We start from the raw sequence: 72,089 nt of genomic DNA on the forward strand, positions 1-72,089 counted from the left end.
AGGCCCACTGTGAATCCATTGCTACATACGATGTAGATCACACCCCTCGGTGACCAGCCGGAACATACTGGTGATATTTCACACCCCGGATATAGAGCCGGCCACTCTTGCCCACGATAGTTAACCGATACATGGCTATTTTACAAACTCCTGGAATCATTTTGGAACTCACGTTCCTATACATTTCAGCGTACAGTAATTAGCATCCACATAACTGTTTCACAAATATCTGGAACAAAATACATACATACAAACATACCACACTTATTTGATTTACGGCAAATCATATCATTTACAATTTCAAGTATACAGTTTATGCAAATATGGATTACGGTCACCTCAATAATACAGTTTTAACACAACCAACAGTTTTTCAAAATAAAGTAGAGATGATACCCGAAATCCGCAATTTTTTCAAAAACTGTAACCTGAAAATCCCGTATTTTTACTTAATAGATTTTCCTAAATAAGTAGTCAAAACGTACATACAATCGTAGCCTGTAGGCTTACCAATCCTGATTTCGAAAATGAACTGATATAAACAGAATCCCCTTACCTTAAATCGAAATCCAACTACGAACTCTACGGTCCGCAAAACTACGAACTGAGACTCCAAAACCTACAAACTACAGTATAGTATAGGCTTACAATCCATACTACTACTCATATATTGAATCAAAAACGAAAACCGAGCCTTACCTCGATTTTAGCCCTTAAACCCGAAAACGCTCGAATCGAGATTCCGATCCACTAGAAACGTAGAGAATCCTTCACCGATCCTCGCAATAATTTTGGATTTGCGATTAAGGCGACAACCGGCGAAGCAATCGATGAGAGAGATAGAGAGTTTCAAATCCTAAAGAGAGAGAGAGAGGAAAGCCAAAACTTAGCAATGAAGCAAGCCCAAAATATCTTTTATAAGCCTTTGACTCGGAGGATTTCGTCGACGAATTGGTTTCTTTGTCGACGAAGTCTTTAGGGATTTCGTCGACGAGCCAGCGATTTCGTCGACGAACCCTAATATTTAAATTTTCCAAACCTCTCGACTTTTTTTCGTCGACGAACCTCTGAATTTCGTTGACGAAAGGCCTTCAATCTTCGTCGAAGAATTATGGCTTCGTCGACGAAGTCTGCAGAATTTCCATTTTTACCCCTCTTTTACAATATAAACCCACATCCCACGGTTCGGGTTCTTACAATAAAGGTGAGCGGCTTTTTGTCTTATGCAGGTCCTCTTGACAACTAAAGGTTAGGTAACATGCACATCAGAATAAGGAAAGTATATTAAGTTGATAATCCTCGAAAGGATCATTAGAAGTTGTGCCCATAACATGCTTTTGGGGATCTTGAGGTGAGAATAGTCTCTATCTTTCGTAGGGCTATCCAATATTTAATGATAAGGTAATCGAACAAAATAGGAGAGTTGGAGCCATGATCGGTAAATTTTAAGATAATCTTAGGCTAATCAGGTACCGTTAGCCAGACATGTGTGAATGGGTTCTAATACCTTCCTTTTGTATAATCATACTCCCGAATCCAATCTGGTGACGCAGACCATTGACTACTAGTTTCCTTGGACCTAGATGCAGTTTAGTGACTAACAAACTAGTGACATGTTAAATAGGTGTTCTAACCACTCCTAGAATAAAATAGGTTAGTGACGACTATGTTAAATTATAAGTAACTCATTTCTCAGTCCTATAATTTACACCAGGTTTTACATAATATTGAGTTCGCCACTCCATCGAGGTGATCTAGAGATTCGATCCCTCCCTTTTCTTGGGTTGGCCCTCCGAGATTTTGTGACAAAAGGGAAGAAGACTACTTTTTTTTGACAATTGTTAGATCACAATCTCATTCAGAGATGAAGATCTTTTATTGGGATCAAAACCCCATAATTGACTACTTTTTTTTTTTTTTTTTGACTACATTTCAATTTTAAAAGGTTAATTAAATACTTATTGGTGGTGGATCTATAGTCAATATCAAGCCAAAGGCAAGCATAAAGGAACTTGGAATCACTATGGATAAGTTATCCCAAACATATAGGAAGTTGAACACTTTAAATTTACATGTGTTTATGTATTTTTCTATATAAAATATATATTTATATATGATTGTAAAATTTTGTTATTAGATGCTTTTGGTAAAAAATATGCAAGAAAATTGTATTGTGTTTTATATATTGTACTAAATATTTTTTATAAATAATTTCAATCACTTTTCTATTTTAATATATATAATGTATGCAAATAGAAATGTAACACAGTATATATATTTATATATTTCTAATAATATACATTAAAGCTAACTCTATAATTTTAGTAGATGTAAATATAAATCAAAGGTAAAGAAAGTAAGACCTAATAATTTAGATTAAGATTAATTTATATTATAAAAATACTGAGAAATAAAGAGGTGGAAAGTGGTTGAGTTGGAACCCATTTAAATATATATATATATATATATATATATATATATAAATTTTAAATTTTGTCTCATAAAAGAAAGAAAGGAGTTTAAAAAAAATACTGAGCTGAGAGAGAGAGAGATCTAACTCTTCATCAGCTCTCTTTTAAAAGCTCTTTTTCAAAAAAATACAAGGGGCCAAATTGAGCTTAAATTACTCCCCTCTCCATAAATGCCCACCTTGACCTAGGTGCCCTAGCCATACGAGGAGAAATCTAACTTTACCATGTGTCAAAAGTTATTCAAAAATTATTTATAGTATGGATTGATAGATAATTTTTAAAAATATTTTATTGTAAAAAAGTAGTACAAAAATTTTGTATATTTTGTTGTTATACTTTTTTAGTTTTAATTGGCCATTCTAATTTATAGAGTGTTTTATTATGCGTATATTATTGGTTTGACAAATCTAACCTTTTTATGATTTCACCCAATTAATTGCTTGTGTATTTTTAAAATCATGTTTTCAACTAAGAAAAATAAGACAATTAGATATTTTTTCTTTAGATGATCAAAGCATCAAAGTATTCATATGTTTGGATTTTAAAATTAGTTTCTTTAACTTACTTTTGAAAGTATAAAAGTTAGATATATAATTTATATAAATTTAAAATCAATATTACACAAAAATAAGCTCCATGTTAACCTCAACAGTATTGTGCAAAAGACCAAAAAAATAAGAGAATCTGACATTGACATTTCCGAGTAAATGTTTTAAATCAAAATGTAACTTTTACAATCTGGGTAACTACCCTTTAAAACAATAATCAATAAGGGCACACTCCTAGTACCAATAAAAGGGATCTCTAAGAGAGGAAATGATGTGCCATTTTGATCCATATTCTTGCTATTGCAATAATTCTTCCAAATTTCATAACTTAGGCACCAGAATGATCTCTCAAAATACACCATGGGTCCTCCGAGTCTCATCTAAGTCTCATTTTCTAGATTCTTACCGGTGGTTAAGATCGAGGCTAACCTGCATCTTTCAGCCAAAATTTGGTTGCAATTTTTGGTACAGTCTGTGGGAATCCTTAAAAGGATTTCTCTTTTTAACCTTGATCATGGCCACATCACACAACTTTAAGTCATGGCCAACTGTTGGGAATCATTCACCTCAATCAGTCCACTCCTTGCCACTAAACCATCCACCACATATTGTGTCCTTAAACCAATTCCTAACTTTCCAATGGGAGAGAGGGGGGGGGGGGGGAGAGATATGATTGGAATGATTTTATAACATGATAAAGATATAGTAGAGCCCAATCAAGAAGTAAATTAGATGGAAACGATATCCAAAGAGAAATTAATGCACCACATAAAAGTAACCTTGAAAACTCTATATCCGGCGAGAAAAAACATAAGATACTACTCGTGCAAGCATCAACAAACAACGATCTCAAAAATTTGAAAAAAAAAATAAAGAAAATTGAATACTTGAACAAATTAGTAAACATAATGTTATAATGTGCCGAGCATTTGCAGCAATGTAAAGGAAAATGTTAGGGCATGGTTCAATCAGGTTCTTTTCTTGAATGGAGCAACAATTCGTGGGGCATTTCATTAGATTGGTAAAACTTCACCATATGATGAGCCTAAGGAGAGGAAGAAACGTTAAGAGTCAAGAGACGTCATATGTCGTTTCATCAAATGTAAACTGGACAAAATAATAATGGCCACCTTGACAATAGCTTTGCAATCCCGTGACTACCTAAATTCCATAGGGAAGGAGAGAGCTAATGGCGCGAGTCTAGAAATAATAAGGAAACGGTAAGAAGGAAAGAAGGATGTCGGGAGGGGGAGAAGAAGGGACGACGTTGGAGTTCACTCCCACATGGGTCGTCGCCCTTGTCTGCACCGTCATAGTCTCCATCTCCCTCGCCCTCGAACGCCTCCTCCACTACGCGGGCAAGGTACCCAGTACTCACCTCCCCCCCCCCCCCCCCCCCCTCCCCAAAAAAAAAATCTCTCCGTGTTTCTCTCTGTTTAATTTTTACTTCCAATTGACGACAATGTCACTCGTTGCCCGCAGTATTTGAAGAGGAAGAACCAGAAGCATCTCTTCGAAGCCTTACAGAAAGTGAAAGAAGGTGGGTTTGCTCACATTACTCATTTCTTCTTCTTCTTCTTCTTCTTCTTCCTCTTCTTCTTCTTCTCCTTCTATAGTTGTCGTTTTGATTTTTGTGTTTATGGGATGATTTTTTTTTTGGGGGGGGGGGGGGGTTTAAATTCATGATGGGGATGAATTTTGATGCTGCAGAGTTGATGCTTTTGGGGTTCATCTCGCTGCTTCTGACCGTATGCCAAATTCCGATCTCCAAAATTTGCGTCCCCAGCGACATCTTCACTCACATGCTGCCTTGCGCCACCCCGGAGGAGAAAACTTCTAATTCGACAGAAACTGCTGCCCATTTTCAAAGCTTCTTCTCGTCCTTCATCCCTCCTGGCACTCGAAGGCGCCTACTTGCTGAACATTCGGAATCGAAAAAATCCGGTTACTGCGCTCTTAAGGTAACGCAATGAGTTTCCTTTTTAAAGCCATTTTCATTGCCATATTTAGCGATTATTACTGATAATTTTTTTTTTTTTTAGAAGTTCCTGCCATAGTGCCATCTGCAGTACTTTTTTTTGGCTGTGTTGAGATCAAAAGTTCATTAATGGCATTATTTGAAAGGATCATTTCTTGAATTTTTTATATTTTCATCCACCACTGACGCTTGCTCGTTTATAGTCTGTTTCCAAAATTTATTTGTGTTCTTTGATTGACGTAAACTTTTCAGATTAATTTAACAATGCGATTGTCTGAATCTGGTCATTTTGGTAGAGCAATTAGCACTGTCATGATTTTGTACGCTTGCTGTGTCGGCCTTTGTTCTCTTAAATAAACTATTTTAGGGTTATCTCCCCAAAAGAGTGCTGGGTCACTTAAACTTTTGTGGATCACTCCCATCAGACCTTTGGCAGCTGTTGAGGAATGGCTAGGTACAGTGCACAAAGTAGCATGCATTGGAAAGCCAAAGCTAATTTTTTGCCCTTTTGTTTTGTCGAAAAAGATAGAGAAATTAGCTGTAGAATAGAAAATGCTTGAAGATACGTTACAGTGCCGTTTTCCTTAAAATGTTATTTGTCCTCACCAAATTGGTGTGTATTGAGTCAGCAAATACGTTTCCAGGATGCAATGAAACTTAGAATATAATTCTGATATCAGTTTGCGTTAAACGAAAACTGATTACAAACACCCTTAGAAGAATCTGAAATAAAAATATGGGATTCTATCTTTGCAGAAAACAGAACCTAGATTTGAAGAAGATATAAGTTGTGGAAATTTTATGTGAGAAAGAGAAGGAGAGAATGATGAAATTTCTATGTATTTCGTAGAGTTAATTATGTCTTTAAATAGACAGAATTATGTCTTTTCCCAAAAGTTACAAAGGCCTGAATAGTTGCATCTGTTCAAAGCGTTATGTGCGTTGACCTGGTCGCAACTCCATACTTTTCTGGTCGCGCCCTGATCGACATGTTCTGGAAGATTTCTGTGTACAGTTTATAGCACAATCGACCAGGTTGCACTTCCAAGATTTCTTGGTCGCGCCCTGGTCGAACCATTCTGTGAACCTGCTATTATTTAGTACTCTGGAATAGTTCGACATAGTTGCCCTTTGTGTCTCCTTGGTTGCACCACATGATCTTATAAAGATATAAGATTAATTTTAAGTCATCCGATCATGATCAACGATCATGATCTCGCGACGATGCAAGCGTGCAAAGTGCTACGTGCTTGTGTGCCATCTAAATGCGCCACTATTGCCCTACAGCACACACCACGCGCGCGCGCGTGCGGTTCGCACCATCTTAGGATACACACGAGCACTATCTCTTAACTAATGTTAAGAGAATATTCCACCTTATCATTTATTAATGACTTTTCCTTTTTCACTTTTTTCAATGTGGGACAAGCTCACATAGCATTAAATATACTTTAGAAAATATTTCAACATTCCCCCACCATTTTCAAAATATAGATGAAAAACAATTTATTCAGATAAGAGAAATTTATGCATAAATGAAGGTGTTTTTAGAACTTGAACCTTCATTGAATGAATACATATCAAAGTTAATCAGGATTACATAGTAGATGAACTTTGAACTAGTAATCCTCTTTTGATTAATCAGATACATATCATACACAAATTATCAGTTCTTTGGGTGTTACCAAAAGCCGATGTGTGGATTGGCCTTGCGTCTATATCCTAGTTTAATAAGTGCTCTAGAGATAAATCCATTTCTCATAGGAAGCGGCACCACTTCCGACACGTATATAGGTAGGTTTATCAAAAGTACCCCTATAATTAAAGTACTTCACAGAATCTGTTATAATCCTATTAAGAGCTTAAGCTCAACCTTCACCTTTTTCACATTACAGGTACAAAGCATTATTTTCCTTGGGATGAATTATGTGACGCATATACATTTTAGTACTTCTAGTCACTACATATGATGTACTTTGCTCATTGAACTCAAGAGCTTGAAAATTTCAAGTGTTGAGTTGAGTTTCCATCATTGGTGACTATGGGTTATGGATTTAAGACCCATCCCTTTTGATGTTTTCCAGACCATGTCTCCTACAAGTCCTTTTGTTAATGGATCAGCCAAATTTTGGTTTGATTACACAAAATTAATGGTAATTACACCATCAGTAATTAACTGCCTCACATAACTATGTCTTAGGCCAATATGTCTGGATTTACCATTATATATATTACTATATGTCCGTGACAAAGTTGCCTCATTGTCACAATGCAAAGATATAGGTGGCATAGGCTTTGGCCAAAAGGGAATTTTTAATAGTAAATTCCAAAGCCATTCTGCCTCTTTGCTACAAGAAGCTAAAGCCACAAATTTTGATACCATAGTGGAATCTGTTATAAGGCTTTGCTTCTTTGAATCCCAGGAGATAGCTCCTCCACCAAGGGTGAATATCCACCCACTAGTTGATGTATGATCATTACGATTAGTGATCCAACTGACATCTGTGAATGCTTCTAAAACAGTAGGATATCCTTCATAATGTATGCCATAATCCATAGTATTTTTCAAATACTTTAACACTTTACATATAGCATGCCAATGAATATCACTAGGATTACTAGTATATCTACTAAGTTTACCTACAACAAATGCAATGTCAGGTCTAGTAGAAGTCATAGCATACATCAAGCAACCAATAACTCTAGCATGTTCTAACTGATTCACTGCTCTACTAGTGTTAGGATATAATTTCAAATTTGCATCAAAAGGTGTGCTAATAGGTTTGCAGTCATAGTGATTAAACTTTTTCAGTATCTTTTCAATATAGTGTGATTGGGTGAGAATCAATTTATCATTGTTTCTAATTATTCTAATACCCAGAATCACATTTGCATTACCCATATCTTTCATATCAAAACTAGATGACAAAAGTTTCTTAGTACTTTCAACACTTTCAATATCAGTACCAAAAATTAACATATCATCAACATATAAGCAAATAATTACACCTTTATTTCTATTGAACTTACTATATACACATTTATTAGATTCATGTATCCTAAAGCCATTAGAAAGAATAACTTGGTAAAATTTTTCATGCCACTGTTTTGGGGCTTGTTTAAGTCCATAAAGAGACTTAACCAACTTACATACTTTAGATTCATTTTCAGGCGTAATAAAGCCTTTAGGTTGTTCCATGTAAATTTCTTCATTCAATTCTCCTTTCAAGAATGCAGTTTTACATCTATTTGATGGATTTCAAACTTGTAGATGGAAGCTAAGGCAAGCAAGACTCTTATAGTTGCAATCCTAGTAACTGGAGCATAGGTATCATAGTAGTCTATGCCTTCCTTTTGTGTAAAGCCTTTAGCTACTAACCTTGCTTTGAACTTGTCAATTGTTCCATCGACCTTCATTTTCTTTTTGACAATCCATTTACAATTTATTGGTTTTGAACCAGGAGGTAAATCAGCCAATTTCCATGTTTTATTACCCATGATAAAATCCATTTCATCGTTTATAGCTTCTTTCCAAAATGCAGAATCTTGAAACTTCATTGCCTTTCCATAAGTAAGAGGATCTAATTCCACACTTGGTGAAATTATAGTTTGTCTAGAGTGTGATTCTCTAATACCTTCTACTAGGTAGATTATGAAGTCTGGTCCAAAAGATTTTGTTGTTCTCCTCTTCTTACTTCTCCTAGGTTCACTAGGTTCAGAAGGTTCACCACTAGTACGAAGTGATTTCAAAATCTCCACTGATTTATTTTGATCACTAACCTTTTGTATGGAAGTGAACTTATTTTCATAGAATTCTGCATCTCTGGATTCTATCACTGAATTAACTCCTATAGAATCATTTGGTTCAATTACCAAGAATTTGTAAGCTTTGCTATGTTCAACATAGCCAAGGAATACACATTCTATTCCTCGCTCACCTAATTTTCTTATCTTAGGTTTAGGAAGCCTTCCAATTGCTCTACAACCCCAAATTTTAAGATATTTTAAATTAGATTTTCTTTTCTTCCATAACTCATATGGAGAAGTCTTAGTCCTCTTAAAAGGAACTCTGTTTAATATATGACAAGCAGTTAGTAAGGCTTCACCCCAATAATGACTACTTAGTTTGAAATTTTGACATCATGGCATTGACCATTTCAACCAATGTTCAGTTTTTCCTTTCTGCCACTCCATTTTGTTGTGGAGTATATGCTGCAGAAGTTTCATGTATCACACCTACAGATTCACAATAGGCGTGGATGTGATATTCACCTCCTCCATCTGATCTAAGACACTTTATCTTAGTGTCACATTAGTTTTCAACTTCTGCCTTATAGACCTTAAATTTATCAATTACTTCATCTTTAGTATGCATAAGATAAACATAACAGAATTTAGAAAAATCATCTATAAATGTTACAAAATGTTTTTTGCCTCCTATGGTAGGTGTACCAAGCAAATCACATTCATCACTATGCATTAATTGAAGTAAAGAAGAAAATCTAGTAGTTTTGTTAGGAAAAAGTTTTCTGGTTATTTTGGTTTTAATATATACACAGTATTAACATGTCCTAAACGATTATGCCATAAAGAAAGTGAATCAACAATATAAATAGAAACATTCACTTTATTGATATTAAGCTTAAACATACCCTCATACACATAGCCCTTTCCCACAAAGACTCCACCCTTGAAGAGTACAAATTTGTCAGATTTAAACACTAATTTAAAGCCAAACTTATTAAGTAGGCTTCCAGAAACTAAATTTTTCCTAATTTCTGGTACATGGTATACATCAACAAGAGTTAAACTTTTTCCAGAAGTAAATTCAAAAGTAACATCTCCTTTGCCTTTGACTACAACAATGGATGAATTTCCCATCTAGAGAACATTGCCATCTTCCACCGGTTCATACTTTGAGAATAAACTCTTGTCTTTGCAAACATGCTTTGTTGCACTTGAGTCAATCCACCATGCACAATTATCTTCAACAACATTGATTTCAGAAATCATAGCCACAAACTGGTTAAGAGTTTGATCCATCTTGCTTTTTCTTGGCAAGATGACACTCATTTTTGTAGTGTCCAGGTTTTCCATAATGGAAGCATGAGCCTTTCTTTTTCTTATTTTGATTCTTGACAGAATTGAACTTCCTTTTCGGATTCCCTTTTTTGGGATGTTGGTGCTGTTTAGAAATGCCTCCATTCTTCCATCATATGCACTTTGGAAGTGTGCTTTTTTGCACCTTTCTGATTCTGCCTAAACACTTCCCCAACTTGGAAATGTTGGCCCAATTGTTCAAAAGACATATCATCCTTCCTGTGCTTCAAAGATTTTCTAACAGCTTTCCAGGATGGAGGTAACTTATCAATAATAGACGAAACAGAGATGCATTTATCCATTTTCATATTATGTTGATTAAACTGGTTAAGGATATGCATAATTTCATGAAACTGCTCTACAACAGACCTATTATCAACCATGGTATAATTGAAAAATTTTCCAGTCATAAATTTCTTACTAATCACATCATTTGTGAAATACTTAGCTTCAAGTGCATCTCACAACTCTTTTGTAGTAGCCATATTTTGATATAGATCAAACAGATTGTCCGACATTGAATTGCAAATGTGGCCTTTGCATATATAGTCATCTTGTTTCCATTTTATCCTTGCATTAAGCCAAAGTCTCATTCTCATTCACAGTAGGTTTGGGGGTGGTCAGAACATGCACCACTTTGAGACCTGCAAGAAGAAAGTGCATTTTTTTTTGCCAGCGCCTAAAATTGCTTCCATCAAATCTTTCAAGTTTGACAAAATCCGCAGCGAATTCCCTCAAGGTTGAAGAACCAGCCATTTTGTAAATAATGTTTTAAGATCGTAGAAAAAATATAGAGAAATTACTCAATATTTGGGTTTGATGATGTCCCAAACACAAAAATATTTGTGTAATATAACCATAGACTGCTAAATGTCAGTACCCCAAACTGAAAAGTAAACGGTCTTCTTATCATTGTACATCATCCTCCTGCTAAACCTTCTTAAAGTTATGCAAATGAAAATTTAGTCTCTAGTCGTGTTTGCAACTCTGTCTTATCCTTATTTTTACCCAATTTTTTGAACTCTTTCTTTAAAATGCCCTTGGTGGTAGAAAAAAAAAGGATAAATTCTGATTGACTTGGGTTGAGGTCCATAGGAATTTTATTGATATGGTTGTATTGTTGGGGTGAAGCTAGTAGGAGATGATGACATGATGCTTTTCAAGGTGTTCAGTTAGTTGGAGTGTTGATAAATTTTGGGGTTCTCATAGATCAATATTCAATAGTTTATTGGATTTACTGCACCATATTTTGGAATGGTTGTTCAACTTTGTATTGCTCAGAAACTACTCAATATTTGGGTTTGATGATGTCCCAAACACAAAAATATTTTTGTGTAATATAACCATAGACTGCTAAATGTCAGTACCCTAAACTGAAAAGTAAACAGTCTTCTTATCATTGTACATCATCCTCCTGCTAAACCTTCGTAAAGTTATGCAAATGAAAATTTAGTCTCTAGTTGTGTTTGCAACTGGATCGGTAGTTGTCTTATCCTTATTTTTACCCAATTTTTTGAACTCTTTCGTTGAGATACCCTTGGTGGTAGAAAAAAAAGGGGATAAATTCTAGAATGTTTTCTCTTTGGCTTGAAAGCCTTTGTATGCAATCATGGAACTTAAAAGCACCTATGACACCTCAAAATATTGGTGAGGGGCCATATGATATGGCTTCACCAAGATAGCAACTGATGGACAGGGTTGATGTATTCTTCCGAGCATAGATATGTCTATATAGTCATGAATCCTTTTTGGTTGACTTGATTCCCTTGAGCTTTTTATCCAAACTGGCCACAGAAGCAAGGGTGCTATAAATGGAACATAATTTTGAAATTATATTAGATATAAAAGAAAAACCATGCTAATTATGATGAAATCATTTACTTTCTTTCCCTGTTCCAGTTGGACATAATTATTTTTTTGGATACTAATTGATTGATGTTCTTGTGACAAATGGTTTAGAAAAGCAGAAGATGGTCTGTACTACTGCGTCTCACATTGATTATTGAATCTGTTTAGGGAGAAAGAACTTAACATGGTACAAAAATGTTGAGGCTTGATATAAATTGCTTGCCCACAACCTAACAGCTTAAGATTCTAGGTGAAGTGGTATTTTAACATGTATCAAAGCTGGTTACCAGGAGGTCCTGTGCTCATCTTGTTGCCTGCATTTATCGCCTGGTGTTTAAAAAATTGTATATGCGGGGGAGTGTTAGGGCTGGGTATACATTGTTTGCCCACAACCTAACAGCTTAAGCTTTTAGGTAAAGTGGTAATCTAACAGTGAACATGCCTGAATTTGTGGTGCCCTTACTTCTGTGTTTTATAGGATCACATGTAAGTGTAATAGCAAAAGGAAGAGGAGAGACATTGTTAGCTATATTTTTTTTCCTTGTATGGAAGACAATTTTATTAAAACGAAGAATAGTACATAACAGGGGACAAGGAGCCCTCCCTGGAACAAAATATGCAAAAAGCTATAATATACTAAAAGAACTAGAAAAAATAGTAAATTACAAGAACGCTGCCCTCCAATCTCTCATGAGGTCGGACAGTGGTATCTCTGAAAAAATCCAAGTTTATGCACCCAAAAGGAAGCAAGGAAAGTTTGCTGAATTTTCTTATAATAATGACTTCGTGAGAAAATGCACAAAGCTGTGGTGGTACGTTGCATGTGAGTAGAGTTGTGCTCCATGCTAGAAAAGTAAGATCAGCAAGGGCAAATAGAAATGGGACTAGTTCTGTTACAAAGCAGCATAACATAATTTCATGGCCACTCTAATCAGAATTCAATCTATTCTTATGACTACTTTACTACTATTTCATGGGAACTCTAATCAGAATTCAATCTATTCTTGTATAGCTAGTTAACTTGTTGGATATTTAAAAAAAAAAACAGAGACTAAGGATAACGAGAGAAGCTGATTTAGAGACTGCAGAAGGCTGAATTTTATTGAGCAACAAACTATATATTTATACAGCATAATGAAAACTGAATTGCAGAAAAATCTGCTACTTGTTGAGCATAACAGCTAAGTGCCTAAAAATTAGCATGAAGAAATGGTTATAGAATAGCAACAAATAAAACTGATTCAGCTCCTAAAGAATAACAACAAATAAAGCTGATTCAGCTCCCAAAGAATAGCAACAAGTAAAACTGATTTAGTTTCATGAGTCACGCCAGTCAACACTCCTCCTTACCTTGGAGCTGCGTACACCAAGCTTCTGCCTCAAGAATTCATATCTAATCTTTGGAAGTGCTTTTGTTAGGATATCAGCACTTTGATTTTCTGTTTTGCTGTAGATCAGCCGCACTTCTCCTTACATTTGTACTTCTCTTAGAAGATAAAATTTTATTTTGAAGTGTTTTGTCTTGCCATGGAACGCTGGATTATTAGCAATTGAAATTGTAGCTTGGTTGTCCACAAATATTTGTGTGCCTTCTTGTTGTTCCATATACAAATTTGTCATAAGTATCCTAAGCCAAAGGGCTTGATTCACAGGAGCAGCAGCAGCTACATATTCTGCTTCTGCTGTGGATTGAGCTATGACTTCTTGCTTCTTAGAACACCATGAAAAAATTCCAGAACCAAAGCTAAAGCAGTAATCTGAGGTGCTTCTCATATCATCATCACATCCAGCTCAATCACTATCAGAATAACCATGGAGATTGAAGTTTTTAACTTGACTGAATCTTATTCCATAATCAATTGTGCCCTTAACATATCTAAAAATTCTTTTTGTTGCTTGAAAATGAATTTCACTAGCACAGTGCATATACCTTGATAGCAAACTCACTACATGCATGATATCTGTCCTGGTTGCAGTTAAATACATTAGGCAGCCTATTAGGCTCCTGTACAGCCTTTCATCCACCTTTTCAGCTCCATCTTCTTTGCAAAACTTCTCCTTTTGATTCGTTGGAGTTGTAGTTGGCTTGCACTCTTCCATGTTGAATTTCTTGAGGACTTCCTTTGCATATTTATGCTGGCATAGAAATATTCCATTTTGCTTTTAACGTACCTGCATACCAAGAAAGAATGTCATCCTCCGAAGGTCTGTCATTTCAAAGACATCTTTCATTTCTTCTTTAAACTTGTCAATAAGCTCCTTGCTACTTCCTGTAACGAGTAGATCATCAACATACAGAGATACCACAAGTATTTCATCATCAGTCTTCTTGTTATATAAAGTAGATCCACTCAGACTTTTTTCAAAGCCTAAGTTCACTAAGTGTGCATCAATTCTGCTATACCAGGACCTTGGTGCCTGTTTTAAACCATACAGGGCTTTTTTTAGTCAATATACCTTCTCCTCGTGTCCTTGAAAAACAAACTCTTCAGGTTGTTCCACAAAAATTTCTTCCTCCAAGTATCCATTCAAAAAGGGTGACTTGACATCCATTTGGTGTATAATCTAGCCTTTTTGTGCAGCAAGAGCCAGCAACATCCTTATGGTATCCAACCTGGCAACTGGGGCAAAAGTTTCAGAAAAATCTACCCCAAACATCTGGGCATATCCCTTGACAACAAGTCTTGCCTTGTACTTGTTTACAGAACCATCAGGATTGAGCTTGGTCCTATAAACCCACTTGACTCCTATAGCTTTCTTGTGTTTAGGTCTGTCTACCAACTGCCATTTCTAGTTCTTTTCAATCACCTTTAGCTCCTCCTTCATTGCAACTATCCACTTCTGATCAGTTGCAGCTTCTTCATACCTTGCAGGCTCCATTACAACAACATTACACCTCTGATAAATGTCAGAGAGTGATTTGGTTCCTCTAACAGGTTCATCATCCATATCATCATTCTTCTCCTGAACCTCAAGCTTCTTGTCATTCTCCCAACTCCAGTTATCTAACTCAAGGAATTGAACATCCTACTGACAATTCCTTTGTTCCTTTGTGGTATATAGATCCTGTAGGGCTTTGAAATTGAGCTATAGCCTACAAAAATCCCAGATTCTGCTTTTTTGTCCAATTTGTTTCTCTTAACTTGAGGGATGTAAGAGAAACATAGGCAATCAAATGTCTTTAGATCAACTTTGGTTTATAGCCATTTTATGCTTCAAATGGAGTCTTTTTCAGCAAAGCTTTTGTTGGCAATCTATTTAGCAGAAAAACTGCTTTATTTACAGCCTCGGCCCAAAATTTCTTTGGCAGCCCTTTGTCATGAAGCAAGCACCTTGTCATCTCCATAATTGTCCTATTTTTCCTCTCCACAACACCATTCTTGTTGAGGAGTGTAAAGTGCTGTCAGCTGATGTTCGATGCCTGCATCTTCACAAAACTTGTTAAATATTTTAGCGGTATATTCAGTTCCATTATCAGACCTGATCACCTGCATTTTGCATCCGCTTTGAGTTTCAACCCAAGCTGTAAACTTCCTGAAGATGTCGGCAACCTCAGAATTAAGCTTCATAAAATAAATCCTGCACATTCTTGAGTAATCATCAATGAAAGCAATATAATACTTACTGCCATTCAATGATGGTGTTTTCATTGGTCCTCCCACATCTGTGTGTATTAATTGCAGCCTCTGTGTAGCCCTCCAAGCCTTGTTTTGTTGAAAAGGAAGCCTGATTTGCTTTCCATACTGACAAGCAGCACATTTGGGAGACTTCTCCTCTAATTCAGGCAAGCCTTTCACTAGATTGTTCTTCTTCATGAAAAGTATAGCGGCATGATGGAAATGCCCCAATCTCTTGTGCCAAAGCACTGCATTGCTATCTTCTTTGTGTACAGCAGCCTGCTCCTCTTTCATCAAATCCAAGCCAAAGCTTTTGCCTTTCATTTCAACTTTGAACACCTTTATGCCTTTTGTATCTTTAATCACACAATTTTTGTCTTCAAACAACACCTTATAGCCTTTCTCCAACTATTGAGTAACACTCAAAAGATTTTGATTAATTTTAGGATCATATAAAACATCAAAAATTAATTTCAGACCTGTGTCGCTTTCTATTGCTACTGTTCCTTTGCCTTTAACTGCAATGTGTACTCCATTTCCAATTCAGACTTTAGAAATAGCAGTCTTGTCAAGCTCTCTGAAGAGCTCTCGATCATAAGTCATGTGGTTTGTACAATCACTATCTATAAGCCAGCTTTCTGTGGAGCTGTTGCTGGCAAAGCATGATACCACAAACAATTGCTCCTCTTGAGGTTGATCCTCAGCAGCCTTGGCTTCTCCTTGTTGCTGCTGAGTCTTTCATATCCTTTCCATGTGCCCTAATTGACCACACTTGTGACATCTTACATTTGGCCTCCCCCAACTCTTATTCTGTGGATGATTGGTTTTTTTGCAGTAGGAGCAAGGTGGAAAGACTTGAGTGTTGTTGCTTTGGCTATTTTTGTTGTTGCTTGCATAACCTCCAGGCTTGTTGTTTTTGTTATGTTTTTTTTTTTTTTTTTTTCGCTTTGTTTTTTCCACCATTGTTGTTCTTGCCACCATTGTTGTTCTGTGATTTGGCTTGAAAAGCACCCTCCACAGATCCTTCTTGCCTCATAAGCCTCTTTTGTTCTTGTGCCTGCAGTGCATTCAACGATTCTGCCAAGGTAATGCTTGACAGATCTTTTGAGTTTTCCCAAGATGAAATTGTAGCCTCAAACTTTTCAGGAATTGTGACTAAGACCTTTTGAACAATTCTAGAATCCGAAAAATCAGTGCCTAGGAGTCTTACCTTGTTGACAATGCCAAGAAGTTTGTCAGAATATTCCTTGACTGTTTCTGATTCTTTCATCTTTTGCATCTCAAATTCTCGGATCAAATTCAGCACTTGCATCCCTTTAACCTTTTCATTTCCTTCGTATCCTTGCTTCAAAAAATCCCAAATTTCCTTGGCTGTTTTCAGTGTCATTATTCTGGTAAAAATGGTGGATGAGACTGCTGCAAACAAGGTTGCTCTTGCTTTTGATTTTCTTTGCTTCATCTCCTTTTGATTTTTGATTTGTGCAAGAGTTGGATTGTTTGGCAGGGGTGGAACTTCATATACCTGTTCAGAAGCTTCCCATAGATCATTAGCATCACGATAGGCTTCCATTCTAACAGCCCACATCTGATAATTTGTTCCATCAAACACTGGAGGTGCAATTACAGTGAATGAATTTTCTGAATTCATTCTGAATAGGTTGTTGTGTTTGAGCTCTCTCAATCTCACAGGTCCCTCAAGACTATAGCTCTGATACCAATTTGTTGGATATTAAAAAAAAAAAAACAGAGACTAAGGATAACGAGAGAAGCTGATTTAGAGACTGCAGAAGGCTGAATTTTATTGAGCAACAAACTATATATTTATACAGCATAATGAAAACTGAATTGCAGAAAAATCTGCTACTTGTTGAGCATAACAGCTAAGTGCCTAAAAATTAGCATGAAGAAATGGTTATAGAATAGCAACAAATAAAACTGATTCAGCTCCTAAAGAATAGCAACAAATAAAACTGATTCAGCTCCTAAAAAATAGCAACAAATAAAACTGATTCAGCTCCTAAAGAATAGCAACAAATAAAACTGATTCAGCTTCATGAGTCACGCCAGTCAACATAACTACTATCTCTTTGCAATCTAAATTTATTTAATTATCTAGATTTTGATGGCCTTATGAAGCATCTCTCGTTCTGCCATTTATATATGTCCCCGTAGGACCATAATAATTTGATGTGTTGTTGCTCGTGTACCAAAATTAAGACGTCTGATTATTTTTTTTCTTTTCTCTATTTCAGAACAAGGTCCCACTGTTATCTGAGGAAGGATTGCATCATCTGCATACATTTATCTTTGTCCTAGCAATTGTGCACGTGACGTTTTGTGTACTTACTGTTCTTTTTGTTGGGGCAAAGGTGAGTATCTATATTTTCCCCTTCTTCTTCAAACTATTTTTTTTAACTAGTTTATCGTGATGTAGATACGCCAATGGAAGCATTGGGAGGATTCTATTGCGAAGGGTAATTATGATACGGACCATGGTAAGGATTCTTTTTTATTTTTTTATTTTTCATTTTTCTTTTTTGATAAGTTGATGAATATATTAAGCACTAGATGATCATAACTCATGTGCTGCACAACAACCATCACCGAGCCTTCCCACTGATGCTGTATGAATAATTTTTCTCTGATCCGCATGATACAGTTTGCCCATGTGCATGGGAAAAATACAAGAAGACATGCATAACCCATGCCTCCCCTGGTTAATGAAGAATGCATTTTTTTTCTTTTCGGTTTTTTCATTTGTTTTTTTTGGGGGAGGGGGAGGGGATGCAGGTGATCAGTAATGAACAATTTCATAGTCAAAGCACTGACTTGATTGCATGTTGAACTCAGTGAACAAAAATAAATTTTTAACTATATCTTTGTCTATACATTTGTAGTTTGAATTATTTGCATTTGCTTAAGTTTTATGCCAGAAGTTTCTCTAAGTCATCATTCTATCTAGAAGTTTAAGCTATTAGGCTGTGGGCCAACAACAGATGTCAAGCCTTAACACTCCCCTGCAGGTTTGGCTTGATTGCGCATTGTGGAGTGAAACTCTCGTGAGGAAGACAACATCCTACTTAGAATAATTTCATAAATAGAAGATAAACAAAGAGAACGATAATTGAACCTAGGACCTCCTAGAAATCATGTTAAGTCACCACTTTGCCTAACAGTTTAAATTGTCATGTTGTGGGCAGACCAACAATGTTATCATGCCTTAGCAAATATGGAAGGGTGATAAAAAACTATACTTTAGCATTGGGAAGCCAAATAAAGAAAAACTAATAATTTGACACTGAATTGTTATGACTAGAAAATATTGGGAAACTATGCTCTATTCTATAGCCTTTGATATTAAAAAAAGTTAGGAAGTGATGGCATGTTACTCAACCTTATAAGAATGACACTATTGTGATGGATGTAATTTCTTGACTATTGGCATAATCCAGCAATTGAGTTTTCCCCCATCACAGGGATGGGCATTCTATATTGCTGAATAGTTAATGAAGCATTCTAACCTGTTTTAGTTGAAGAATGTTGTGCAGACAAGCTATAATAATGTGTTCTTGGCATCCTATATTGTTGAATGGTGAACCCACTTGGCATAGTCTAGGTATGAGGCAATTCAACCTATTTTAGTGGAAAGATCTTGTTTTGAAAAGTTGGGATGATTTTCTTTTAACTAATTTATGAAGGGTTTGGTGCTGAACTGCTGATTTCTGCCTGTTCTGTGCATGATTTGAATCTGTTTTCTGTGTTGTGAAGTTCTGCAAAAGAAGGTCACCCAAGTCCATCAACATGCTTTCATTAAGGAACACTTTCTGGGATTTGGAAAAGATTCAGCTTTACTGGGTTGGGTGGTAAGTTTGTACACTTTTGCAATAGAATCTTAATGCCATTTTTGAATTGAAGATCAAAACTTATATAGAGCAAATTGAGCCCAAAGTGGTTCTTTGTTTTTCTGAATGAGAGATTTAGATTGAATTATGCATGTCTTCATTCTCTGTGTATTATTTTGCCTTTCCCAACTTCATTTGTCTTGTCCTTGTTATTTAATTTGTATAAAAAGTAAATCTTATGCACATGCTAGATGGTATGGTGTGTCACCATTTAGGGGTAATGTTGGTTGTATTTGTTGTTATCATTATTATAGGAATGTGATATGGCATACATTATGCTGTACTTTTCACATGAAAAATGACATGTATTGCCGATGCATAGTGTGCCTTGACAGTATCGCAGCTATCCATGATATTATAATATACATGTGGTAAGTTATGATACATGCAAATCTGCAATATTTATTTATTTGGGTGAAAAATATGCAATACTATGTGCATTGAGAGGGATTAAATGCACTTGTTCGTATACTTTATGACAAAAGTCATCGCTTCTCTTGATTGTCAGACAAATTGTGTTTTAGTATCTAGTGCTACTACTTTTTTAGATTACCACTTTAACTTAAAACTTAAGATGTTATGTTGTGAGCCAACAACATATATCAAGCTTTAACACTCCCCTGCACATGCAACACAGTAGCATGTGGAGAGATAAACAATGATGAATAACACCCATTATAAGGAATACAATAATTTTAAACGCCACACAACAAACGTGGGCAACAAGAGTAGAATCCAAGACCTCTAGCAATCATAGCTTCTAATATCATGTTCAATTACTACTTTGCTTAAAAGCTGAAGATGTTAGGTTGTGGGCCAACGTGTATCAAGCTTTAACAACCTCTACATCAACAAGAGACTATCTGTACATTTTATTTTCTTTTTCTTTTGTGATTAGCCATGGCTTATGGATTAAAGGAGAGGTTTTTGGTGTAGCTGGAATTTTTGTGAACTTGAAATCCAAGTTGAAACTTGGAACTGAGAAAAAAAAAAAGAAAGCCTTGAAAGAGTAAAGGTTGAGGTTTCTATTACAGGTCAAGTTTTACTAACTTAATTATAAGTTGAACTTGAAAATAAATAAAAATAAATTCAAAAAATCCTGCCAGGTCATTCATACATCCATCTGTTGCAATGACAATATTAGTATGGTTGCTTCTGTGAAATTGCGTGATCATAAGTCCCCTTGTGTTTAGTGTGGGGGAAACCTCAGCTATGATGTCTGATATTTTAATTTCAATTATTTTTCATAATTTTATTTCCAGAGATCATTCAGAAAACAGTCTATTTAAGTTGTAGCACTACAAAATATTATTTCTTCGCTAAGTGAAATGGACTGCTCTTCTAATGTAATCTGTTTTTTTTTTCCCCGACCCAGCATTCATTCTTCAAGCAATTTTATGCATCCATGACAAAGTCCGATTACATTACACTACGACTAGGTTTCATTATGGTAAGTTAATATGGTATGAGGCTAATGTTTGCAATGTTTATTTTCTGCTTCTTTATAAGCATTTTTTTAATCTTCATGTTGAAATTATTTCTACTACAGACGCACTGCAAGACAAACCCAAAGTTTGATTTTCACAAGTACATGATCCGTGCCTTGGAAGATGATTTTAAGATAGTTGTTGGGATAAGGCAAGAGATGGCTGAGAATACCTACATAATTGTGAAATTTTTTATTATAAATTGTGCGTGCTCATCTGCACATGGTGATAACTGCTGAAGTTGTTACTTTTTTAATAAAAAATAATTTCCTATAATTAGTGGATTGATATTTGATTTTGTCGGTTGCAGCTGGTATCTTTGGATATTTGTCGTCATCTTCTTATTGCTGAATATTAATGGTATGCTACTTCTTTGAATTAATTAACAAATAAGTAATTAACTCCATTTTATGTCCTAATTGCAAATTTTATTGATGGTTGTAAGCTTTTCATTTGTTTTGGCGTTCATTGTAAGTATGATGTCACATCAGGGTTAGTGTTCCTTCCTCACTTATTAAATTTGCTATAGAAATTGAGGTTGGAGTTCAGTTTTCATCTCAAGCTAATGGGGAAGATGTAATCCTCAATTGTGTTTTTTGGTCTTTCAACTATGCACTCCACTTTGTTTTTATGTGCTGTTTGATTTTGGTGAGGCAAGTTATGTTTCACTTATTAGATGGGATTGTGACATGCTTAGAAAATTCATTTTCTTTTTTCAGAAATTTGATGATAGTGATATAAGCGACCTTACTTGTTGCTTGATTCTCTTGATTCCTTTCAATCTACATGACAAGATAGGAAAATTTATAGATAAGAGTGCTTTGGGCACTTTTTTCAAGCCTTTTATTCTCATCTCTTTCATTCCCCTAATGTAATCTCTTTTCCATGGGTTAATTGTATTTGGAAGACTAAAATTAGATATGAAGTTAGGACATAGGGCTTTTGTCTGGTCAGTGATTCTCCAAAATGTCAATGCTAACAACTTATTACAGGTGAGGACCGCTAAGATGGCACTTTCTTCCAATGGAGTCTCATATTCATCTCCTTTTTTCTTTTTTAAAATTTATGTCCCACTGCAGAAATTTGATTTAGAAAAGACTGCTTGGTTTTTTGAGGACCATTGTGTTTTCCTGGCAAGGTTAGAGGATTTTCGGTAAATGCTTTTAGATATTTTTTAAGAGATAAGCATAAAAAAGCCCAGATTATGGTATTCTGCTATACTTTCAGTTATCCAATCTTCATGGTTGGAGAGGAAAACTTGGATTTTTATGAGTGAAGTCGTGCCTCTATAATTTCTTTGAGATAATGTTGCATTCTGGCTTCTTTTCATTTTATGTTTTCGTTATTTTCAAAGGAGTGGCTCTTGCTGATATTCAAAATGACTGAAGGGCATTCTTTTTTGTTCTATTTTTCTCTTCTTTTTATCCTGCCATCGTAATTATCTTTTTCTCATCTCTTAATATACTCCTGTTTTATCCCAAAAAATAAGAAAAAGTTTGCTTATCTGCTTTATGTGGGGCCCATGTTCTAATGTCAAGTTATAATCTTTAGAGGACAGGTGTTTTCTTCAGTGATTCATCTGCAACTTGAATAATGAGGAACATTATTGGTTCTGTTTTTGGTTTTTGTCATGCATGCCGAACAATCTCAGATAAATGGTTCTCACCTTTGTCCCTTATTGATCTTTACAATAATATCCAAAATTTTTTGGATACACTCATTTCCAGTTGTTTTTTATCATTGCCTTTCAATCTGTCTTCGTCGACATTTTGAATTAAATTATATTCATTTTCGTTAGACCACATGATGCTTCCAACTTATGGAACTTCAGTGTAATTAGTGCTATTTTCTAGTTATAAAATGCTCGTCAAGCTCACCTTTGTCCATTTGTATTAGGTTTTGTGTTTCAATTCTACTGTTAATAAATAAAAGAATAAAGATAATCCTATTGCCTCAGGATTATGTGCGGTTGTTGTACAAAAAGATTGCAATTTCATTTTGATGAATTGCTATTATTATTTAGATAAAAATTGTGATGTAGGATGGGAAATGGGTATTTGAATGGATAATTTTGACCAATTTGGATTTGGAGACCAATATCAAATAATAGGTTCAAAGGATTGTTTGGTGTCCTAACCAAATGTCTTCAGTTAATTAGTAGTTATTATGTGTGTAGTTCAATTAGTGGTAGGCTTATGTGTATATGGGGGTTTCTTTGTAATATACGTGGGTTTAGGGGTTCATTTATAATTTCTTGTATTTGTAGGGCTTTATTTGTAATTTTCTTGTAAATTTAGCCTTTCTTATAAATAGGGTGTGAAAGTCATGGAAGAGATATTTTTTTTTTTTTTGAGTTTGAATATTGAATTGAACATGTGTTTTCACCCCATTGCATCTCCTTGCTACTCTCCTCTCCCATCCTCTTCCTCTTCCTCTTCCTCTTCCTCTTCCTCTTCCTCTTCCTCTTCCTCTTCCTCTTCCTCTTCCAATTTCGCTCTTGAAAGTAATTCCATATTGCTGTTCTGCTTCATTTGGGATGAATGGTTGTCCATGAAGAACTGGAACCTCCAGTCCACTTCACTGTTTTTCAGCCCATGACCTCATTCATTTCTCTATAAATGATTAAAAATAGTGATAATTAAAATTTTACTTACTGATAATCTATATCAACGTCCTCATTCAGTTATGCTTTGGAAATGTGCATTATTTTGTACGACAGTCAGGTAAAATTCTTCTCCCTTTTACTGGCACATGCAGGTTATGCATACCTAGAAGCAATTCGCAACTAAATCCAAACTTGATTCTGGTCTATTTTATTTTCAATTTATCCTCTTTATTGCTTATTGATAAAATACACAAAATTGATTGTAAGATATATACGTATCTATCAATCTTACCAAGCCATTCATAATTGCTGGTGTATACTTTACAAGGACTCTCACATATTGTCTCTTTTGTCTTATTTCTTAAACCTTTTGATTTGAAGTTCTTTTGCATTGAATATGTTTGTTTCTTTCTTGCTGTGAAGAAAGACATTTTGTAACAAGAGATGATAGAAATTTAATTTCTTCTCACTTTTTTACAATTTGTATCTCAATATTAAGAGCTCAATCCATTTATTTTATGCCTCCCTTTAGATGTGTGTGTGGGCATTGTCAAGTTGTGGCATAGTATTCTTTTTCATTTTGGATAGCTACGTGAAGATGGCTTACGGAAACAATACATTCTTGTATTCTTGTGCAGGTTGGCACACATACTTTTGGATTGCTTTCATTCCTTTCATAGTGAGCAGTTTTAACTTAATCCCAATGTGCATGTTAATGTTCCTCCATTCACCAGGCTTGCATACTCACTTTTCCCCTTCCTTTCTAGTAATTTTATGCTTAAATGGATGTGCAGAAGTTAGTAATTATCTAGCTGTATGTTGTGTGCTCCTGTTAGTCAATATTTAAAATTTGCCCATACATCTACAAAATCCTTGCGAACATTTGTTTTGAATTAGTAAGCAGCGTGTGGTCAATTCTTCCTTTTATGTTTTTTCCTACTTGCATTAACTTCATATGATGTATTTTGTTCAAATAATTTTTTGAGGCACTGACTTGCATTTCCATGGTTGATTTTCATCTGTTTTAAACTTGATGTTGCTAACCTGTAGTTGAGGTTCTATCACTAACTTGTGTTTGAAGGCCGAGTCTCTTAGGCCTTAGCTGAGTTTTGGAAAACATTTCTATCAAATTGATGCAAAAATTGTTTTTGTATGATATTGGCATCAAAATATAAGAATGGCTTAAAACATAAATCATGATAGCTCCAATGCATATATATCGCTTGTTTGTTTTTTGAAACTCCCCAAAAATACATTGCTTATTTAGATTAACTAAGCTTAGGAAATACGAAAAGTTGGGAGGCAAATTGGCAATGCTATTTGTGACCCAAGTGAAGATAGTCATATATGGTAAAAGTATATACAACAAACATCTATTATTATTATTATTATTTTTTGTGTTTATACTTTATAGCTGTTTTGTATGGAAGAGACAGACATTCTATTGCATCTAAGGGAGCAAATTTTTAGTATGTGATTAAATCTAGGCTTTCTAGGATTTGATCTGACTGGATCCATGTCCAATCCAAATAGTTAAATATGATACATGATTTTTTTTCATTAATTAATTGGAATTTAGATCCATTATTCTATGCAACAAGCCAAGCAAATTTGGATACATATTGACATACTCCATTGCAGTTCCATTTTTGTTATTATGTTCATAGTAATATAATACAACAACAACAATCAAGCTTAAGCCCCACTAGGTGGGGTCAGCTATATCCTACAAGAATCCTCTTCTATCATTCTACATGATCCAGAGGCAATATATCCTTTGACAAATGGAGGGCTGTCAAATCATTTCTTACTATCTCACTCTAAGCTATACTAGGTCTACCCCTCCCCTCCTCCTGCCAGTAACATTAACTACTTCACTCCTCATTGGTGCGCTATTTGGCCTATAATATTGCATAAAATTATTCTATTACTTTTACAATTAATTCATTTTTATTTTTCGAAATAATTTTTTTTCCCAAAAATATTACTTTGAAGAAGTGACAAGTTCTCATGGTAATGAAACTTTAGATTAAAAGTTTTTTTAAAGGTTTTCTGCAGCAGAGATATTTAAATGCATGTTCATTTTTTTCTTTTTTTTGTAAGCTTTGAGAATTGGAGTTTCTTGGGGTCTCTGTCTCTCTCTCTCATAGCTCGGTGCACAAAGCTCCTGCATATGCGGGGTCCAAGGAAGGGGCAGACCACAATGGGTCTATAGTATGCAGCCTTATCAATTTTCCTGCATCAATGGGTATTTTTCAAGTGCTTGTCTTCACCTTTTTAGTTTCAGCCACCGGGGAGATCTTCTCCGCTCTTGTTATTAAACATAATAACGGGGTGGATATTATTGTAAATAGAGACCTAAAAGATAATGTAGTAGATGTTAAAAGAATAGGGGATAGGATCATTACAATCAAGTTAGTTTTAGGCTTAGAGATATAGTAAACTTAGCAGAAATCTGAAAAGACAATTTTAGGAAGATATGGATAGTATTTTACAAGAGATTTTGACGTCTGAAAAGACATTCATAGGAGCTTATTTGAATGGTCTCATTGGGAAGGATAATATAGGGTATGAGAGGATACATGGTGGTCATGGATATAGAGATAAAAATGAGTCCAGTGATACAATCTTAGATTTTTCTATGTCTTATGATTTGGTTATATTGAATACTTGCTTTATAAAAAGAGAAGAACATTTAATAACTTTCAAGAGTGGGTACAACAAAAGCCACATAGATTTCTTTTTAACTAAGAACAGGGATTATCTATCTTGTAAGGATTGTAAAGTTATCCTAGGCGAAAATTTGATTATACAACAAAGAGTCTTAGTATTAGATATACATATTAAAGAATGGAAGAGAAGTAGCATAAATCAACACAAGAGGACTAGATGGTGGAACTTGAAGGAAGATAATATAGTAAAATTCAAAGATAAAATGAACAAAGAGTGTAATTGGACAATAGGGGATAAGGTTGATGCAAATACTGTTTGGAATAAAATGGCGAATTCTATTGTAAGGATAGCAAAAGTGGTTTTAGATGAGTCCAAAGGAAGATATTTGGGTAGTAAAGAAAGTTGATGGTGGGATCAAGAAGTCCAAAAAGCCGTTAAGACAAAAAGAAATTGGTATAAGGTATGGAAAAATTGTAAAAATATAGAAAATCTTGAAAATATAAAGAAGGGAGAAAAAAATGCAAAAGATACTATCAATGAAGCTAAACATAGAGCTTATGATACTTTATATACTAAGCTAGATACAAAAGAAGGAGAAAAAACATTTATAGACTCGCTAGAGTTAGAGAAAGAAAATGCAAAGATTTAGGTTTTATAAAATGAATGAAGGACGAGAATGATAATGTCTTAGTTAGAGACGAAGACATAAAAGAAAGGTGGTGGAGATACTTTGATAAGCTGTTCAAAAAACCAAAATGAAAGATTGAACTTGGAAGTGATAGTTGAAGAGAAGATTAAAAATAAGATGTTTATTCGTAAAATTAGAGTCCATGAAGTTAAGATGACATTAAAAAATATGAAAAGTGGGAAATCTATAGGACCAGATAAAATACCAATTGAAGTTTGGAAATGTTTTGGGGATAAACGAATTATTTGGCTAACTAATCTATTCAATAGTATTATAAAAATCAAGAAAATGCCATAAGAATGGAGGAAGAGTACATTAGTACTTTTGTATAAAAACAAAGGCGACACTCAAAACTGTAATAACTATCATGAAATTAAGGTTATGAGTCGTACGATGAAATTATGGGAAAGAGTCATTTAACATAGAATGAGATTAAAAATAAAAATTTCAGAAAATTAATTTGGTTTTATGCTTGGGAGATCAATAATAGAATCTATTTATCTTTTAAGAAGTTTAATGGAAAAGTTTAGGGAAAAGAAGAAGGACTTGCATATGGTATTTATTGATCTAGAGAAAGTTTATGATAGAGTACCTAGGGAAGTGCTTTGGTGGGTATTAGAAAAGAAGGGAGTTTGCAATAGATATACGAAGGTCATTAAGGATATGTATGATAGAGTAGTGACTAGCATCAGGGCCGTAGGAGGAGAGTCTAGAGAGTTCCCAATCTCAATAGGTGTTCATCAATGTTCTACTTTGAGTCCTTATCTTTTTATTTTAGTAATTGATGAAATTACTAGGAATATCTAAGATGAGATCCCTTGGTGTATGTTGTTTGTAGATGATATTGTGTTGATTAATGATAGGAGTGGAGTGGAATCTAAGCTAGAACTTTGGAGAGCCAAATTAGAGTTTAAATGGTTTAGGATAAATAGGAATAAGACTGAATATATGGAATGTAATTTCAGTAATGTAAGGAGTAACAACAGAGAGAAGATTAAACTGGATAATAATAGCACTCATAGATTTAGATATATTGGATCTATTATGCAAGGTGGAGGGGAAATTGAAGAAGATGTAGTACATAAAATTAAGACAGGTTTGGTAAAATGGAGGAGTGCGTCAGGTGTGTTGTGTGATCATAGAATACCCTTAAAATTAAAAAGAAAGTTTTATAAGATGGCTATGAGGCCAGCTATGCTTTATGGTTTAGATTGTTGGGCAACTAAGAAATAACATATACAAAGAATGCAAGTACTTGAGATGCATATGCTAAGGTGGATGGGTGGTTTAACGTTAAAAGATAAAGTAAGAAATGAACATTTACGCAAAAATTTAGGCATAGCACCAGTTGAAAACAAGATAAGGGAGGGGCGACTTAGATGATTTGGGCATTTAAAACGCAGACGTAGTAGAGCATTTGTGAGGAGTGAGTTGGTTATGGTTTCTGGCATGAAAAGGGGTAGGGGTAGGCCTAAAATTATTTGGAATGAGGTAGTGAGGAAGGATTTAATAGCCCGTTAATCTAATAGAGGAAAATGCTCTAAATTGGGTGAATTGGCGGAAAAGGATTCATGTAGCCGACCCCACCTAGTGGGACTTAAGGCTTGCTGCTGCTGTTGTTGTTTTTGTAAGCTCTGAGAAATCTAACTTAAACAGCTGTGAACACGAGCAAAGGTTAGCATTAAAGAATAGGAGGAGATATTTTCTGCTTCACTTTGGGTGTTTTTTCAGGATTCTTTGGGAGAGTGATTTTTTTTTTTTTGGATATTCAGTGAGATTGGTTGGCTCTGCTCGATTGATTTGGGCTTTTTTATTTTTTTATTTTTTTATTTGTTTTTTTGTTCTCTGTTTTGCCTCAGTTTGGAAGATGTCTTATCCTCCTTGTACATTCTTTCTTTTATTAATATAGATTCATATTCTTTCCAAAAAAAAAAAAAAAAAGGAGAGAGAGAGAGCATTGAGGAGAGAGATTATGGCTGGCAGGACTGTACCCCCTAAACCAGCTGTGCATCCTTAAACTAAATAGGCAAATGATTAAAGTTACCTTGATAACAATGAGACAAAAATACACAAACCTAGGCTTGCCACTTCTTCAAACTCTCCCCCTTAAGCTAGAGGCTAGAGGTGTGTAATTTTACCTAACCCTAGCTTGGTACAATAATAATAAAGTGCTGGTCTAAACAAGGTATTTTTTTAATAGATCTCCTAATTTATTCCATGACTTGACGAATGATGTTGCTGCAATCTTCTTCATTGCAACATTCCAAAAATGGCCTTCTGCTTTGATGTGCTTTATCCTTTCATGAAATACCAGAAATATAGATAGCAACTTGATTATCACAATACATGTCCCTAGGTTTCATTATAGTAAATTGGCACTATTGACATGAGAGATCTTAACCTCATTCATTCACTGACGCCGTGAGCTGTCGCTAGATACTCTGTCTCAACACTGGATTAATGCCTGCGAAAGTGCAGATTAATGCCTGTGAAAGTGCAGTTCCTGGTAGTAGGTCTTTTGATCCTGAACCTGCTCAAACTGTATCGAACTCCTGTGAATCTTGTACAGCAGTCCTTTATTAGAGAACTCCTTGGGATTCGGAGGATCGTACACAGCCAGTGTACCTGTTTGGGATTTCCAAAAACTGAGTAGCAACTCCAACAGCAAAGGAAATGCCAAGTTTTGTGATAGTTAGGTATACTAGCCTCCATTTCTGATGCTTATTTTCTGAATCTGGCCCATCATATCCGGATAATTTTTACATTTGGATCCTTGGTAGCGTTAGCTATAGTTTAGCTCCCCATGTACCAATCTTTAGAATGTCCAAAGTATACTTCCTCTTGAGAAAAATTTTGGCCTTTGCTGCACTGAACAGCCTTTATACTCAAGAAACGTCAGAATTTCCAGGTCCTTTATTTGAAATTGCTTCTAAAAACAAGTCTTTACATAATCAGCTATTTCGGAGTCACTACTGGTGGTAATGATCTCATCCACGTAAACCACTTGAAGTACCAACCCATATCTGTATCAATCATTCCTAACATAAGCAGAATGATCAGAATACTACTTCACAAGGCCAAAGTCAGCACCCAACTTACAAACTTGTCAAAACAAGCCCTGGGGGATTGCTTGATCATCTTGAACAACATTATGCTGGAACTTGCCCCATGCAAACCTCTTCTTCTATCTCACCGTACAAGAAAGCATTTTTACATCTAATTTATATGAAGGCCAATCGGAATCAGAACCCAACCAAACTCAGTTAAGACACAGGAGTGTTTCTAACTACACCATATGTCTCAATCAAACCACTCGGTCACCAACTTGACTTTCAACCTTCCACAAGTGTCATCAGGATAAGACATAAAAGTATTCTAGTGACAATTATTCCTTATCCAGGGAAATATCAACTCTACATCCATGGCATTTTTCTACCTAGGATTGGCAAGGCTTCAACACGAGAGGAAGGAACAGAAACGGGAAACAAATAAGGCAAACAAGCAAATGAACAATAGGAAGATGAAGCAGCGACACAATTGTCTGAAATATATTGGATCTTCCTATCATAGGGGGTGAGGCACCAAAATCAATAATCCAAGGGTTGGAATATGAGGATTCTAGAAGCCCAGTTGTATTTGAATGGGCTAAATTAGCATTAGATGCGAAAGAAGAAGGCTGAACTTGGAGTTACTGGATCATGTGGATCAGATTGTTATACTCATAGGGGGATCACTACGACTATAGCCTTTGGTAAATTTGCCAAAGACGAAAATGATTTATTTGATATTATGGATGATTGTTCATGTAGGGATTGTTTCGTTTATGCTGGTTGGTCTGGTTTGTTGCTCTTCCCATATGCCTATTTCGCTTTAGGAGGTTGGTTCACAGGTACAACCTTTGTAACTTCATGGTATACCCATAGTTTGGCCAGTTCCTATTTGGAAGGCTACAATTTCAAACTGCCGCAGTTTCTCCCCTGAAAAACATCGGCGCATGTGTAAATGAGGTGCTCTACCTAACTGGGTATATGTCTTGTTCATCACGCCAAAAATTGATTTTACGGTATAGATGTTTATGACCTCCACCCTATGCCCTGCAGCAGGACACTGGACAATTTACTTGTGCGCCCATGTGGATGAAAACCATGATTAGGAGTGTTAAAAGGGATTCATTTTAGAATCACTACAGCAGTAGTCTTCTTGGCCCAGGCTCTTCCCAGATCTCAACAATGATCAACATGTGATTCGCCTTCCCAAATGAGTGCAAACATGAGCGCCAAAACCAGCATCTCTTCTGTTACTGCTAAACTCTTCCCTGATCTCTCCTTGAACCTCTGTCTCTCCCATCATTACTACCTTTTCCATGGCCAGATGTATCCCCTGCCATGGCTAAACTCTCTTTGAGAGAAGGTTGAGAGAAGAAGTCAAACCTATCTTGCATTTGCTTCATTCATGGATGGTATAAGCTCTAAATACCATGTTGTGTCTGAGAAATATAGGTTGAATAGACTGCTAACAGGAGATCAAGGTTTGGCATTAGGGAATAGCAGAAGAGAGAGAGAGACATTTATAGAGAAATTTGGAAAACATCATTTTGTTGTGTTTTGACTTTCCTATAAATGTTATACAACTGGAAAAACAGGTGGCATTTCTGTAATTATTTAGAAAACTGGGAATGGAACATGAAAATTAGTTCCACAACGGAATGGGTCCTTACTGTTTCTGAGTCTATGAAAGTCACCTGTATAGCCCAAACTAAGAAAGAGGCATGTATAAGCAAGCGCCATTGGGAAAAATGCCGTCAGACTTTAGTAATCGAGTAGATGATGGAAGGATACTCAATTGGTTTAAAGAGCTTTTGAGCATATTGGAATAGTATCATGACCTTCAAACAAGCAAAGAATGGGTTCATTCAAAAGAATGTCTTGATTTTTCCAATCTCAAGGCGAGCATCTTTGCAAAATAGCCTTGAAGTATGAATAAACTCACAAGGACCATCCCCTTCCTTCCCTTTGGCCCCTTTGGCATCACATCTTTGGCTTGTAGGTTTGAATGAAATGAGAGTATTGGGACATTTGATTGGCATATGGTTTTATTCTTGCCTTCTCGGGACACATTGAGTGATAATTGTTGATTTCTGATTAAAATACACAACATTGTGCAAATCATCACATTTGAATTTGTATCGAGTCATTTGGGATGCATGCACCTGTGATGTCTAGATATCTATCATTAAGTTCACTTCCTCGGCATTTGAGGAGCCCTTGTGCAATGTCAAATGCATTTATCTGAGTTTGTATTTTATTCCTTCAGGTTATGATTTATTTATTTATTTTTTAAAAATTTTCAGCTTCTACTTGCCGTGGGCACTAAGCTGGAGCATGTAAATACCCAGTTGGCTCATGAGGTTGCTGAGAAACATGTAGCTATAGAAGGGGAATTGGTGGTTAAACCTTCAGATGACCATTTCTGGTTTCATCGGCCATGCATTGTCCTCTACTTGATCCATTTTATCCTCTTTCAAAATGCTTTTGAGATGGCATTTTTCTTTTGGATATGGGTAAGATGATACTTGAAGTCTCCATCTGCCCATACTAGTTAGTATTGCAATGGGAAGTAAGAATTTGGATTAACATGACCTGATATGTTCCAATCATGTGTAGGTTCAATATGGCTTTGATTCCTGCATAATGGGACAAGTTCGTTATATTGTTCCAAGGCTTATTATAGGGTAAAAAAAAAAAACTTTTCCTCTCTCTTTTCTTTTCTTTTTATTTTTTATTTTTCTCCCTAGACATTCTCTTTTACTTATTCCCTTCTTTTATGTATGATACATGTTGGAATTGTGAAATGGTCTGCGGCTACAATGTCGTTCTTTATAATTTTTCCCACAGGGTGGTCATTCAGGTACTCTGTAGTTACAGCACCCTACCTCTTTATGCCATTGTTGCACAGGTGAGTGAAGTTGGAATTTTTTACCTGAGTTTAATTTTTTTATGATATTTGTTATTTTATTTGTACATTTTTTTTGGACATGTCCTCCAGTTCTTGTACCTACTTTATAAATTTTGTTTATCTATCTAAAACCAAAAAGGAAGGAAACTCTTGACCGATTATCTGATGTGTATTTTACTGTGAAATGAAGATGGGAAGTTATTTCAAAAAGGCAATATTTGATGAACATTTGCAAGCTGGTCTCGTTGGCTGGGTTCAAAAAGCTAAGAAGAAGACGGGGCTGAGAGCAGCAGCTAGTGAGGCAACTTCTAGCCATGGGTCTACGTTTGGAATTCAGCTAGGAAGAGTAATGCGCAAGGAGTCTGCACCAGCGGATATACAGACTGCAACTGATGATGGAATTCCGTGAGTGGAACACACGGGTGCAGGGGAGATTTTTTCTTCAGAAGAACTCCTGCTTTGCAATATAGTTTTACAGGTTATTTACTGCACTAATTATCTCAGAAATCAAATCAGTTGAAATGTTTGTCACTGTTATGTTGTGGCATTAAGCAGCCTTTTTATGTTCAATTATCATTTCCATGGTTGAAAATTTTTGATGTTGTGATTCCTGCGTGACCTTCACATGCAATTGCTGATTGTGCATGGGATTTAGCGGCAATCTTTAACCCAATTTATTTACTGTACAATATAATTTTTGTTGGCACTGCAATATCATGGGACTGGCACTCCGTCTGGGTCAAGCCAGGAGTATCTATCAACAGTTTTTTTTCCCCCTTCTATGATCTCTCTCTCTCTCTCTCTCTCTAGGTGGGTTGAGGAGGGGGGTGGGGGGTTGGATGTGTAGCTTAATGCAAAAGAAAGAGAAATCCATATTAGACATCAAGTTGAGCTTATAGATGAAACCACTGTTAAGAGTCTGGAAACGATGAAGGGAAAATAAGGAAATGAATAGGAAGTGGAAATGCTCATGGGCAGTCTTGGCTTTTAGATTAAGAGGTTTTGGATAAGCTGCGCACCAGCCAAATGCACAATATTAAGGCAAAGACGGTCTTTATTGAAGCTTTGGAAGAAAAATAGTTATAAGCTTGAAACAAGGGTGACTACAAAACCCACCTTGGCTGAATGAATTTTTTTTTTTTTTGGTCAATTTTTATGATCTTGAGCAATTCTGTCACTATGCCACTCACACTAAGTCATGCACTAAGCATGTCATGTCATGTAGTAGTCATACACTAGGTCATGCATTAAGTCATGTCATGCCATATAGTAGCCATACACACACTAGGCCATGCACTAAGTCATGTTATGTCATGTAGTAGTCAGACGCACTAAGCCATGTCATGCTATACACAATAGACCATTCACTAGGTCATGCATTAAGCTATGTCATGTAATAACTCTCACACACTATCATCAACAAGGTCATATCTTATCATTTCATGTCGTGTCATGTTATGTTGTCGACATTTCTTTTCAATTTTAGAGGCTTTCACTTCATATTACAACTAACAAATTGTTTCCCAAACCTGACACATGGTAGGATGCAATGGCTGCTTGTTTCTATCAATCAAAATTATTATAACAAAATCAGACTGCAAGACAATTACTCACAGATAGTGACAATAATTACATAAGGTCTTGCAAAAAATTGGTAGATCAACTAAAGAAAGGGCTTACAGAGGAGTTGGTCAGCAAATGCAAGGGTGAATGGAAGAATGTCCCACAGCTGAACTGATCCCCCTGATGGAAAATCAACACAACAGTAGTAAAATCAAGGTCTTGAGATGAATGATCCAAGTACATCTGAAATGGTTTTAAGTGCTTAACCAATTTTCATCACAGGGCTAAATAGCGTTTGCCTCACGTGATGTTAAGGCTAAAGCAATATAACCTTTAAAAAAAAAAAAACTCTTGCGCTTAAATTACAAGATCACTGCAATAAATTTCAAATGAATGAGTTTTGGAAATTTTCAAAAAATAAACAGGTTTTTGCTGGGATACTTAAAATTACAAAACAAAATATTTTTCAGAGATATTTGGAAGCCATTAGACCATAAATAAATAAAAATGCAGATAGCCCCATCCCCGGACCATGGGCAATCCCTTAAAAAAGAACACTACAGAAAAGGTCCAGGGGTTCAATATAAATCCAAGGAGGCAATTTGTGGATCACTTTTCTTTCTTTTTCAATTCTTTCTGCTTTCTCAATGCATTCATATTTTCTTAAAATACACTCAGGACTTTGTACCTCAGACAATCAAATTCATAAATACGATCTTAACAAACTGTAGGTTTTGCTTGAAACCTGCACGTTGGAAGAGCTAGAAAACCATGCTCCACAAACTGCACTTGTTGATTGACTGCAAGAACTAACCTCCATTGTAGTTCATGCAACAAGGTTGAGATCTGAATCTTTTATTTTCTTGAAGTTCCTTTCTTTTTCCTAGCTTTTGGTGGGGATTAAATCTAAGGGTATGTTATTCTGCTTAAATTTCTTGATCATAGTGTAAACCAGTAGCAAGAAGGCAGGAGACACAGCAAAACAGATGCAGAATAAACAAATTAGACCTCTAATGTATTATATAGAAGAACACGTAAAAAATTATTTATTGTTTAAATTTTGTTCAATCTTATCCAAAAGAAAGGGAACAAGATGGAAATAATGTTCTCACAATCAAGTCGTTTCTTAATCTAAATAAAATAGTTGAAATAAATTTCCTAAGGTGCACTCTCATTTTATTTTATCTAAGTTCTGTAAGACAGTTTTTTTTTTTTTTTTTTGGAGACAATTTTATTAAAGCAATAAACAAAGTAAATAATAGATGAACCTAGGTCAACCTAAGTTCTAATTCATAATCCTAGGTTCTAAGGAAGCGGTGTTTAACCGGACTAGGTAACTTTGGGTACTCACTCTTCTTTGGATCCCAATGGGTTTCTTTTCTTGACAACCCATTCCATCTTCCTCTCTTTGCCTCTTTCTCCTCTATAAGGGCAAAAATATCTAATATGACTCTTTCTTTCACAAAATAAACTAATCTTGTTTTCATGTGAGGGTGTTGACTTATTTGCATTATTTTTACTTATTGAGACATAACTTTGTGATTTATGAGAGGATTTTCAATTATTTTTGAAAACATTATTTTTCTTAACTCCCAAAGATTTCTTGGAGTTTTCTTTTCCTCTTATTACTTTGCCATGATCTTCATTTTTCTTTTTGAAGATAGTATTTTCCTTCAAAACATTTTCAATTTTATTTTTCAAAATTTTCACTTCAACTTGAAAAGATCCACGGTCTTTTTGAGCCTTTTCTATAAGTTCCTCATTTTTCCTTTTTAAGGAGCAATTTTCTTCTTTCAAGATAGAACAAAGACAAGACTCCTTGCCTTTGGATTTTGACAATTTTCCTTCCAAATATTCTTTCTTTTCTTTTAAAGTTTCATGTTCTTTTTGAGAATTTAAAACAATTCTTCATTTTTCCTTTTAAGGGATTCATTTTATTCTTTCAAAGAAAATTCCATTTGTTTTGACAAAGTAAGCTCTTTCTCAACATTTTTATTCTTCCTTTTTACTAAAAGTGATTCATCAAACAATTTAACACAACCATTCACAATTTCATCATATGAAGGTGCATGATTCTCCTCATCCAAACTTATTTCATCTTCTTGTTCATTAGCCATGAAGTAAGGATGTGCTTCTTTCTCATTTTCATCATCGGTGGCTAATCCATCGATTTGATCCCAAGTAACACCATTCATGGCATTATTATCTCCATTTAGAATATTTTCTTCATTTTGATTTAGGGGGCAATTTATCATATCATGCCTAGAGTTAATGCAAAAATGGCATTCAATGCATGACTCTTCCTTTTCTTTTTGTTGCATTCTTTTGCTTAAGATTTTATTAAGTTTTCTTGTAAAGAATGCAATATCATACCATTTTCTATCTTAGGTTTTTCTAGATTTCTAACTTCTTCAATGGTTATTGATGACTAAGGTAAAGATTGGAGAATTTTTTGAATATAATCGTTCAATGAATAAACTCTACCATGTGCCTTTAAATTGTTTATAAGATGTGTGAACCAAGTGAGCATGGATAAAATTTCTTCATCTTCATTTAATTTAAACATTTCATATTCTCTAACTAGCATGCATATTTTTGATTTTTGATTTTGTGATGTGTTTCCATAGATGTTTTCAAGTACATCCCATATTTCTTTTGCGGTTTGATATTCGCAAATAAGACTATGTACATCATCATTTAAACCACAATCCTTTGGAGATGATCTCCCACAAATCCAAGTCGTATGCTTAAATGAACACGGACATTTGATTTTTCCCTGAAAATACAAGCGCCTTGCTTTGATACCACTTGTTAGTCGTCCCAGCTCCAGGAGTATATAGTCTAGAGGAGGAGTGAATAGACTCTTTTCGTGGAATGCATATTTCTTTACAAAATAAAAACTCTTGGTAAGATACAGGAAATTATATTACAATATAAGTAAATGTAAATCATGCACAAGACAAATAAAATGAAGAGAAGGGTAGAAAAAATTAACACAGATATTTTTATGTGGTTCGACACCAAGCCTACGTCCATGCCTTGGGACCAACCCAAGGATTCCACAATCCACTAAGGAACTCCTTCACCGGCGGAGAAGCCTTACAACTCGGGAACAAATCCCTACCATGCACACAAAGAGCTTTCACTCGGGAACAAATCCCTACCCACTCACAAAGAGTCTCTTTGGTTCACAAAGAACCTTTACCAAACGGTTCACAAAGAACCTTTACAAGAAGATGATGGAAATACAATATGATGCTCCTAAAATGAGCAAATGTTAAATACAAAGAAAACCTTACACTATCTCTCTAGTAATGAATCAAACACAATTAAAGAGCAAGAGAGAATGAGCACTTGTGAATGAAGAACAACAATGCAAAGTGCTAGGTGCTTAGGTTTTGGTATAAAAAAATGAAATACAATATGATGCTCCTATAATGAGCAAATATTAAATACAAAGAAAACCTTACACTATCTCTCAAGTAATGAATCAAACACAATTAAAGAGCAAGAGAGAATGAGCACTTGTGAATAAAGAACAACAATGCAAAGTGCTAGGTGCTTAGGTTTTGGTATAAGAATGATCAAAAGCCTTCAAAACCATGTTAATACAAGTCTAATAGCTTGTATTTATAGCTCAAGAGCCAAAGGAGCCGTTAACTAGCCGTTGGGGGGAATAAAATATATTTTATTTGGTAAACTAGTCGTTTTCCGCTCGTTAGCGTTATTTTGCCCATTGGATTCGTCGACTAGTCCCCTGCACTTATCGACTAATCACATACTGCAACTCGTCAACGAATCCCCTATGTTCGTCGACGAGTGCCATGAATTAGTAAAACTCATCAACATGAAAGTTGTGGAATTTTGTCTTAGATTTCCAATGACACCCAGATCGTCCTTTTTAGACTTTTTTGGCAAAAGTTATGCCCCAAATACTGAAACATGTGAACTCAAGGCTGCACTACGTTGGTGACGATTGCTTTGTTTCTCCTTGTCAAAAAGCATTTTAAAGACTTAAAACATTCTGGGACAAAATTATACGAAATATATTAAGCCAAATGAAGATCAATACTTGTACAAATGATTTTTCCTTGAATATAAGATATCTTGTTTTATGAAAACACACTTAAAACTTATTTTGATATCTTATATGCTTAATATGTCCTTTATAGAAATATGCTTGACTTTTAGGACTTTAGGACATACAACTAGTTTTGTAAAACAGAGACCAAGTTATGAAAATGTTTGTAACTCATATATTACTTAAGACTTGTCCCATTTTGAAAACTTAATTGAGTATAGGATTATTTTGACGAACTCTTTGTTTTTACTTTGAAAACTATGAATTGTGAGTTTGTTACTTTTGTGCAGATCCTATATGCTCATGTGTCCTAGTATGCTTATGTAATGGCTCAAATCTTACTCAAAAATCATGCAAGACACACACCGCAAGAGTTACAATACGCACTCATGCATACAACCCTTATAACAATTAATTTATATACAATAAAAACTCTGGGATGTGCTTTGGTGCTTCCGAGTTAGCGTCCTTCCAATCTTTCCTATTTGATGTCTACTCGGTCCGATCTTTGCTTCTGATTTGGTACCTCTGTGTATCCGACACTTTGTACCTGTACTAGATAAGATCTGCAAGGATGGAAAATACTAGTTAGGAACAACAAATAGGTTAATATCATTAAAACATATAAACCAAGATAGTGTAACTATCAGGGCTAACTTCGTTTGGTCCCCTAAGATTAATCTATAGTCATCTGAGCATTCAATCCATATCATGCATATGCATACATTATCACAGACCAAGTATAAAAACAAAATGCATTACAAATAAAATATTTGTCTTCTTTCTTCTTCTTTTGCTCTTCTGCTCTCCATGGATGCGCCATATGATGTATTCTTTAAGTTTTTTCTAACTTCCATTTCCAGTCCCCTTATGTGTGTGTTGAATTGTAACCTGTCTACAAACTAAGTACACACATACGATACTTTTGCTTTGTCAGCATCAAAATAAGAATCTGACTCAAAAAGTCACAACCCTAAACTAAATTTCTAAAATAACCAGAAATTTTTTCAAACTAAAATAAAAATCCTAGCCACAATATAAACACCTAAGGGCTCATTTAGTTGTGGAAAAATTAAATTCATTTTCCATTTTTCTAGTTTTCCAAAGAACTATAAAAATTTCAACTTATTTCTTAGTTTTTCAAGATTCAAACTAAAAAGGTAGAAAATAAAAAGTTTGTTTAGTTTTGCAAAACAATTTTTCATTTTTTTTTTATAGATTTCAAAATAATTACAAAAAAGACTTTTTTTTTTTTTTTTTTTTTCGATTTTCAATTTTGCATAGCAGTTTTTCATTTTTTGTCTAGATTTTTGTTTTGTGTGGATTTAGAAAAAAACTCAATACATAATCTACACAAATCAAAGTTCAAGTTTTGAATTCCATAATCACATGTAGTGTGAGAAGTCATAAATCTAGAAAAAAAGAAGAAGAAGATATTTTCTAACTTTTCTATATGGATTTAGAAAATTGGAAAATAAGGTAGCATTTTTTGTAAATAGTTGAAAAATTAGAAGTGGAAAAAAAAAATATTTCCACAAGCAAATTGTGCGAAAACCTTTTATTCTTGTTCATTTATTTTGCACAAATGTTGTAAAAAATGAAAAATTAGAAAACTTTTTTCTTTTTGTAATTCTTTGGAAAACTAGAATGGAAAATGAAAATAAAAACTAAAGGGGCCCTAAAATTCTCTGATGTTTATCCATCAAACTCCACTTGTTAGAGAAAACAAGACCTCACGTTCTGAAATGCCGTAATAGCTTTAACTCTATTAGTTGAAACAAAATACAACATGCAGGCAAATCAAAAGGAGGAACAATCTACATTGCATTGTCAATCACCATGGGAAAAGATCAGAGAAGGCTGCAAGTGGCATAGAAGGCTGCAATGTCCTCTGATAAAATAACAAATCCTCTAAACAAGAAATCAATTCAATATCCAAATCAATTGGCAGCTCAAGAAAACATGCATTGGGTCCATGTTCTAGAATGATGGGTAATGTTTCACTAGATTTGACTAAAGATGATGTGGAGGGAGAAGATGCAATGGATGGAGGCACAGATTCGCTATGAATACTCTCAAGGAGATTTCAACAATAGGATCCATGATTAAAGAATTTTCAACAAACTCTAGAGCAACCAATTGTTCCTCAGTCCTTGGGTTGGAAATGGAACATTGAGGTTGAAGAGCGAGGTCATTGACAAAAATATCTTTCCAAGTGGTTGGCAACTCATGTTGATGTTCATTGCAAGTCTCAACAAGCAAGTTTGGTGACAAATCAAGGTCCATCTGTGGCCAAGAGACACCAGCAGTGTTTGGGTTCACAAGACAGGTCTAAGGCCTTATCTTGATAAGAAGATTCATGACTCATCCACTAAAGGAAAAAAAAAATTTGTGCACGAACCATGATACTCAGTTATGCAACAATTTGCATGAACACTTATCATATTTGGTTGTTTAACCTCAACAATTTGAGTTTTCTCTTGAACATCTTGGGTGGACCTAGGACTGCCTAGTGGCTGTAGAGAAATTGATTTAGGCAAATGGAACTCTTTCAGATTGGAAATGGTATCATGCATTGGTAGCTGGAGAAATCTCATAGCTTTCAAAGCCATGTGGTAAGCCTTAAGAGTAGTGAGATGTTTTTGAATTTGCAATATCATATGCATTCTTATGTCATCCCTCAACCCTTTCTTCAACATAATCTCCACCTTAGGTTCCTTACTAATAGCACACCAATAAATGAGGTCTTTAAGGTAATAATTGACATTAGAAGTGTTAGTATACTTCCTAAGTTACCATTTTACCCTTGTATATTTCCTAAGTTACCCTTGTATACCCTACCTCCTTTAGCTATAAAGCCTTGTACAGTGTTAACAAGAAATACTGAGAGTTTCTCTTTTAACATGGTATCAGAGCCTAGGGTTCTTTAATTTTTTTTTTCCGCCGCTGCCGTCTGCTCCAGCTCTCCTTCTGGTTTCTGGCACCCCTCGTCAATCCTCTGGCTCCCTCTCGGTGTTCTCTTGGCTTCTCGGTGCTGTCATTATCGTCGCCACTCTCTCATGCACGTCGTGGTCTGTTTGTGGTCTCTTAGTTCACCGCTCACCTCTGTTTCTCCTCTGACGTCGTCTCAGTTCTCCACTGTCTCGCGTCTCCTTCTCCAGCGTCGTCTTTGCACTCGTTGTGGTCTATTCGTGGTCTATTGGTTCGTCGTCTCCTTCTTTGGCGTCGTCTCTGCATTGGTCGTGGTCGTGGCTCTGGTAGCAACAACACCGGTTCCATTGCTGTGCCTTCTGGTGGTCCCTCCGCACAGCCGGCTGTGCTCCACTGCAACTCTCCCGACACTAGAGAAGCGCCCCTTCTTTCTTTACTGTGATTCCACTTTCCAATCAATTTTTTTTTTAAAATTTCCTACTCTCCAATAGAAGCACACTACTAAAAAAAAAAAAAAAAAAAACACTGTTGAGTTCTTACTCTCTTTACCGTGATTCAAATTTTCCAATATTGTCCTTGCATTTTTTTTAATGGCTTCTTTCACCGATGTTGCTTGCCCTATTGAGATTGTTTTGAATGACTCCAACTACAATGCGTGGGCTCAACAAATGTCAGTTTTTTTGATTGGTCGGTGATTATGGCGTTTTGTCACTGGAACAAAACCGAAACCTACCAAAACTGCCACTCAATCCACAGAGGAGTTTGATGAGGCTCTTGATGAATGGGAAAGTACTCACTGTAAGATCCTTTCCTGGTTTATTAATACATCAGTTCCTACTATTCAGAGTCTTCTTCCTAAGTTTCGTAATGCTAAACTTGCTTGAGATTTTTTGGCCAAACGATACAATTGTCGCAGTGATGCTGCTCTCGAGTTTCAGTTGGAAACTAGGCTTTCTCAGATGCATCAGGCACCCAGACAATCTATTATTGAGTTTCATGCTCAGGTTAGTGGCATTTGGGATTAGCTTTCTCATGCTGACCCTGCTTTTTCTGATAAGCAGTCAATTAGGGTTTTTGCGGCATATCGGGATTGTTGTCAGTTCCTATACTTTATGATGCATATCCAGGATGAAGTTGAGACTACTCGAGCTTCTTTGTTACATCGATCTCCTCTTCTTACACTTGAGGTTGCTTTTTCGGAGCTTATTTCTGAGGAGACACGACAACAGACTCGTCGGGTTCATTCTACCGATATGATCTTGGCTACTGCTCCATCTAGCTCCTCTACCCCTGCTGCGGCTGTTGCTTCTTCTAGACCGTGCCGTTTCAATGGCTAGTGCCACTATTGTAAGGAAGACGGTCACTGTATTTCTGATTTTCCTAAGAAGAAGGCCAAGGATGCTAGGGATGCTCTCAAGGCTAAGGCATCTTCCTATTCTAGGCCTGTTGCTGCTGTCTCCACCAGCTCCTCCGTTTCTGCTCCATCTTCTGCACCTCCTTTGTCGTCTCTTTCTGCAGCTGACCTTGAGGCAATTATCACCCAGGTTCTCTCCCAAACTTCTAATGCCTTATCAGTATCCCTAGGTAACTCTACACCTTGGTTTATTGATTCTGCATGTTGCAATCATATGACCTTTGATTCCTTTTTAGTGACGCATAAGCAGTCTTTAACTCCTGTTTCCTTAATTTATACTGTTGATGGTTCGCATATGTCTGTTAGTCATCTTGGTCATGTTTCTACTCCTGCTTTTTCTATCCGTAACACATATGTTGTGCCTAACTTGTCTCTCAATCTCCTTTCTATTGGTCAACTTGTTGAAAGTGGTTTGATCTTAACCTTTTCTCACAAAGGTTGTGATGTGCAGGATCCGAAGACGGGCCAGCTTGTTGGGACCGGGCGTAAAGTTGGTCACCTTTTCGAGCTCATGTCTATGCATTTGTCTCGTTCGTGTTCTCCCCCATCTCTTTCTGTTGCAGTGTCTTCCCGTGTTTGACATTCTCGTCTCGATCATACCTCATTATCTTGTGTTCAGTCTTTAGCTTCTAGTGGTTGCTTAGGAAATGTTAAGTTTGAACCTTTTGATTGTATGCCTTCTCAACTTGGGAAACAGAAAGCTTTACCTTTAAATGACAGTAATTCTCTGTCTTCTTCACCTTTTGATTTGTTCATTCTGATATTTGGGGACTTGCTCCTGTCCCTACTAAGGGCGGGTCTCGTTACTTTGTTATTTTTATCGATGATTACTCTCGGTATACATGGATTTATCTTTTGCATGAACGCACTGGGTTACTTATTGTTTTTCGTGACTTTAAGCAAATGATTAAAACTCAGTTTAATCGCACCATTAAAGTCTTTCAATCCGACAATGCCCTAGAATATACTTCTACTCCTTTCATTGCAGAACTTCACGAGGTCGGCACCTTATCCCATCGATCCTGTCCATTCACCTCCCAACAGAATGGTCGCGCTGAATGTAAGCATTGCCACATCCTTGACACTATTTGCTCTCAACTCTTTTCTGCATCCTTCCCAGAATCCTTTTGGGGAGAAGCCGCTCTTACCGCTTTTTACACTATTAATCGGGTTCCAACCCCTACTCTTTCTAATAAATCCCCATATAAGGCTCTCTATGGAAAGGTACCTAATTATTCTCTTCTCAAAGTATTTGGTTGTGCTTGCTTTGTTTCACTCCCACCTCATGAACATACAAAACTTGAACCTCATTCTCGTCTCTATTGCTTTCTTGGTTATGACATTGAACACAAGGGTTATCGGTGCTACGACCCCATAGCCAAGCGTCTACGAGTCTCTTGACATGTTCAGTTTTGGAAACACAAAATGTTCACTAGTATCTCTCCATTTTCTTCTGATTATCCCTCATACTCTCCCATTTTCACTGACCCTACCATTGATCTCTCTCCCGATTTTTCCTTTGGTGCAAATCATGAAAGCTCATGAGGTGATCACTTCGTGTCTGCCTCTCCCGAACCTGGCTCGTTTGATGATCTTGCCATCGCATCCACTCCGCCTGAGTCCTCTGATTTGGATGTCCGTCGTTCTAGTCGAGTAAGGGCACCTCCTACCTATCTTAGTGATTATCACTGTTTTTCTACTCTTGACTCCCTTCACGAGCCTCGCGATTATCCTGAAGCTTGTTCTGTTCTTGTTTAGCAGCAAGCTATGTCTGAAGAACTTGACGCCCTTCACAAAACTCATACGTGGGATCTGGTTGACCTGCCTCCTGGAAAGACTGTAGTTGGGAACAAATGGGTGTATAAACGAAAAACGAACTCCGACGGTTCCGAAGTAATACATAAAGCTCGTTTAGTGGCAAAGGGCTTTACTCAAGAATATGGCATTGATTATGAGGAGACATTTGCCCCTGTTGCTCGTATTACCTCCATTCGCTCACTTTTGGCTATTGCCTCTGCTCGCCAATGGCCTTTATTTCAGATGGATGTCAAGAATGCCTTCTCACATGGTGATTTGGCCGAGGTGGTATATATGCAGCCCCCTCCGGGATATCCTCATCCTTCTAGTAAGGTTTGTCGTCTCCGCCGTGCTTTATATGGGCTTGAACAAGCTCCTCGTGCTTGGTTTTCCAAGTTTAGCTCCACGATTGCACAGCTTGGGTTTGCCTCTAGCCTTTAGATTCAGCCCTTTTTACCCGTCACACAGCTACTGGCATCACTATTCTACTACTTTATGTTGATGATATGATCATTACTGGTGATGATACTTCTGGTATTCATGAGCTTAAGCAATTTCTGTGTCAGCAGTTTGAGATGAAAGACCTCGGTTCTCTTCACTACTTCCTCGACTTAGAAGTGTCTCCTACCTCTGATGGCTACTCTTTGACTCAAGCTAAATATGCTTATGATCTTCTGACACGTGTCGGTATCACAGATTGTAAGATCACTGATAGTCTGCTAGAGCCCAACATCAAACTCCGTCCTACTGATGGGGAGCTTCTTCCTGATGCCACTCGTTACCGACAACTTGTTGGGAGCTTGATTTATCTCACTGTCACTAGACCAGACATTGCCTATGTAGTGCACCTTGTTAGCCAGTTTATGTCGGCTCCTCGTTCCGTTCACTATGCAACTGTTCTTCGCATCTTACGATATGTGAAGGGAACCCTATTTCATAGGCTTTTCTTTTCCTCTCACTCATCCTTGACGTTGCAAGTTTATTCAGATGATGATTGGGTAGGGGACCCTACTAATCGTCGGTCTACCACTGGTTTTCTTTTTCTACTTTGTGACTCTCTTATCTCTTGGCGAAGCAAAAAGCAGACTGTTGTTGCTCGCTTTAGTATTGAGGTTGAGTATCGGGCTCTTGCTGATACAACTTATGAGATTCTTTGGCTTCGTTGGCTTCTCCACGATATGGGTGTTCCTCAATCCTCGCGCACTCCGCTTTACTGTGATAATCATAGTGCTGTCCAAATCGCTCACAACGATGTTTTTCATGAACGCACCAAACACATTGAGATCGATTATCATTTCGTGTGTCATCATTTTCAAGAAGGGATACTTCACCTCCTGTCAGTTCCTTCGACTGATCAATTGGCTGATATCTTCACAAAGGCTCATCCACCTGGTCGCCATCGTGCTTTAGTATGCAAACTCCAGTTGACATCTTCAATGCCACCTTAAGTTTGAGGGGGGATGTTAGTATACTTCCTAAGTTACCCTTGTACCCTTGTATATTTCCTAAGTTACCCTTGTATACCCTACCTCCTTTAGCTATAAAGCCTTGTACAGTGTTAATAAGAAATACTGAGATTTTCTCTTTTAACAAGAAGAACGTGCCTAAGACTACACAGTTGGTTCACTGATTGTTGAGAATTACCAACTAGGTGGGAACTAGATATGTGGAATTGACTCATTGTTTTCTTTATTTCTTTAAATCAATGAGAAAATATGGATCAATGCAAGGCTTCAACAAGTATCAATTAGGTAATTGACATTAAATCAATTTCTATGGAGTCCAAGTAGTGTAAGTTTATGCAACCTTAAAAAAGGTCCTTGGATGCTCCACTAGTAAACTTGAAAATGGTGCTGGCACATAGAATTTGTCCTCCCAAAAATATGTATCAAATGATCAATGTTGGATTCCAAAGGACCTTAAATGCTCATAGATTCCTCACTAATAAACTTTAAGAATGATGCTGACACGCTGAAATTGTCCTTCCAAAAATAAGCACCAATTTCTCGTTATTCCAGAAAAATACTGTAGTTTCTCCTACGTGTGTTTCCAGAAGGTGGCAGATCAAAGGACGTGACACTACAAAAAACAAGGTTATTAGTGAAGGATCAAAACCATCACTATTAATCAAAAAACCGTCACTAATAGTATTAGTGACGGTTTCATAAGTATTAGTGATAGTTTTAAAATAGTCGCCATAACTGCCGTTACTAATAATTATTAGTGACGAATTTTAAAATTCGTGATGGATTATCACCGCCACTAAAACCCTAATACCGTCGCTATAAATTATACATTGGCAGACTTAAATTCATCACTAATAGTAGACTAATAATGACGAATTTGGAAACCGTCACTAATAGTGAAGTAGTAGTGACGAATTTAAACCTTCACTAATACTTGGGCTTTAGTGACGGTTTTGAAATTCGTCACTAATACTGTACTATTAGTGAAGATTTTAAATTCGTGACTACTATTTTACTAGTATTGACGGTTTTTAAATTCGTCACTATTAGTGAAGGTTTTAAAACTGTCACTAATAGTAGAGTAGTAGTGACGAATTTAGAATCTTCACTAATACTTTGGTTTTAGTGATGGTTTCAAAATTCGTCACTAATATTGTACTATTAGTGAATGTTTTGAAACCTTTACTAATACTCTACTAGTAGTGATGATTTTTAAATTTGTCACTATTAGTCTAATATTAAATTTTTTTAAAATTATTAATTCTCGTATAAATTTGTTATTACATTTTCCTATACATAACATTAAACCACAATTACTAAAAAATTCATATATCATTCAAATTTATAAATAATCCAAATTCATATTCAAATACATTATACAAATTTAAATTCAAATATAGAAATTCCATCTGTTCGAATAAAAAAAATACAAAAAAACTCAGAAGCTGCATTCGATTGTAGCGTGTCGTCGTGCTGATGTCATTAGGAAAAATCTTGGGACACAGGACAACACTTGAATTATATAGTTTCAAATTGAAGGAGTTAACTAAAAAATGAAACAATTAAGAGAACTTACAAAAACTTCAAATGCAGGGCGATGAGCGGCCATCTCATACATATAGCACCCTAGAAAACAAGAAACAAATTGAACCGAAAACTCAAATAATTGTAACTATCATAGATACGCCACAGAAAACACATACCAAGTGACCAAATATCAGATTTGAAGCCATATGGAATATCTGCAAGCAGTTCAGGACACATCCATGTTTGACTAGCATGCAATATAATAAGTTCTTAAGCATCAGTTCATTAGAGATGAAGTTCAAAAGTAAAAAAATAAAACAATATGTTAGAATAAGAGGTGTATAGCAAGTATTTCATTACAAGCATGCAACATTTCATAAATAAATTTCACTCATCCTTTCAAAAACAGTTTTAGAAAAATCATTTCTGATTTCATTTTTGAGAAAGGTTTAACAAAATTTCGGTAGCATGTCGACTATAATTTGAACAATTTTCCAAAAAAAATTGACTTGAAAAGGAGTTCATATATATATATATATATAAGGGCATGCGAGAATCCTAGATTCACTACTAGTATGCAATACACAAATCTACATTACCCATGCAGATGACATTCATACTACTACCAGTATCAACTTAATCCCGTATATTCACAAGATATTCAATGAACACGCAATAGTTGTGACTAGCATGCAATATAATAAGTTCTTAAGCATCAGTTCATTAAAGATGAAGTTCAAAAATAAAATAATAAAACAATATGTTAGAATAAGAGGTGTATAACAAGTATGGTACCTTCAAGCATGCAACATTCTATATAAGGAATTTCATTCATCCTTTCAAAAACAGTTTTAGCAAAATCATTTCTGATTTCATTTTTGAGAATGGTTTAACAAAATTTGGGAGCATGCCGACTATAATTTGAACAAATTCCCAAAAATGGACGCAGGTAAACATCAATATCATTACCAGGTGCCCTCGGTACGGGAATAAGCAGAGAAATACAAATGAAGGGTTCTTTCATACATTGCCATGACGACATATTGTATGACATCATTATAACTGGCCACATGCTATACATGTTGTTCATGTTATTGAAAGGATTGAACCCATCTGAAGTAAGACCAAGTCTGATGTTGCGAGGATCACTAGTAAACCACAGATGCATTTTATCAAAATTGGCCCAAGCTTCAAAGTCCTCTAGATGGCTAAGGGTGTTTCCATCTTGAAGACGTTCCTCTTAATGCCATCTTATATCTGCAACATTTTTTTTGCACATGTACAATCGTTGCAGATGCGATATTAATGGAGAATATCGCAAAACTTTTTGGGGGATCTTTTTACTCTTCTTCTAATTAGTTTTATACCTCGGTTCACCATATTTTGGGCACTTGTTCGCATTTTCATGTTCACCATAAAAGAGTGCACAATCATACCTACACGCATGTATTGGAGTGTAATCGAGACCCAATTCACGCATGTATGTCTTTGCCTTATAAAAAGACTTCGAAAGTGTTTCACCATCAAGCAGTGCCACCTTACTAAGGCTTAAATGCATGTTGAATGCATTTTGAGATAACCCATGCATTGTCCTTGTATGAAGCAACTTTATCAGGAACTTTTATTTTGAGAACTTTGTATAATTTGGATATAAAGGCACCCGTGCATCCCTCATAAGATTAGCAAATGATTTATGGAGTTGATTTAACGTACTAGGATTGCAAGGTATGATACCTTCTGAAGTAGATCCAACACCAGTACACGCCACACCGACATCGCCCGTGTCCACTGTAATCTCCTTTGCAAATCTCCTAACATTTCGATTAACCCTGCTGAACGTGTATCACCACCTATTATATTTGCCCCCTCATCTTCATCGTCATCATCATTGCTCTAAATTGGGTAATCTTCACCGTGGAACACCCATGTTGTGTATCTTTTCTCCATTCCAAAATCTAATAAATGTGTTTGGACCAGATCAATGTGTTTGAATGTTATGTTTTGGCATTTCTTGCAAAGACACCTTATTCTATTGGCTTTGTCTGTACGAGGATGTGCGAACTCTATGAAATCATGTACCCCTTTCACGTATTCTGGCAAAAACCTACCCCGAGCATTCATCTAACTCTTATCCATGTTCATTAATTACCTTATAACATGTTCAAGTAAATGGTGTTGATTACATTCACATAATGTTTATGACGCATGCATCGTGAATCCTGAAATCAACAACCTTTCGTATAAAGGGTAAGGATCCTATCCCATTTAGGAATGCTGCATTTACATTGCAATCAATCGCTCAAATTCCTTCGTCTTAGTCAGTAAAAATTTCGATAGCATCTACGCATGACTCTCCAAGTACATGAGACGGAGGAAGTGAACATGTTGCTAGTTTTCCATCACTAACAAATTATCACGACACCCCACTATGCACCTAGAGAATACAAGTAGAGACGCACTTAAAATATATAATGACAATGAACAAAGGGTGAACTACGATAACAATATAAATACAACTTCTTGAACTATTCACATTGGACAATCCAAGAATGGTTGAAATACAAACATTACTAATCGTAAGTGAAACAAATAACTAACATGTTCAATTGATTATTAGTCAACATAGTATGACTAATAATCAATTGAATTTCAATAATTGTTTTGTCTCACATGTACGATGATGTGTGAATGTATAGTAACCATTCTTGAACAGGTCTAAACTTCAATGAACACAAGAAATGACAGTAATTAATTTGGCAGTTTACTTCATTTGGCATTTAGTTCTTGGCTTTTCACTGTATTTTATATATTGTTGTTCTGAACATTTTATAACCATGCACAATCTCAAATGTTTGCGTTTCCCACTAGTCCAAGAAAACACACTATAGCCTGAAAAACGTAATGATATAGTGAAGCAAAAATATAGGTAGAAACCAAAAGCACCATGTATTTTCATTAATATCAAAGGCAATACAATGTACATAGAAACATCGAAGCATGCGTACAACCATTCAAAAGCATGGTACAATAGAATACAAGAAAAAATAAATAAAAGAAAAGAAAAGAAAAGAAAAGTAAAGGGTGCATGAGCATAGTACACAAGCAAAATAAAAAGCGCATCAAAAGATCCTAAGCATCTAGTCTATCCTAATCAGAGTTAGAATTAGAATCAGAATTGGTCAAGCACGGCGAGGCGGCTACTGCTCTAGTGGCGTCTCGGTCCCGTGCTATTTCCTCCAAAATACGATGCAAGTTAGGGGCAAGAGGGGGGGGGGGTGGTGGTCTGCGTGGCCTGAGGTTACGGTGCGACACCATCTTGTTAGGAAAATAATGTGGCATGGTCAGCCTAATCGTATGGAACAGCATCGGATGAGCAGACATGTCCTTTGTAAGCCTCGAGGTAACATTTAGGGACTGCTCTTTAATGGGTGGCGTAATAGAATGTGTCGAGGTCTTGCACATCCTCAAGAGTCACCCTTGGTGCTCTCGCCTTATCCGAAATCCATTCGTGCTCACTTAGGGCTGCTCAACCTCTAGAAGAAGACTCTCCCCTTTGCGGGTCCTGAACCCTTTGCCGCTTGGTAGTGGGTTGTGGCGAGCGGCTGTGCTTTGAGGCAGCCCGAGGCTTCATTCGCAGAGATATTGGCTAGGAAAGACGAAACCCTCAAATTTATGTTGAAAACAAATTTTTTTTTAGAGGGGCATACTTAACAATAACATTACGAGAAAATATTCACCCATTTACTTTAGAATTTCTCTAGTGTTTCATATTGTCTTCAAGTCTATACAATCTTTGGTGTGTGCTCAAGTTTGAATGTTGATAGTGTAATATGCCTTCATGATTTTTTACAAAACCAAGGTTTTACTATAATATACTAGTCATATTAAATATTCATATTCAATTAATATCAATGATGTTGAATCAGGTGTAATCCCGAGAGGGGGGGGGGGGTGAATTGGATATTAAAAAAAAATTTAAGCCACTTAATTTCCTTTTACACACTTCTTATAAATTTACCAACTACTTCTTGTTACTCAATTATGTATGTGTGTGGCAATCCTATTTATGCATGCAATATACTAAATTTAAATACAACGCGGAAAATAAAGAGTAGAGGGAAGAGAGAAGACAAACGCTATTTTACAAGGTTTAGCCGACTTGGCCTACATCCTCGCCTTGAGCAACCACTCAAGGATTCACTAAAACCCTACTCCTTAAAGTGGGATGGAGCTTCCCTTACAAACCGCTGATTACAAGAGGTACAACTCCCTCCTTATCCCCTGCTTACAAGAGGTACAACTTCCTCCTCACACCCGGTTCACAACCCGAACCATGTTTACAATGAAATATGAAAATAACACTCAAAACAATGCTTCTAACAAAAGCTTGTGAGTACAATTCAATTTCCTAGAACATTAACATATGATATAACTTGAAGCTCGTGAATGTATGAAAACGATAAACTCGTTTTATGTATGATATGCTTGAACAAACAAATCCCTATTTAATCAAAACTTCCAAGTGAAAATATATTTGGAATGCTTTGGAGTCAACTAGGGTTCTTGATTCACTTTGTAAAGATACACAAGTATGTTTGAAGTGAGCTATTTAACAAAACTTTGAATTGAATACAACTTAATAAAAATCACAAAGTTTTCCTTCAAGTTTCAATATTTTAATCAAAATAGGTTTTTCAATAAGAAGCCCTATGAACAATATATATGTGTGTTTATATACTCTTGAATCACAAATCAATCAACCAAGCTAACAAGTTTTTCTCAAGACATGATCTTTTCAAAAATCAGTTTTTATATGTGTATACACACTCAAGATCAAAACCTCTTTCTAATGATAAACACGTAATGAGATGAGAGGTTCTTGAAAAATAAAAACTTGAAAGATCAAACCTCACTAGACGATTGAGGTACAGTTGAAAGAGATAATGAAACCCCTTTGATTTTCTGAAAAGATTTGCCCAATGAAGATGGAAGGAGTGCAGAAAATCAGCTCTAGGGTTCAAGTCTTGCAATCAGATGTATATTTTTCTTGTTGTGTGTCTTAGCTTTCTTCTAGGGTTTAGACTTTTAGTATATATAGTAAATGACCCTTAGGATTGATCTCAGCCGTTGGATCAATCAGATGGCTCGCGAGTTCACTTAATAAAAATCTGGTTTTTAGCAGCCCCGCGACTTCAGGCACCTGAGGGTAAAGGTCCAAGAGACCGAAGTTCCTTAAGCCTTGAAAAATCACATTGGAATACAAGGTCAGGAGACTGAAGTGGTGACTTCAGGCTCCTGAAGTGACTTTAGGCGCCTGAGGTTCCAAGGTCAGGCGACCGAAGAGCCTCGGCCAGGTTCTGTCTTCTCTATTTAATTCTTCAGGCTACTGAACTTAATCTTCAGGAAATCGAAGAAATTCTTTAGGCGCCCGAGGTTTGAGTTCAGGCGACCAAAGTCCCCATTTTCTCAAATTTTCATTTCTAATTAAAAATCTGCTTGGCTCCTTTTCTTGAGTCTTTCATAAAACATATTTTTCATGATTTTGAAAACATTTCAAGGTCCATGAGAGTTTCCTAATGATGTACATGAAATGCATGAATCCTAAAACCATTCTAAGTTATAATGAGCCTCAAATTAAATCATACAAAAATATAAGTACATGAGTTCTAAATACCCTTTCCCAAAATATTCTTGAATTTTGCTGCTTGCATCTTGATTTTTGTACTCTTTGAGTTTCATGGATCTTGCCAAGATTTGTTAACTTTCCGTGCATGCTTAGTGTAAGTCCTGTTCACAAACTCAATGCACAGATCAAATATCAAGTGATTTGTCATTATCAAAACAAGATTGGACTCGTAGAGTCAACAAATGAAATTCATAAATCAATTGAGCATTAGTCATTATACAACTACAATTAATTTAGACATAAGACGACCAATAAAATGTTGTGTCTGACATCTCAAATTTCAATTTTACTTAAAATTTCAAAAGTTTAAAAGCTATCATCCATGTACTTCTCACAATAATCTTTATCTTCAATGGAAAAAAGGATTTGTTAAGACGACAATATATTCTCAATAAATACAAACATTACTCCAACATCACAAAAATAATATATAACACTTCAATTCCAGCTAAAACTGAAAACAAATTAATTTCAAGAAAACAAACTAGAATTACACATTTCACAAATCAAAGACAAAAAATATATTAGACATAGTAAAGCAAGTAATCAAAGCTTAATTCTAATCTCTATACTCCAAAAATAATTTAAAAAAGTACCAAATCATACACACACATACATAGTCACACACACACACACGCGCGCGCACACACACACACACACACACACATGCACGCACATTGTCACACACACACACACACACACACACACACACACACACACACAACCGTATGCACACATGCACACAAACATATAATCCTTTGTAGAAGAAGAAGAAGAAAAAGAAGAAGAGGAGGAAGAAGTCTTACCTAAGAGCGGAGGAGGTGGCGGTGGTTGGAGGGGAAGACAGTGGAAATGAGCGGCGATGCATTGGGCGGCGGCTCGAGACTCATTGGTGGGAGGATGCCACTATGCGTAGGGAGGAAGAGCGAGGAGCAGGAGGGAGAAGGAGGGATTGGAGGAGCAGACCGTGAGGAGGAGGGAGGAGATGGCAGGAGCACGACGTGGGAGAGGAAAGAGGGAATTTGGGGTAAGTTTGGGAAAATATGCTAGGGTTAAGGGATTTAGGGTTTTGAGTGTTAGTGATGGTTTCAAAACCGTCACTAATATTCTTCAATAAATTATTTTTATTTTTTAAATAAAAGAAGTATTAGTAATGAATTTTCAAATCCGTCATTAAGAAGGGGCTAATAGTGACGAATCTTCAAATTCGTCACTAATATTATGAAATAATTTTTTTTTTTATTTTTCTAAATAAAAGAAGTATTAGTCACGGTTCCCAAATCCGTCACTAATAAGGAGCTAATGGTGATGAAATTGAAGATTCGTTACTAATATTGTGAAATGAATTTAAAAAATAAAATAAAAGTAGTATTAGTGGCGGTTTTCAAATCTGTCATTAATAAGGGGATAATAGTGACGAATCTTCAAATTCGTCACTAATATTGTGAAATGAATTTTTTTTAAAAATAAAAGAAATATTCTTGACGATTCCCAAATCCATCACTAATAAGGGAATAATAGTGACGAATCTTCAAGTTCGCTATTAATAGTGTTTAATACATTTTTTATATATTTTTTAAATAAAAGAAATATTAGTGACGGTTCCCAAATCCGTCACTAATAAGGAGATAATAGTGACGAATCTTCAAATTCGTCACTAATATTGTGAAATGAATTTCTTTTTATTTTGTTTAAATAAAAGAAGTATTATTGACGGTTCCAAATCCGTCACTAATAAGGGAATAATAATGACGAATCTTAACGTTCGTCACTAATAGTGTTTAATAATTTTTTTTTTTAAATAAAAGAAGTATTACCGACGGTTCCCAAATTTGTCACTAATAAGACGATAATAGTGACAAATCTTCAAGTTCGTCACTACTAGTGTTTATTAATTTTTTTTTTAAATTTTTTTAAATAAAAGAAGTATTACTGACGGTTCCCAAATTCGTCACTAATACGGCGATAATAGTGACGAATCTTCAAGTTCGTCACTACTGTATTTAATAATTTTTTTTTAAATAAAAGAAGTATTAGTGACGGTTCCCAAATCTGTCACTAATAATGGACTAATAGTGACGAATTTGAAGACGTATCTTCAAATTCATTACTAATATTGTGAAATAATTTTTTTTTTTTTTAAAATAAAAGAACGATTAGTGACAGTTCCCTAAACCGTCACTAATAAGGCACTAATAGTGACGAATGTGTAGAACCATCACTAATACTTTGAATTTTTTATTTATTTATTAATACAATAATAATTGTCACGGTTTATTAATCGTCACTAATAAGTTCCTTTTACTGACGCATTGAAATCGTCACTAATACCTCAAGAATTGTCGCTAATATTTTTCTGGGATAGTTTTCGTGTGAAAAGTGGTTTCTCGCGCTTATTTGAGCAGGGGAAATTGGTTTTTAGTGACGGAGGTATTAGTGAAGGATGAAATTTCGTCACTAAAAGTTCAGTATTAGTGAAAGATGAAATTTCGTCACTAACACCTGAACTATTAGTGACGAAATTTCATCCTTCACTAATACCTCCGTCACTAAAAACTAGTTTCTTGTAGTGCATGAGTCGAATGGTTGTCCTAACTCTGGAAAGGTGGGATTTTGAAGGGGTCAGCTGGGAAAGTTTTTAGTTGGTGCATGGGGTCAGGTGGTGATGAAACTTCAGGGAATGGTGCTTTAGGGGTTTCTCTCTTTCATGGTATGGGTGTGCCATGAAAAACTTTGGAGAAGTGGTTCTTGGAAAAGGGTGGTGTGACTGTAATTTTGGAGAAGAATGGTTTGCTTTGATAGCAAATTGAAGTAGGACAAGTAACAAATTGATGTAGGATAGATATAGAAACAGAAATAGGAAAAGAGTTGAGGGAGATAAACTAAGAAGGAAGAGAAGAAGAAGAAGAAGAAGAACTAAGAAGGGGGAAGGAAGCAAGATGCTGCAGCCAAAAGAGAGAGTGGGACAGAACAAAGAGCTAAAAAAGATGTTAAAACTTGATATACATTGTTGGCCCACAACCTAACAGTTTAAACTTTTAGGTAAAGTGGTAATCTAACATGGTATCAGAGCTGGTTACTAGGAGGTCTTGGGTTCTAGTCTTGTTACCGGCAATTTAATATATATATATATATATATATATATATATATATATTGCATTCCTTATTATGGATGCTATTTATCATGTGTTTATCTCTCCACGTGTTGTCGAGCTGCACGTGCGGGGAAGTGTTAAAACTTGATATATATTGTTGGCCTATAACCTAATAGCTTAAACTTTTAGGTAAAGTGGTAATCTAACAGAAGAAGAAGAAGGAGAGAGAGAGAGAGAGAGAGAGAGAGAGAGAGAGAGAGAGAGAGAGAGAGAGAGAGAGAGAGAGAGAGAGAGAGAGAGAGAGAGAAGGAAGGAGGGAAGGAGGGAGGGAGGGAAAAGAGCAGGAAAAGAAATGGAGAACAAAGAAGGGAGAAGGCAGCTGAGAATAGAGAAGAAGAAGAAGAAGAAGAAGCAAAGGAAAGGAAAGGAAAGGAAGTGCATGATGGAAACTGGATTGGATTCAAATCTGATAGCTGATTGTTTTATACGTAACAAACAAAGTAATTATACATCTAATGTTACAACTAAATCAAGTATTATAAAAGAACTCGAACTAAAGCATATATTTACAAAAGAACCCCAACTAAAACAAGAAATTGCACTATCACCCCAAAGTACGTAAAATTCACAAAATAACCCTAAACTAACTAAACTTCTAAAATAACCAGAAAATTTCCCAAATCAAAATAAAAATCCAAGCTACAATTATAATGCAAACATCTAAAGCTCTCCATTCTCCACTAGAGTGTGTGTAGGCAGAAGTATTCTCATTCTGCAGTTGAGATTCACAATAAAAAAACAAAAAGAAATCATACAAGCACTGTTTTGAACACTCAAGTAAGCCAAACAAGGCCACCCCGTCTGCCTCCCTTTCACTTCCAAACACCTCTTCTTTACATAGCACACATAAGGGCTAGACCCGTGGCTTGACTTTCTAGTAAAGGGATTGACTGCATCATCTTATAGATGAAAAATAGCATCCACACACAATGCAATGTAATCTGCTGGGAATGAATCAAAGGCAACCCGACATTGATTAGCTCTAAAACAAGATTGAAGCATTGTAATTTCGTCTATTAAAAAAATGCTTTCTGATTGATTTTAATTTAAGTCATGAGAGATTTTATGACAGTTCTAGCCAACCATGCTAGGGTAAAAATTAATAGGTGTCTAGAGACAAGCATTCAAAGAGCAAGCATGGCGAAAATGAAGATGTTTAGACAAACCAATGTTTTAAAAGCGATGGCATGATACCAGGCATTTTAATCCTAACGAGGCGAGGTGCAAGCCCTTTGGTAATTTTGGGTTTTACGTAAAATATGTAACTAATTGCATATATATTGAAAAAAATAAGGAAAGAAAGGAAAATTACAAATACGATTTGGAAAAAAAAATGATTTGTAAACTACCTGTTGGTCATTCTAAGCATACAATTATAAATGAACTCAAGTAAATCACTAAGCAATAATAAGATTACAATGCTCAAATTGTATTTTTGATCCACGATGTAACTCTCAGTTGTTTTGGAAAGGTTTAGGGACAATAGTATCAAGTTTCTGATGAAACAGAAAACTGAAGCAGAAAACTGAGAGGGAGAATGAATTTTACTTAATGAATTAATTAGGTACAAAGAGGTATTTATAGAGTTAAAAAAAAAATATCAGAAAGAATAACTAATTTTCTTCATGTTTTCCAACTTTGACACATGCTTCTTTAGATTTTAACTCAATTTTCTCAATCTGTGAGGCTATACTCCAACACCCCCCCCTTAAGATGAACATGTATATTAAGGATGTTCATCTTGTGAAAAGTGTGATGAAACTGAAGAGAGCCTAAAGGCTTTGTTAAAATATCAGCCAATTGCAATCTTGAAGGAATATAAAAAATTTTAATAATGTTTTACTGTAGCTTTTCTCTAACAAGATGGCAATCAATTTGAATGTGCTTTGTTCTCTCATGCTGAACTGGGTTGGTAGAAATGGATAATGCTGATTTACTGTCTGTATAAAGTAGTGTTGGTTGTAGGTGGCTGATAAGTAAATCTTGCAAGGCAAAAATGAGCCACTGAATTTCACATGTTATCGTAGCAAGAGCTCGATATTCGGCTTCTGCAGAAGATCTACTAATGGTAGCATGCTTTTTACTTTTCCATGAGATCAAAGAGTTGCCCAGAAAAATGGCAAAACCTGTTACACTCCTTCTAGTATCAATACACCCTGCCCAGTCACTATCTAAGAAGGCCTTTAGCTGCAATTCTAATGAAGAGGGGAAGAAAAGACCTTGTCCAGGTGTAGCCTTTAGATATTTGAGGACTCTAATAGCTGCTTGGTAATGACTAACAACTGGTTTGGCAAGGAATTGACTTAGAACTTGAACTGAGTATGCAAGATCAGGTATAGTGATTGTTAGGTACAATAATCTTCCAATCATCCTTCTATAAGCTGAAGGATCTTCATAGAGATTAGAATCTGTTGTTGTAAGTTTAAGATTTGAATCCATTGGAAATGCAGCAGGTTTAGCACCAAGAATTCCAGTGTCTTGAAGTATATCTAAGGCATACTTTTTTTGACAGATTGATATGCCCTTTTTAGACCTTGCCACTTCCAAGCTAAGAAAATATTTGAGTTCCCCCAAATCTTTAATTGTAAACTTGTCATGTAGGAAATTTTTGAGCAAGTCAATCTCTAGTAAACTGTCACTGGCCAGTAAAACATCATCAACATATACTAGGAGTACTATAAAAGAGGATTCAGATTTATTAATGAACAAAGAACAATTTGAATTTCCTTGAGTAAAACCATAACCAAGTAGAGTAGTGGATATTTTTGCAAACCATTGTCTAGAGGTCTGTTTTAAACCATAAAGGCTTTTGAGAAGTTTGCAAACTTTGTGTTCTCTTTTGATAGCCAATCCAGGGGGCAATTCTATATAAACTTCTTCATGTAAGTCACCATGCAAAAAAGCATTATTTACATCTAGTTGGTGAATAGGCCAATTTTTAATTGCTACTATAGCAAGAATCAACCTTATAGATGTGATCTTGGCTACTGGAGAAAATGTATAATAAAAATCTAAGCCTTCTTGTTAAGTGTAACCTTTAGCCACTAATCTGGCTTTGTGCCTTTCGATAGTGCCATCTGCCTTGTATTTAATTTGAAATACCCATTTGCAGCCAATGGTTTGTTTTTTTTAGGAAGCGTAACAAGTTCCCAAGTTTTGTTTAACTCTAAGGCATTTAACTCATTTTGCATAGCAACTTGCCATTCAAGTATTTTGGCAGCTTGTTTGTAGGTTTTGGGTTCTTGGGAGGCTAAAATGGATGCTAGAAAGGCTTTATGCAATGTGGATAATCGACTGACAGAAAGAAAATCAAAAAGAGGATAGAGAGTGCCTGAATTAACAGAACAACTAGCAGAAGCAAATGATGGAATTGTATTTGAAACAGTAGAAACATTACCACAATAATAGTCCTGCAAGAAAGCTGGTCGTTGTTTAATTCTTGAAGATTTTCTTAGTTGCTGTGTTTAAGGGACAGATCGGTAGGAATGAGGAATATTAGAACAATCCTGAGCATTGGGGAAGGAAGATGAATAAGAATGTAAATTTGAGTCATTAGAAGATAGATTCTGATTTGTCAGAATTAGAGAAGGAGAAGTTTGATTATTTTTGACCTGATCAAAAAAGAAAGATGAAGTAGAATTGGTTGGAGGAAATAGAAAGGAGTGTGTCTCAGAATATGAAATAGGTGGAAGAGCTTTGAAAGGAAAACTATTTTCATAGAAAACTACATTTCTTGAGATGAATATCTTGTTTGTATTAAGGTCCATCAACTTATAACCTTTTATATCAGAGGGGTAGCCTAAGAAAAGACATTTTGTGGCTCTTGGATCAAATTTATGTTTGTGATTTGTAAGTGTTGAGGCAAAACAAAGATAGACAAAAACTTTGAGATGGGAGAGATTAGGTACTTTGTTAAAAAGCATTTCAAATAGTGTTTTATTTTTTGAGGAGGGGGGTGGGAGTTCTGTTGATAATGTGTGCAGCAGTTAACACACAATCACTCCAAAAAGTTAAAGGTATATTTGATTGAAACATTAAGGCTCTAGCAGTGTTTAACAAATGTTGATGCTTCCTCTCCAAAATTCCATTTTGTTGTGGACTTTCCACATAGCTTCTTTGATGTATGATACCATGATCATTATAGAATTGGGTTAAAGAAAATTCTGGTCCATTATCTGATCTTGATGTTTTGATAGAAACATTTGTTTCTACCATTTTATAAAAATATTTGAGTATAGAAGGAACTTCAGATTTTGTTTTGAGCATATAAACCCATGTGCATCTTGTGAAGTCATCAACAATAGTGAGAAAAAAATCTATAACCAGAATACGAAATAATACCAAAAGGACCCCATATGTCACAGTGAATCAAATCAAACATTTTATTAGAAAAAGGTTGAGATGCAGGAAAAGAAAGCTTTCTTTGCTTTGCTAAATGACTTATATCTGAGGAACCAAGAGATATGTATGATTCTAATTGTTGAAGAAAAGGTAATCTTGAGGTAGAAACATGTCCTAATCTGTAATGCCAGAGATCTAATTGAGGTTGATTAATAGTTGAAACAAAAAAAATGAAGAATTAAACTGTTGTGGATTGCAGGTAGCCTTTTTTGAGGTAGTTGAAGATAAATGGTAAAGTCCATGCTTCTCAAATGCAATCCCAATCATCTTCTTTGTTAATTGTTCCTGTAAAAGGAAATAAGAATAAAAAAAAATATAGAGAGATTAGATTCTTTTGTTAATTTGGAAACATATAGCAAATTGAATGAAAAACTTGGAACACACAACACATTTTGCAAAAATAATGTTTTCGAGAGGCAGACAGTACCAATATGAGTAGCTGGGACAGAAATGCCATTAGGTAAATTAATGGAAGTATTAATTTGCTTGGGTGTAGAAGAATATAAGAGGGGTGAACATATCATGTGATTTGTTGCACCAATATCCAAGATCCAAGAGAAATTATGCTGTGAAGTTGAAGAAACTGAATAACAAGAATATAGTAATTTACCAGAGGATTGAGAAGTAGCAAAATTCATAGCTGGTGTAATTGATGGATTTGAATTTGCAAGTGCTAGTAGTTTAGTAAATTCCTCAGAAGTTAAAGAAAACCTTTGATTCTCATTACTGTTTTGAATGTAAACTTCTCCAGATGAAATGGCAGCATGGGCAGTAGGAAGAGGAAGATTTCGTTTTCCTTTAGGTCCAGTCCAACGAGGAGGACAACCATGAAGTTGGAAGCATTTGTCCACTGTATGACCATTATATCCATAGTGAGTGTAGCGTAAAGAAGATTTCTTCTGCTTGTCTTTGTATACCTTTGTCTGAGAAAATGGTTGAGTATTCTGTTTGACTAACAGGGCATGGGTTTCATGACATACTGAATTTGTTAGTTGTCTTTGACTTTCCTCTTGAAGCAATAAAGAAAAAACTTTAGCCATGGTTGGCAATGGGAAAGCAAGAAGTAATTGACTCATGACTGAAACATAGGAATCATTTAACCCAACCAAGAACTTTAACACATAGTCAGACTGCTGGCGAAATGACAGAAAATCAAAAAAGATTGCAGGTGCATGATGCCATTTTTCCACAGGTGCAAGTTGGCAATGGCTTGTAGCTAACATACTCATCCCATAAGGTTTTGAAAGCACTAAAGTATTCAGTGATTGATGAAGAACCCTGAGTTATGGAGCTTAAAGATTTTTCAAGATGAAAAACCCTTGGGCCATCACTTCTCAAATATCTTGTTTTCAATTCATTCTAGAGATCTATAGTAGATGCTACATAAAGCAAACTATTACTAATATCCTTAGAAATAGAATTCATTAGCCAAGAAAGAACCATATTATTGGCACGAAGCCAAGCAGTATGATGAACATGCTGATTTATAGGAGGAGCAGTAATCGAACCATCAATGAAAGCTATTTTGTTCTTGACAGTTAGAGCCATAGTAATCGATCGATTCCAAGCAATGTAGTTGTCTCCCACAAAGACTTTTGAGACCAATAGAGAACCTGAATTGTCATTGCGATGAAGATAATATGAGCTTGAAGAATCATGTGAAGGATTTATAGGGGAATCAACTGATAAACGAGAACAATCTAAAGAATTTGGAGGATTTGATTTAGCCATTTTTCAAGAAAATTCTTGAATTGCAGGAATTTGAATTGCAGAATCAGAAAATACAAGAATCAGGAAGTTCTTGAATTGTAGAATTCAAGAACAGAATTCCAGAGTAGAAATTTTGATTTGGAAGGAAAAAAATTTAGATCAGAATGAGTGCAAGAATCGTAGGAGCAGAAAATTCCAGAGCAGAAAATTCTATTGGAGAAAAATATTCCGGAGCATGATAGAAAAAGAAAAAAATATATATGTGCGGAAGCAAGAATCTCTTGCTTTGATATCATGTCAAGCTTCTGATGAAACATAAAACTGAGAGGGAGAATGAATTTTACTTAATGAATTAATTAGGTACAAAGAGGTATTTATAGAGCTAAAAATACAATAACGGAAAGAATAACTAATTTTCTTCATGTTTTCCTACTTTGACACATGCTTCTTTAGATTTTAACTCCATTTTTTCAGTCTGTGAGGTTTTACTCCAACAAACAGATTAAGAGATTCACTCAAATTAAAATATTCCTTAATCTTTTTGTACGAACACCTAATTATATTTTGCTAGCCCTAATTGACTAATCGGATCTGACTTAGTCTCACATTTTGTAGCCCTACACCTACGAAGTGCCAAGAGCACGCATTTCGCAAGACTCTGCGAGCGTTGATGTATTACAGGTTCACCTTTCAGCAGGACTTCGGTATTTTAGAGTTGCCCCAAGACAAGCCTCAATTGTGCCTTAAAACATTAAACAAATGCCTTGCACACTGTCAGCAATTTTTATAAGTGGAACCTACTCGCAGCAGAATGTTAGTCCACGGGGATCGGTTGGCGAAAAAAAAAAAAAACACAGATATGGTGCAATGGGATTGGTGCATTTTAATTTGCAATTCCCATGTGGTGCACATGCTGCATGCAAGTTTTTCACCCAGGAATGAGCTGCAAAGAACAGGCTCTCTGATTCAATTTGAGCGCGCTTCAAGGACAACGAGAAGATGAAAAAGAATACGATTATAAAATAGTGAGAGAAGACAGATGAACATGGAAATATTTTTAGAAGAAAAAATTGAAATCCCTGAGGCATCACCTGTTATGAATTGGGTACAGGATTCGGCTAAGGGTGCAAGTCCAAGTGTTGAATTCATCTGCCAGTTTGAAGTATCTGCTAAGAGTACCCAAACCCATGTTGCATCATGTCTGATGCTCTAAGGTGAAGCAAAAGGTTTAAGCTAAGTAACAGCACCATAATGGCCCAATGGATAAGTTTGCATCACAATTCACACAATGTTCAATGAAATTCAATTGCAGCCAGGATGTTCTATAAATCAATCTCCATTAAATCCTAATAAAACCCTGAGATATATGCAGTACCAGTCGTTTCCTAATTCTAATTAAACTTGGACACAAAATTGTAAGCTTCAAAGGTACAAATTTCAACTGGTAAACCAGACTCAAAATGTTAAAGCCCACACAAAAAGGTCCACAATACAGCCTTAACTAATTATATAAATTTCCAAAAATACCCTCACTCAACAAACCAAGGAAAATTTGAACTACATTAAATATTTTAGAATACAAATTAATAAAAATAAAGCAGGATTCTAATTCAACTAATGGGCATGTGTGGTATGGCAGATTTTGGTACTGCTGGAGTTTGTGGTGGAAGAAAGCTAAAATTTGGGGCTTTTGTCAACAGTTGATTTTTGAAATTTTATTAGCTTTTGGCAACCACCAATCATAAAAGTTAGGCCATTACCAAAAAATAACAATTTTGTGTTTGCCAACCAGTAAGGATTACAAAATGCTTAAATAGCTAAAATACTGATTGCAACCTCCTAAAGCATTTTAAATACTAAACCAAATACATACTAAATTTGACTCTGCAAAATCCCATTAGGCCCCACATAATGTATCAAATTAAGGATTTGGTCATGAGAGTTGAGATTATGTTTTCCCTACCCAGTATATACTTTCAAATGAGTGTGGGCAATGATCCCCATAATAGGGTCCTATGCAAACAAAATGAAGGAAAAAAAAAATAAAAAATCATAAAATATCCCAAGTATTTTAGAATTTTCAGTGTTGATAGTAAGGTCAGAAGCACCACAAATCAGTGGGAGTAATTATTGTTATTTTTTTTTTTTTCTTTTTGCACGAGGAAATAGAACCTTTATTAGCTCAGGGAAATATACAAGAGATATACAAGCAGATCCTAAGAACCAGGGAGCTGGATCCAAAACAACAGAAGAAACAAAACAGATCAGAACTGAAATTCAGCTCAGAGAAAAACAAATCAAGCAGATACCCTGCAATTCAGGGACATCACAAAAACTCCAAATGCTATAGCCCAAGCCTCACATCTTGGACCATTTTATGAATGACCCCTTCAGGATTTAGAGGAGTCTGAGCATAAAGAATGGATATCCTAGTCCTCCAAAGTGTCTCCAAACAAAATTGATGGCAGATGCCCAAGAAAGCCATCTTAAATCACTCTCCTTCCCTTTAGTCATAGATGAGATGCAGCAGAGCCCATCATTCCAATTTGAGAAGGATCTGGGTACCTGAAGGGTGAAACAAGCAAATTTAAGGAACACATGATCCCTGTCTTCAGTCTTATTCCCACTAAATACACAATCAAACTTCAAGGCTTTACCCCAAGAAAATAGCTCTTCTAGGGTACGTAGCCGATCTAAAACAGAAAGCCAAGCAATGAATGCCTGCTTAGGAATGTTCTTAAATCAAATTGCCCTATGTCAAGAAATATCAATCTTTCTTTGTTCTTATGAAATCCCATGCAGAATTGAAAGTGAAGGTTCCTGTTTGGGAGATGCACCAAGTGAACATGTCTTCTTTTGCAGGATTAAGAACTATACTATGTTCATTTTTTAACACGGCAGCATCTTGAGTCAAATCTTCTTAGCCATTTTTCCAGCAACCATTCTGCCAGAAATCAAGCTACTTTGGCCTCCAAAGGGATCCCCAGCTCCTTATGGAAACTTTTCTGAAGTGGCAATTAAAAGGGCAGAGAGCCATCCAATTATCAAAGAAGAATGAGCATTTCTTACCATTCCTTACAATTGATTTAAAGCACATGTAACCCATCTTCCTTCTTTTCAAAAATTTCCTCCAAGTCAAGGTGCTATTAAGAGATGGGCTAATTGACCAACTCTTCAGCTTGAAGTATGAACCAAATAACCCTAAAAAGTTCTTAGAAGAACCAATGAACCAAAGCAGCTTTAAAGCAGTGACTTGCCTCCATCCTAATATAAATTTTACCAAGACCGCCTTCCTCAAAGGGTTTACAGATGTCAGACCATTTAACCCTGCAAAATTGAGTGTTCCAGTTATTCCCCTTCCAAAGAAAAGCTTTAGATTTCTTTTCCAGGTCTTGACTTGCAGAATTGGGAAGGAATAAAGCAGATCAGTACCTCTGTATACTAGTCTGTACATATTTAATGAGCCGCAACCTGCCAGCAGAAGAGAGGAACTAATTCATCACATGAGCGAATTCCGGAAGAAATCTTTACTCAGCAATTTTCCAGTCCAATTTGGTAACCATTTTGGTAGCTAAAATAAGGCCCGAGTTTATCACAGTAAGAGTGCCAATTCTTAACCACTCCACCCCCCCCCAAAAAAAAGAATTTTAGAAATCCTTATTGCAGTCTCTTCAGGAACCCCGGAACAAGATAATTCTGATTTAGAAGGATTACAATTCAAAACTGATAATCCACTGAAAAGAGATAGATTATGCTTGATGCTAATGGCAGAGTTGATATCACCTTGAACAAGAAAAAGAAGATCATCTGCAAAGCTTAAATTTGTAATGGCCAATTTACTGCATCTGTGATGGTATGAAAGAAGGCCATGTTAAGCAGCATGCCTTAGAAGCCTTGTCAAAACTTCCATCGCCATGACAAATAACATAAGAGGAATGGAATCCCCTTGTCTAATCCCCCTTTTTCCCCTTCAAGAAGCATTGAACAGAATCATTTATAACTAGAGAGTAGGAGGGAGTAGTTATACACTCCTTAATCCAGTTCATAAAAGAAGGATGGGTTTCTAAGCACTTCAGAATTTGAATGATAAAATCCCAGCTGATTGAGTCAAAGGCCATTTTAAGGCCTACTCTCGAAGCAAGCCTAGGAGGCTTGTGGTTGAGATGATATAAATGGAGAAGGTCCCAAGAAATTAGAATATTACCTTGAATATTCCTCCCTTTAATGAAAGCAGTCTGGTTTAGGCTGATTAAAGTGGGTAGGCAATTCTGAAGTCCGGTAGCTAAACTTTTGGTGATACATTTATATATAATGTTGCAGCAGGCCACTGATCTGAATTCACTTGAAATAGCAGGGTGTCTCTCAGGAACCGGGACTAATAACGTGGCATTGACCTGATTTAGAAGCTTCCTTGAAAAAAAAGAGATTGCCCTGCAGAACATACATCTTCACGCACAATGGACCAGCAGTGCTTAAAAAACTTAGCATTAACACATCAGGGCCAGGGGATTTATAATCAGAATATGAGAAGATTGCTCTTCTGACTTCACCCTTATCCACTTTTACTTAGCATAGCTTTAACATCATCTGCCCAGGAAAAATTGAGAATGGACTTCATAAATTCTGGATCACAACTGAATACCTCCTTGTTTCCCTCATCGAACAAATTGGATTAAAAAGATAGCAACACATTATATCTTCCATCTTTATGAGCCTGTTGCCTTTTGAATCAAAAAGGGATGTAATCTAACTTCTGGCTTGTCTGTCCTGAATTACCAAAGGAAATATTTTTGTTCCCTTGTCAGTCCTGAATGACAAAATAAAAAAAAAATTTATTTCGCCCCTATTGCAATCAATCAAGTTAGATTTTTGCCTTAACAAAATACCTCCTCTGTTCTGAATAAATCCAGACAAGATTGAATTTTTCGGTTCAAGTATTGGGCATCTAGGAACCCTCCAGGAATTGAACATAAGCTTTATTGAGGTCCATCCTTAGCTCATTGAGTCTGCTACTCAAGCCAGAAAGTAAATCTTTTACAAAAATCTTGACAAGGTTCAATTTCTCGTAAAGGATAAACATTGGAGTCCCAACAGAACTTCAGCTCCAAACTTGTGACATTAGACCCAAAAAATCTCCATGATAAGTCCAACAATTGAGAAACTTGAAATGCCTTTTGAATGGACTTGAGTGGAAATAGTAACCACACAGGGACAATGGTTAGAATTCAGTGTTCATTTGAGGGAAATCTGTGAGGGAATAAACAAACATGCGGAAAATTCCCAGAACACTAAACCTGTGAGAAACAAGATAGAGACAAGCACACGCCAAAGAGAATAATCACACATGCACAAAACAATATTTACGTGGTTCGGCAATTTTGCCTACGTCCATGGAGTTGCAAGGATTTTATTATTATCAGGGACGTACACAGAGTGCAACAATTACAGAGTTTCTCTCACTCTCAACGAGGAAGAAACGATGTGCACACACCCTAAACACCAAAGTGAACACCTTTGGATTGTGCACACAAGAGCTCACAACACTCTCCATGCTGCTGCACACTTCTACGCCGCTCTACACACATAGACGAACATTTGAAATATATATCTTAGGGTTTACAAGATCATAACTTTTGAAATAGGAAAGTTCTGCTGAAATCTTGCACAGAAGATTGTCGCCATCGACCTAGTAGCACCCTTATTCCCTATGGTCGCGACTTGGTCGAGCCTTGCGAGAAATCAGGAATCTTGAACTTTAGCATCCTCGACCTAGTCGCACATTGAGTCTTGCTGGTCGAGATGATGGTCGAGACTTGTAGGATCTCGTCCTTCAGGAAATCTCAGAATCTCGACTTGGTCACCCATTAGGGTCTTCCTGGTTGAGTAGTTGGGCGAGACTCTCGGTATTTTTGGCCAGGCCTGGGTCGAGGATTAAACATAACTAGGCTCCAAAAAACCCGACAAATCTCCCACTTGGAGACTAGTTGAATCACCAACATCAACCGCAATTCTCCGGAAGAATAATCCCTTATCCATGCAACTCATCCTTTTGTCCTCAAGCTAGAAGGCCATCTGAAGCTACACACAACTTCAGCTTCTCAATAGTGACCCCCTTAGTCAACATATCTGTTGAGTTCTTAGATCCACAGATCTTCTTAAGTATTACCAACTTATCTTCAACAAGGTAACGAATAAAGTGGTATTTTTTCTGTATATGCTTCAACTTTGAATGAAAAGCCAAATTTTTAGTAAGAAAGATTGCACTTTGACTGCCACTGTGTAGAATGCCCATCTTCTGCTTCTTACCTAATTCATCTAAGAAACCATGTAGCCAAATCAATTCCTTTCCAGCTTCAGTTGTTGCAACATACTCAGCTTCTTTAGTAGACAAAGTAACAATATTTTGTAGATTTGAAGCCCAAGATATAGCTGTACCACCCTTAGTAAATACAAACCCAGTAGTACTCTTTCTACTATCAATATCACCAGCAAAATCAGCATATACATAATCCTGCAACTTTAAACTTGCACCTGTGAAGAAAATACATTTATCTGATGTACTCCTCAGATATCTCAGAATCCATTTGATTGCCTCCCAATGCTGCTTTCCTGGCCTACTCATGAATCTGCTCCTTACAACTCCCACTGCATGTGCAATATTTTTCCTTGTACACACCATGACATACATCAAACTATCAATAGTTGAGGCATAAGGCCTTTTGCTTATGTGGTCCCTTTATTCTTTTGTCTTTGGTGACTGTTCTTTGCTTAGTTTGAAAGGACTACCCAAGGGTGTGCTCACTAGTTTAGCTTCATTCATGTTGAATCTGCTAAGAACTTTCTTCACATACTCCGATTGTGAAAGCTTCAATGTACCATTAACCTTGTCTCTAATGATCCTCATTCCAAGGATTTGCTTTGCAGCTCCCAAATCCTTCATTGTAAACTGCTTTGACAATTGCTTCTTTATATTATTAACCTCCTTAATGCTAGAGCCTGTAATGAGCATATCATCTACATACAATAGTAGAATGATGTAAGAATTGCCAAAGAACTTAACATAGCAACAGTGATAAGATTCACATCTCTTGAACTCAATTCTATGCATAAAACTGTCAAATTTCTTGTACCACTGTCTTGGAGCATGTTTTAGGCCATACAAGCTCTTCCTTAGTTTGCAGACTAAATTCTCTTGTCCCTGGACAATGAACCCTTCTGGTTGACTCATGTAAATGTCTTCCTCTAAGTCACCATGAAGGAATGCCGTCTTCACATCTAACTGCTTAAGATGTAGGTTTTCAGCAGCCACCATTCCCAGTACTAGTGTAGACATCTTCACAACTGGAGAAAATATTTTTGTGAAGTAAATGCCCTGCTTTTGCTGAAACCCTTTGACAATTAATCTGGCTTTGTAGCGTTTGCTACCATCATGCTCATTCTTTATTCTGATTACCCACTTGTTGTGCAAAGCCTTCTTCCCTGCTGACAATTCAGTCAGTTCCCATGTCTGATTCCCCAACAGGAATCCGTCTCATCCTTCATGGCTAACTCCCACTTGCTTGAATTTTCATCCGGCAAGGCTTCATTATAACACCCTGGCTCACCACCATCAGTTAACAGCAGATAATTTAGAGCGGGTGAATAACACTGTGGAGGTCTAATAGTTCTGGAAGATCTACGGACCGCAGCTACAGGTGTATTATGATATACCTGTGATTCTACATTCTCCTTGTCCTCTTCACCTCTTTCCTGGACAGTGCTTTTAGTCAACTCATCTAAGTTAACAAACTTATATTTCTTCTAATTTATCTTTGTAACATCAGACACTATAGTTGACCTGTCCTTGTACATAACCTGTTCATTAAATATCACATTTATACTTCTAATGATTTTCCTATTTTGTTCATCCCAAAATCGATAGCCAAAATTTTCATCACCATAGCCAATGAAAAAACATATTTTAGACTTTGCATCAAGTTTACTACGAGCATCAGAATCAATATAAACATAAGAAACACAACCAAAAACTTTTAAATGAGAAAACTTTACCTCTTTATTGCTCCAAAGCTCTTTAGGAAGTTCGAAATTCATGGGAATTGAAGGTCCTCAGTTTATCAGGTAAGTTGCAGTACTAACAACATCATTCCAGAAAGTTTTTGGTAGTCTAGCATGCAACCTCCTACTCCTAGCATGCTTATTGAGAGTTCTGTTCATGCGCTCAGCCACACCATTTTGTTGTGGTGTCCTGGGAATGGTCTTCTCCATTATGATTCCATGTGCAGCACAATACTCTATGAACCCTCCATCTATGGACTCTCCTCCATTGTTTGACCTCAAACATTTTACTTTCAAACCTGTCTCAATCTCAACCATAGCCTTCCACTTCTTAAAGGTGTCAAATACATCAGATTTATTTTTCAGAAAATAAACCCATACCTTTCTAGTTGAGTTATCAATGAAAGTAATGTAATACCTTGAACCTCCAAGGGATGCAACCAGAGAAGGCCCCCACAAATTAGTGTGTACTAACTTTAATTTTTCAGCTTTCGGTGTTCTACTGATTTTCAAGAAGCTCACCCTTTTTCTGCTTCCCTAAATGCAGCTTTCACACAAGTCAAAATCGAAGGACTTCAATTCTAGTAGCTTCCCTTTGGATAGTAGCGTCTTCATACCTTTCTCACTCATGTGACCAAGTCTGTGGTGCCATAAACTTGTATCAGTACTCGTTCAGCAACTGCAACCGTGTCTCTTGGACTTGAAGTCATATATAGAGTACCAGAATTCTTTCCACGAGCCAATACTCTGGCTCCCTTTGTAACCCTCCAAGTGCCACCAGTGAACAACATCGCATGCCCTTCATAATTAAGTTGTCCAATAGAAATCAAATTCTTTATCAGGTCAGGAATATATAGTACCTTCTCTAGTAACCAAACTGACCCATTGGGCAATGACATCCGGACGTTTCCCATACCCACAACATCCAAGGTGTTGGCCTTATATGACTTAAAATCTTATTTTTATGATAAAAAACGAAAGGAACTTAACATATTTTGTTAAGAGATGATATTTCAGGATTCAAGTATGAGAGCACAAGATAAAAGGCTGATAAGGATTAATTCAAAGCTTATGTTCCAAAGAAAGATGATCAAAATGAAGCTTAAAAAGCCAAAGCATGGATATTACAAAAGGACTTGCTAAAAGCTTAAAGTATATCAAAGCTTGAATAAAAGCAAAAGAGCCAAAGAAAAGCAAAGCAAGAGAGCTCAAAGAAAAACAAGCATGAAGACTCAAGCACATAGAATGCCAAATGTCCTAAGAAGTCTTTATATAAGTATTTCGTATTTAAATATCTTTGTGAAATATTTTTGAAACTTTTCTAGGGTTAAATATTGACTTAGAGACCTTATTTTAGTACCTGGAAAATGTTTTATAACAAATCAGAAGAAAAGAGAGTTTTTGTAAACAAATCTTAAAAACAACAATTTT

At 36.0% G+C, this 72,089-nt stretch overlaps 1 protein-coding gene across 1 annotated transcript; it reads left to right on the forward strand.

The window, feature by feature from the left end:
* Positions 1 to 4,114: 4,114 nt before the first annotated feature.
* LOC131147740 (MLO-like protein 1) lies at positions 4,115 to 33,464 on the forward strand. The gene is made up of 14 exons (XM_058097283.1): positions 4,115 to 4,382; positions 4,502 to 4,559; positions 4,730 to 4,980; positions 17,815 to 17,931; positions 17,997 to 18,057; positions 19,331 to 19,425; positions 20,840 to 20,914; positions 21,014 to 21,102; positions 21,262 to 21,311; positions 24,195 to 24,235; positions 32,268 to 32,477; positions 32,581 to 32,648; positions 32,812 to 32,872; positions 33,063 to 33,464. Exons 1-14 carry the CDS (start codon positions 4,257 to 4,259, stop codon positions 33,279 to 33,281), a joined length of 1,521 nt encoding a protein of 506 aa, XP_057953266.1. The 5' UTR covers positions 4,115 to 4,256; the 3' UTR covers positions 33,282 to 33,464.
* The last annotated feature ends 38,625 nt before the right edge of the window (positions 33,465 to 72,089 follow it).

The sequence above is a fragment of the Malania oleifera genome, chromosome 2, assembly GCF_029873635.1.
Source record: "Malania oleifera isolate guangnan ecotype guangnan chromosome 2, ASM2987363v1, whole genome shotgun sequence".
In the NCBI taxonomy this organism is placed as follows: Eukaryota; Viridiplantae; Streptophyta; class Magnoliopsida; order Santalales; family Ximeniaceae; genus Malania; species Malania oleifera.

Coding starts and splice junctions, on each gene's coding strand:
- LOC131147740 (XM_058097283.1), top strand. CDS start 4,257: ATGTCGGGAGGGGGAGAAGAAGGGACGACGTTGGAGTTCACTCCCACA. Junction 17,932..17,996: donor TTCTTTTTGTTGGGGCAAAG/GTGAGTATCTAT, acceptor ATCGTGATGTAG/ATACGCCAATGGAAGCATTG. Junction 32,478..32,580: donor CATTTTTCTTTTGGATATGG/GTAAGATGATAC, acceptor AATCATGTGTAG/GTTCAATATGGCTTTGATTC.